The sequence below is a fragment of the Hibiscus syriacus genome, unplaced genomic scaffold, assembly GCF_006381635.1.
Source record: "Hibiscus syriacus cultivar Baekdansim isolate YM2019G1 unplaced genomic scaffold, ASM638163v2 tig00111427_pilon, whole genome shotgun sequence".
Taxonomy (NCBI): domain Eukaryota; kingdom Viridiplantae; phylum Streptophyta; class Magnoliopsida; order Malvales; family Malvaceae; genus Hibiscus; species Hibiscus syriacus.
Window position 1 is genome coordinate 2987584 of NW_024063088.1, and position 72089 is coordinate 3059672.

Genomic DNA, 72089 nt, shown 5'->3' on the forward strand with positions numbered 1-72089 from the left:
CTTTTAATAGTTGAGGGACTCAATAAAACAATACCCTGTAGTTGGGAGACCATTTTTGTAAAATTTTTAATAGTCGATGACTCAACAAAATAGTATCTTATAGTCAGGGAATCATTTGTGTTCTTTATAAAAAAAAATAATGATATTGGCAATTGATCACTTGTTAGTCAAGTAAGCACAGAAGATAGTATGTGGTCAAACTCAAACATGTTACTGGTTTGTTTAATATTAAAAAAAGTCCAGATTTAATAAAATATTAAGAAAAACAAGAAAAAAAACCATTTAAAGCTCCATGAGCAAAACTTTAATAATTTAAATTCGTTTTGTTCATGAGATAACTACAATAAAAATATTTATTTGGGTAAAATATACTTTTAGTACCTAAGCTATAACTTTTGTTCCATTTTGGTATAAACTTTATTTTTTTCAAAATCATACCTAAAGTTTAGTTTAAGTTTTATTTTGGTACCCGTCCTTAAAAATTTAATGGTGATGTTGACGTGTTATCATAAGATAATGTCACGTCATCATTGAAAAAAATAAAAAAAAATATCACGTCAATAGTTTTATTATTTTTAAATAATCAGGTATCAAATTGAATCTTAAACTAAATGTTGATATTATTTAAAAAAATAAAGTTTAGGTATCAAAACGAAACAAAAATAAACATTTAGGTACTAAACGTGTAAGGTATGACTCATAAATATACCGGTAAAGAGGACAGGGGATGGAGCGGAGTGAGCGAAGATCAACTGTCCTTACAAAGAAAGTCTTGTAGAGGGGGTTACGATTATGTGGGTTGGGGGTGCGGGGGCTGTAGCCCTTGGTACGGTACAGGGTTAATTTTGGAATTATGTACCAGGGTTTTCTATTATAAATAGAGATGTAACCTAAACCTATTATCATTGAATAAAAATTTTCTAGCGCCGCCTAGGCACCGAGGATGTAAGCACATTGCCGAACCTCGTTAAAATTCTTGTGTTCTTTCGTTTACTTTGCCCGATTTATCAACAAAACGTATAGTTTACCCTTTTTTATTTTTTATTTTTACAAAAGCAAAGATTTGATTAATCATAACAATTTAATAAGTAAAAGATAAACTGCACCTGTAAGTCACTAACTGTTAATAAGTTTATATTTTGGTTATCAAATTATTAAAAGCTGCATTTTCACCACTAAATTCATTGATTTCTTAAATTGATTATTTTATCATTAATATAATAAAAAATTAACAATTGATTTTTATATTTTTTTTATCAATTTAATGTCAATTTTAAAAATTTATCGATAGAATCAAATGGGTTATAATGGTTATATATGTGATTCACCTCTGCTAATTTAGTCGGAGAGACATAAATGGTAGATCCACTGTGTTAAAGTGTTTTATCTTGATAAGGAGATAGAATAAAATGGAGTGAAGGCGAGGTGGTTCCATCCTTTCTCTCACTTTTGGTCGAGAGGTCTAATAGTGATCCTTAGAGATGGTGCAGAGATGTTATGGTTATCAATAGATTAAATGGATATAATCAAGTGATGATAAATTTGATTTTGATATATCACATGGATGTAAAGTAAAAATTTGCAACAATTGCTGATGCCAAGGAGAGTCTCTTCGAGTCAACAACAAATTGACAATACATTGGCAACATCCCGAAGGAGATGAGTAAAGGGCAAATGCGAATGGGGAGGTGTGCAATGTTGATGGAAATATCATATATTTATATTTTTTTATCTTTAAGTTTATAGTGAATTATTGTTCTTCTTATTTGTTGAAGTAGACAAGGTTGAACCATATTAAATCTTATTTCTTGTGTGTCTTATTCTACACTTGTCTCATTTTAATTACTATTTCTGGCAATCATATAAGTTGAGTACTGTTTTATCAAATTATTTTGATTTTCATGGAATTATGTTGTGTGTTGCATTAGCTCTTTCCAACTTTGTAAGCTCTTCATTTCATTAACGACAGTCCTCTACTTAGAAAAAAAATTACACTTCATCAACTTCTCTTTGATCACTCTGGCATTGCTTGGTCACAGATCGAAATGCACACTGAAAAAAACATAGAAACAAACAAGATAATAAATTTGCAGCCTTATTCTTTCTAGCTTGTACCACTTTTGCATAACAATCATGCCCTAATCTGCATATCTGCATATGAAGAGATGCTATCTCATTACGAGCAAGATTGAAGAATGAAAAAAGGCAAAGCAGAGGACTTACCATCAGTTACCACAAGTAAGAGGTGGCAAATTGCATTGAGAAGGGAGCCGAGAGGCAATACTGAGAGTGCTGCAGAAGCAGTCATGTTGCACAGATTGGAGTGCAGCACAGCAGTCGGGACTAGGGTTGGTTTGGGTGGCACCAGGGACCACAAACGGTGCGCACACGTTCAAGTTAGTCAGCTGAGTGGTGCAGCTTTGTGCCTTAGCCGTCTGGGTGCGCACTGCTGCTACGGTCAGCAACACAAGTAATGCTGCTGCTGCTGCTTGGGACCTGAGAGATGACACTGAATTGACAACTTCCATGGCTGATTTTAGCTTTCTGAATCTTGTGTTGATTCTGTTTCTCAGTTTTGTAATCTGTTCGTTGGGATTTTAAGAGTATTTATAGTCGGAGTTTGGAAGCTGAGAGACTTGATTGAGAGTACCACTGCATGAGTTACCTGTCTTTATTTTTTTAACACATCCAAGTTTTGTTGTGCCCAAAAAAGTTGAATGATTACATTTCTCGTGGGAGAATAGTTTCAAGAGAAAGTTTCGATCGATTTGTCATCGACGTATACTTTTTTAAATAAAGTTTGAGTTATAAAATATAACTTAAATAACTCAATTTTTTAGTAATTAGTGAATTGATTTTAAGTTCAATTCTACATGATATATGCATATCATATATGAAAAATATGAAGAAATATATATGTATATTGTATACGATTAAAAAGTCATTTAAATTATAATCAATTAGTACCATAACATTATAAATATTTACAATTAAATTCAGACATAAACTCGAATAACTCGACTCAACTTGAAATTTTTTAAAATAAAATTTTTGTTATAAAATATGCCTTGTTAACTCAATTACCTTTATTTTTTTATTTAACTCAACTCGATCAAATATTAACTTTTAATTTAAGAAGTTATATAACAACTCGGATTGCCAGTAATTTGAGACTTGCATCGATGGTTGAGCGTAAGGGTTTGTATTGTCTAACAAATGTGTTAAATTTGACTTCGTTGACAAACAAGTTGGTTCAACTGGTAAGTAGCTTGATATCGCTTAAGCAAATTTTGAGTTCGAAGTCTTGAGTATGAAGAAAATTCCTGTTGAGAGACTCACCCACCAAAATTAGTTGTTCGATGCGGATTGTTCTAGATTAATCAGAACAGGAGTAAGGTGAACTTTGTTGTGCCACAAGCTCCATATCAATAATTTATAGTGGTATATTATTAGAATATCGATTGTTATATAATAATAGTAGTGTCTTCTGAAATCATTATTGTATGATCGTGATATTTATAATTATCATAATAAATATGTTATATCTGTAATCAATATAAACACAATGTAACAAAAAACGCACCTACACACACTCGCAATTTAAATCTTTGCTCTGAATATTTGGAAATGAAGTAAAAGCTAAAGGACACATAAGTGGTGTTGAAGCAATATACAATTGTAATGAGGACGAACCAAATGTTAGAGGGCACAATTGAAAGTCATTTTCTAAATATTATTTTATAAAAAAATATATTTAAATTAATTAAATTTGATGGTTAAGTCTTAAATACTTTAATAAGGATCACAGGCTCAAATGAAATTTATTTAGTAAGAAAATGGTATATAATCATGTTGATTCAACTTTCGTTGACATGCGAGCATACCACGTCAGTTGCTATTAATGATTTAACAGTATAGTAATCGAAATAAAAATTTTCTTTAGAGATAGTGATTTTAATGAAAATATTTTTGTCGTAACCGGTTTTTGTCCGGGCACGAATTTTCTTCTTGGTGGAAAAAGTAATTGAATAAATAAATGGTTTTTATTAAAATTTTTAGGAGTCGCCATCGACATTTTGGGTTAGATAGGTCGAATATCTAAAAATCATCTTTTAAAAGAGTTTTTAAGAAAACATCAGTTAAAAGATAAATCAGTCCGCCTATAACCAAAAATTCATTCTTTTTAGTAATAAAAAGGGATTTGTGGCCGGTTACGTTTGAGGAAGGATTAACACCCCTACAACGCCTAAAATTGGTATCTGTCGATTATAAATTCTCTATTAGCGGAAATATAAGAATTCGAATATAAATTCAATTTACTATCCTATTATTTCAAATTCAATCGGATAATTATAAGGAAAAATATATTAAAATTATTTTTATAAAACTAATATATATATATATATATATATATATATATATATATATTTAGGGTTTTATAAATAGGGTATTTATTTATTTAAAAATATCAGAAAATGACATCTAGTTACTTTAAGACAACCCTTTCTTAATATTAAAAAATAAATAAATATTAATAAAAATATGATAATTTTTCTTAAGAAAATCATATTAAAATGATTTAAATAAAACTAAATTAAATATATATATTTTTTATAAGTAGGTTATTTATTTATTTAAAAAATATCAGAAAATGACATCTAGTTACTTTAAGACAACCTCTTTCCTAATATTAAAAAATAAATAAATATCATCCTTAAATATATCAAAATATACTTAAAATATAAAATTATAGGATTAAATTAAAAAGTAATAAAATTTATGGTTGGAAATACAATTTATTTAAATTACCATGGATTAAAACGTAAAATATCAAAATTGAAGATACTAATTTGAAATATCATAAAATATAGGTGTTAATAATGTAATTTAGCCTTAATCAATTATTCAGGATTAAAATAAAAATTATGAAAATTTTAGGGACTAAAAATGATGTTTACCCTAAATACATATAAATATTGATAAGGACTAAAATATAAATTAAATTAAATTAAAAGACCGAATCGAAACACATAAATTGTTTTAGTGACTAAAATAGAAGGTTTACAAAGTCAGGAGGACTACGCACGGGATTTTCCCTGAGGGAAATTACACACACACCCCTCCCCAAAACGACGTCGTTCGGGAAGGGGTTTAAATACCCTAAAACCTACCCTCAAAGACCATTTTTTCATTTTTTATTTTTCTCTCTCTCTAAAAGAGAGAGATAAAAATGCTCTCTGTCCTCTCTTTAGTTTTCCCTCGCCGGAGGGAAACCGGTCACCGGCCAACCGCCTTGCTACAACACCGGCCACCACCGCCGGCCACTGTGAGCGGTGGCCGAAATTTACAAACTTACCCCAAAATGGCCATCTTTTCCACCTGAACCCAGATCTAACCTTTTTTAGTCCTAAAATCCCTCAAAATTAGTAGATCTAAGCGATAATTGAAGGTTTTACCTCAGTTTACATAGAGGTTTCCGGTGGCGTTTGGTCTCTCTGAGGGTAAGCTGCTCCATTTTCCTCTCCTTTGTCGTTATTTGCTGTCTGTGGGTTATCTTTTGCTCGTGTGTTTCGTATTCAGTTTTGATGTTCGTTGGTGGTGCTTGTTGTTGGTCGTTGCTTGCTGTGTTTCTTCTTTTTTCCTCGAAGGTTTGGTGGTTTTATAGTCACCAAGGTGTTCGCTTCAGACCGGATAATAGGGCTCCTTTAAGTGAGTCATCGAACTATGGTGGTGACTCACCCTAAAGCTGCGACGTGTGCGGCTGGTGTAGACCTTCTGGAGGCTTCGACGGAGGCATGGCAGCATTTGGGCGTCGGTAGTGTCTGGTTGGAATACCTGGCAGTGGAGCGGCGACGAGCTTTGTTCGATCCAAGACGGTGACGCTGGTTGAGATAGGGTGATGAAACCCTAGATTCATTAGGGTTTTGGGCTTCTCGGGTTTGGGCTTGGATCGGGTCTGCTATTAAACTGGGTTTGGACCGGGTTGGGCTTTTGGATCTGGGCCTCCGAGTTTATTATAAAATGGGCCTGTAATAATAATTATTTTAATAATAATAATAATATTAATATTAATATTAATAATAAATAATAATAATAATAATAATAATATAAACATAATAAATAAAAAGGGACAAAAACCTACCCCTCTTTGCTCATTCTTGTGTTAACAAGAATAGGGAAAAGACGAAAAGACAATACATTTTTGTCCAGTTGACTTCTCTTTATTAAGACGAAAATGTTGATAATGCTCTATCTTTTTCTGTAATAGAATTGAGCAAAAGGTTTAATAAGTTCTTCAGATTATGAACTTATCCTTCATCTTCAGATGAGTTCTTCTTATTACGAACTCTTTCTGGAAATGTTGATGCTGCTCTATCTCCTTCTGGGATAGGGTCGAGCAAAAACTTGAATAAGTTCTTCAGATTATGAAGTTCTTCTTCCTCTTCAGATGAGTTCTTCTTATTACGAACTTCTTCTGGAAATGTTGATGCTGCTCTATCTCCTTCTACGATATAGCCGAGCAAAAGCTTGAATAAGTTCTTCAGATTATGAACTTCTTCTTCCTCTTCAGATGAGTTCTTCTTATTATGAACTTCTTCTGGAAATGTTGATGTTGCTCTATCTTTTTCTGCGATAGAGTCGAGCAAAAGGTTGAATAAGTTCTTTAGATTATGAACTTCTTTTTCCTCTTTAGATGAGTTCTTCTTATTAAGAACTCCTTCTGGAAATGTTGATGTTGCTCTATCTCCTTCTGCGATAGAGTCGAGTAAAAAGTTGAATAAGTTTTTCAGATTATGAACTTCTTATTCCTCTTCAGATGAGTTTCTCTTATGACGAACTCCTTATGGAAATGTTGATCCCTCAAGTGAGGTTTCGAATATTTTCTGAAATCTTTTCTAACTTTTGGAATTACTGTAAAATATTTAACATTGATAAAATGAATGAAAATGCCCCTATTTTTGTAAATGCCTAAATATGATGCATGAATGTTAAGTCCATATTTATTTGACTTTAAAGTGACAAACTCGATATTCCTTCACTTAGTTAAAATATCATTTCAAGCTGACATTCTCTTTTTTTTGGAAGAGCAATCTTTGTGTCTTCATTGCTTCATTTGCATTAAAGTTTCAGAAGAAAATATTTCATTTATGGAACTCTTGCTGCAGTCAGAATTATGACCTTGTTGCCCCATTTTATCTTTAATAACACCGGCTTTATTCGTATGGACTTGTGTAGAAATCCAATAAAGCTTTCACCTTTGAAAGGAGAATCTATCATCTTTGAAGAACGTAGATGTAGATATGCTAAACTCAGCAGAGATTAATTAGGAGAGCATCGACTGTTCTGATTTGACTTTTGAAACACATCACAAGGATGATTTATCCTAATTCCTTTCATGTCTCCACATCTAATTGGACCACGAACAAAGCCATTCAGACCACATCATGTCGAGATGTTTAACAACAATCTATCGTTCAACCTTAGTTGGCTCCACTAGTTTCTTGTTGTTAAAATTTTAGCTCCCCTTCTGTGGAAAGAAATCTTCATCATTTCTTACTTCTAACCTTTGGGTTGAAGAAGACAAACAACTTCATTTGTATAGTCAGCTCGACTGTCCTTGCTTCACCATTTTCATTCTTCATACATTTCTATCTCATTGGAAATCTTTGCTCAAATCAATGATATTTTCATAAGATGATATAGGCCTTCAGCATGCCCCAACATTTGTTGATATGAACGTTCAAAATTACTTCTTGCTGATGCAAGCCTTCAACATATGCTTTCAAAATGCTCCACATGAATCATTTCTAGTTGAAATGGGCTTTCAGCCTGTCCCTTTAGAACAAGGTAATCATTCTTGATGAGTTGCTGATAATGTCACAAGAGAGTGTTACAAGTTCAATTCTCCAGACTTTCTGGCTTTTTAGACCACTTGCTTTCAAGAATGTGAAATGCTTCATCATTCTGATCTCCTTTATTATTTTTCTACAATAAAGGTAGAATGGGCAAAAACTTGCTTCAAGGACCTTCCTCATTTGAGACTGTCCTATTTGAAAATGTTTTTCCTCATTTCTTTATTAAAGAATGAAAGAATTTTGTAAAGTATTGCTTAATGTAGGTTCACAATAGAATCAGATCATAAGCATGAGTTCAAAGAATATAAAAAGAATTAACATTTTAATGTTTGAGAAGTATAGTTCTTCGACAAGTATCAAAATTTTGGGTTGGTTTCAGGATGGCTTTCCTATTTTCTATGGTTACATCTGTTTAAGATGCCACTCTTCTCTCACTCTTTGTGAAATTTGTCACATTTCTCACTTTAAGGACTTAGAATTTTAACCGGATGTAGACAAAATGGCGCAACTAGCATAGCCAATTACTTAGACTTTATACAATACTTCTATTTTAGTTCTCTGGAATCTTTCATTTATACTCATCTAACCAAAGCAGTCCGAAAATATCGGTCTAAAAATGAAATTTTTGAGTGCTTGTTTGAAGTTGACTATAACAGGTGTTTCGTAACTCCCTTAGTCCATTTTTATGTAGTAACTTTTTTTTTCTTTTTTCCTTTTTCCTTTTTTCTTTCTCTTTTTTTTCTTTTCTTTTTTGCTATTTGAAACTTATCCATAAAGCCAGGGTGATTAACCAATTGCTCTAGGGGGACAGCTCAAGCTTTATTGTATATAATATTATAATAGGCTAGCTGAATATTATCCATAAAGCCGGGATGATTAACCAATTACTTTAAGGGCATAACAGGCTAGTTGAATATTATTCATAAAGCCAGAGCTATTAACCAGTTGCTTTAGGGGGACAACTCAAGCTTTATTGTATATATAATAATATGAGTATACGACTCAAACTTCTTAAGCTTGTTAAGAAGAACCTTTTATAATCTAGGTGTTTTGGTGGAAATCAGAAAATCTCTTCGTTAGAGTTCAATTTCCAAGCAACTACTTAAACTAGATTTACCTATTTGTGAAAATTATGTTCGTCATCAAAAGTCATCAATAGAAAAGTAGTCTAATCGGTTTTGCAATGTAATACACAAATTATACCCCATGTTGTACGCTCCTATATATAAATACCAAGCCTTTTTTGTAATCCCTTTCAATAGGATAAGATTATCTCATATTTGTAAGAGGATGGTGTTTGAGTGTATTTCTTCTGAGGTAAGATCAAGGGTCTTTGTTTTAGCAGTTTTCAATCTTGATATTTTATCAAAGATTATAACTCTTGTCATAAAAAGTTTTTTAATCTTGTTGATATTCAAGGAACTGTAAGATTGCAAAATTGATTCAATGCTCATAACCTTAAAAGTAACACAAATTTATTTATTGCAAACAAGAGGAAGAAATGAACAAGAACAAGTTCAAACAAGATACTGAAAATAAAAAGTACTACAGTGGTAGATAACAACTTCCACTTGTTTATTTAGCTTGCCCCATCATTCTTCTAGAATGTTCATGCCCCTGATTCCATTAAATTATGAACCTTTCACTTCAATGCCCCACAATTCTCGGTAGTATGCCTCGAGCTTCCTATTTAGTAGCTACATATGACATTAATATCATACCCTTCAGTAAATGGGGGTTCTTTTGGTTTAGACTAAACTGGAGTTACGAGATTATGTTGAACTAGTAATGGGAGCAATTCTTCATATGTCATTGGAATTTCACTGATAGGAGCCTTCTCTCGGGTCATTTTATAAAGTTTGGTCCCATGATTAGCTGAATAAGACCTCACTGTATTGATCTCGGCTTCTTTGTCGACGTCAGTACTATCAGAGTCTCTTATCATGTCATTCTTGATAGTTATTTTGATCATTTCTCCAAACATGACGATGTCAGAGAAACTTTTAGTGGCAACCTCTATCATGTAATTAATATAGGGAAATTTTAATGTACTGGTGAACAAAGTAGTGATATCCCTTTCAATCACTGTTGGATGCACTTGAGAAGCTATGTCCCTCCATCATTGTGAATATTGTCAAAAACTCTCATTGCACTGCATATTCATGTTTTGGAACATTATTCAATTAGGGGCTATATCAACCATGTGTTTGTATTGACCCAAAAAGGCTTGAGCTAAGTCTTTCCAACAACGGATTTGAGTACGTTTTAGCTGATTATACCATTTGGACGCAGATCTAGATAAACTGTCTTGAAAACAGTGGATCAATAACTTTTCATTCTCCACATAACCAGCCATTCGACGACAATACATGGTGATATGAGATGAAGGGCATGCGGTCACATTATACTTCTCAAAATCTGGAACCTTGAACTTTGGTGGGAGAACCAGATCGGGAACCAAAATTAATGCTTCGACATCAAACTGATAAAATGATTCAACCATCTCTCTAGATTTTATCACCTCTTCTATATTTTTCAGTCGTTGGGTGAATTTTTTCTTCTCAACTAATTCATTTGGGTCAAAGACCTGATTATCAGTACAAAATTCATCTGGATTCAACCCAGAAGCAGTAGGACAGTCAGTGGGGAACAAAGCTCCAGCCTGATATTGTGGGTTCTTAACAGTGAAGTGGACTACTGGTTGGATTTCCTGATGCGCAAAGGCGTGCCCATGAATGTGAACAGGTATAATACCAAGAGGATATGTGGGGTTTTCAACAAGACTCTTTCCAGCGGTCAAATGCTTCCCAAACATTTCTTCCATATTGTTCAGTAGATCGATATGAGAGTTTGCGATATTAGCTTCAATTTGTGCCAACTTGCTCCTCAATTCTTCTTGCATATCTTTATACTCTATCTTAATTTCGGCTAGCCTATCCTCAATTTCTTCAGGCATTTTTCTTGTGTTGTGCAGATGCTAATCGTTCTTGCTACAAGTAAGAACCAAGATCACTTCGATCAAAAATCCTTATTTTAATGAATGAATGTTTTAATGCATGATTTAGAAATGTATTGAGCAATACAAATGTAATGAAAACAAAATAAATTAATATAAACAAGTTAGAGAAAAATAAAATGTATCTACAAAATAGATAAAAATAAGAAAACAATAAAGATAAAATGGTTAGTACCAATTAATGGAAAGAAAAGAGCATATCTACTGGAAAGAAAAGAGCATATCTACCATGATATCTATATATAAATCCTAACCTCGTGCTTTCTAGTTCCATGCTTTGTTGGGAAAAATTAACCTAACCGCATGATTACTAGTTCGCATGCATTTATTCAGAAAAACAAATAAATTAACAGACGGAAGTTAGAGATTATTTCTCCTTTGTGTACACCTACGAATAGAATTTCAGTAATGTCTTAGATTGGGTGAATTTCTACGGTTTATTATATGCAGGGTTTCGATTCTAGTAGTAAAGGTACTCAAATTGTCCTTGTCGGTGCCCCCTCGAGAGTGCCAGACCCTCAATCCTCACCCATTATAGGCTTAAAATGATTGAGTTCAATTCGTGAGAGCACATTTCTCTATGCCTAACACGGAAAATAAATCCTCACGAAGACATAGGGTATATAAAACCCCGAAAGCTACTTGCTAGGTATGACACGAAGAATAAATTCTCACGAAGACGTCACTTTCACTCCCACTTAAAAGGGAAAAGAGCTCAAGTATAGAGCTTATGTTTATGCAATGCACGCGTTGTGTGTGAGGAGAAATTCTCAAACCTTTGACAAAGCATCACAAAAATTGAATCCTAATATCTAAAATTAAAAATATAAACATTAATATATAAGGATATAAAAATAATAAAGAATAAAAAATTGAAAGAAATCAAAAGAATTACAAATTAAATAAATCAGAATTCTCAATTTCTAATTATAGAGACAATATATAATCAACTTAGGCTTGACCAACTCCCCAATGGAGTCGCCAAGCTGTTGTAATCGGTTTTCGCCCGGGCACAAATTTTCTTCTTGGCATAAAAAGAAAGTGAATAAATAAATGGTTTTTATTGAAATGTTTTGGAGTCGCCATCTACCTTTTGGGTTAGGTAGGTCGAATACCTAAAAATCATCTTTTAAAAGAGTTTTTAAGAAAACATCATTTAAAAGATAAATCAGTCTGCCTATAACCAAAAATTCATTCTTTTTAATAGTAAAAAGATATTCGTGGTCGGTTACGTTTGGGGAAGGATTAGCACCCTCACAACGCCCAAAATTGGTGCCCGTCGATTATAAATTGTCTCTATTAGCGAAAATATAAGAATTCGAATATAAATTCAATTACGATCCTATTATTTCAGATTCAATCGGATAATTCTAAGAAAAAATATATTAAAATGATTTTTATAAAACTAATATATATATATAGGGTTTTATAAATAGGGTATTTATTTATTTAAAAATATCAGAAAAAAAAACATTTAGTTACTTTAAGACAAACCCTTTCTTAATATAAATAAATAAATAAATAATAATAAAAATATGATAATTTTTCTTAAGAAAATCATATTAAAATGATTTAAATAAAACTAAAGTAAACATATATATTTTTTATAAGTAGGGTATTTATTTAAAAATATTAGAAAAGTACATCTAGTTACTTTAAGACATCCTCTTTCTTAATATTAAAAAATAAATAAATATCATCCTTAAATATATCAAATTATACTTAAAAATATAAAATTATAGGATTAAATTAAAAAGTAATAAAATTTATGGTTGGAAATACAATTTATTTAAATTATCATGGATTAAAACATAAAATATCAAAATTGAAGATACTAATTCGAAATATCATAAAATCTAGGTGTTAATAGTGTAAGCCTTAATCAATTATTCGGGATTAAAATAAAAATTATAAAAATTTTAGGGACTAAATATGATATTTACCCTAAATACATATAAATACTGATAAGGACTAAAATATAAATAAAAAAAAATTAAAAGACCGAATCGAAATACACATAAATTGATTTTAGTGACTAAAATGGAAGGTTTACAAAGTCACGAGGACTGTGCACGTGATTTTCCCCTAAGGGAAATTACACATACACCCCTCCCCAAAACGATACCGTTCAGGGAGGGATATAAATACCCTAAAATCAGCCCTCAAAGGCCATTTTTTTCATTTTTCAATTTTTTTTTCTCTCTAAAAGAGAGAGATAAAACTGCTCTCTGCCCCCTCTCTAGGTTTCCTTCGCTGGAGGGAAACCGGTCACTAGCCTACCGCCTTGCTACGATACCGACCAACATCGCTCACGGTGGTCAAAAATTTACAAACTTACCCAAAATTACCCTCTTTTCCACCTAAACCCAAATCTAACCTTTTTTTAGTCCTAAAAACCCCTCAAAATTAATAGATCTAAGCAATAACCGAAGGTTTTACCTCGGTTTACATAGAGGTTTCCAGCGGCGTTTGGTCTCTCCGAGGGTAAGCTGCTTCATTTTCCTCTTATTTCTCGTTGTTTGCTGTCTGTGGGTTATCTTTTGCTCGTGTGTTTCGTATTCAGTTTTGATGTTTGTTGGTGGTGCTTGCTGTTTGTTGTTGCTTGTTGTGTTTCTTCTTTCTTCCTCACAGGTTTGGTGGTTGTATAGCCACCACGGTGTTCGTTTCGGACTGGATAATAGGGCTCCTTTCGGTGAGTCACGGAACTATGGTGGTGACTCACCCTAGAGCTGCAACGTGTGCGGCTGGTGTAGACCTTCTGAAGGCTTCGACGGAGGCATGGCAGCAACTGGGCGTCGGTAGTGTCTGGTTGGAACACCTGGCAGTGGAGCGGCGGCGGGATTGTCTTCGATTTAAGGCGACAGAGCTGGTTGAGATAGGGTGATGAAACCCTAGATGCATTAGGGTTTTGGGCTTCTCGAGTTTGGGCTTGGATCGGGTCTGGATCCGATCTGCTGTTGAACCAGGTCTGAATCGGGTCTGGATCAGGTTTGCTGTTGAACCGAGTCTAGACTGGGTTGGGCTTCTGGATCTGGGCCTTCGGGTTTGTTGTAGAACTTGCATGTAATAATTATTTGTAATTATTATTTTAATAATAATAAATAATAATAATAATAATAATAATAATAAAAAATAATAACTAAAAAAGGGACAAAAATTTAGTGTCTACAATTTTGATTTTGATAACTCGAATGAAAGTATGCTAAAAGTTCAATAATCATGACTGTAGTTTACCCAAATATTAATGACCTTTTAATTTTAAAAACAAACTAAAAAAGCTCTTGCTCAAATTAGTTTCATTTCCCTAAAGCAAAAAAGAAAAGCAAGACTATGATATTACCAACGACGAAAACTTTGCTTATAAATCCGTTAATTCAGTTGAAAACCCCTCTCCCTCTTAAATTTCGCCCCAAATTCGCATCAATCTCTGCTCGTCTGGACAATTCCGAGCAGCAACTGAATCTCTCTGTTCTTAGATTCACTTTGGGTATTCCTGGATTGGACGAATCCTATTTACCTAGATGGTTAGGGTACGGGTTCGGTTCCCTTCTCATATTGAACCACTTGCTCGGATCCGACTCCGTCACCGCCGCGCAGCTGGTAATTTGCCTTATCCATTCTTCATTTCAGTTTAAGCTTTTCTCGGGCATCAATTTTTTTTCATTGATGTTTTTGGTGTAGAGAACGGAGGCTTTAGGTATATCGTTGGCTGCATTTTCCGTTACACTTCCTTACCTTGGTAAATTTCTCAAGGTAATGATTTGTTTTTTCAAATTTGTTGTTCAATTTGAAATCAAGTTTAGATCTAATGTTTGTTGTTCATGATGCAGGGTGCAACTCCAATGGATCAAACGACTCTGCCTGAAGGTGCTGAGCAAATATTTGTTATGTCACAAAATGTGTCAGGTGCTCAGAAGGAGGGTTTGGCTTGGGCGACATATGTTTTATTGCGAAATACCAGCTCCACCTCCGTGGTAAAAATCCCCATTACAAAAAAGGAAAAAGAAGAGAGAATTTAATTTTGGAATTTATAGCTGCTTTTCTTTTGAGTAACTGACAATTTTGTATGTTGTGTTTTATCATTTCAAATTTTGTAGTTAATATTAGCGCAAGGTGCATTATGTATACGTGGATATTGGAATTTGCCTGATGGTGTATCCAAAGATAATGTACTTGATTGGGTTAAAAGTAATATAGAAGAAACTGGTCTCTCTGAGTTGACAGATACCCTTTACTTCCCTCAAAGTTCAGGTAAATATTTTTTGTTAGCTTGTGCGTGAAAGGGTTATAATCTTATTCAATGTGTGATATTTCAAGTGATGAATAATTTAGCTTCTAAGAACATCGTAAGACTAGGAACAAGATTGCTGATATCTGTGGCTATGCCTGGTTTCTTGTTTCATTGGACCATCATGACTAGAAGCATCTTAATGACAGTGATCCTTGCTGATAAATTCTTTATGGTGATGCTATATAATTGTGCAACATCCATGGACTAACCTTGATTCTGTAACTCTCATGCATGTTTTGGCTCTTTCTCCTAAATAATCTGTGGGTGCTTGCCTAATAAAATGAAAACGGTAACTTACAGTGATCCTGGTAACTATAACCTTTTTTTACAGCGAACATATGTTTGGTGAAGTAGGAAATAATCTAAGAGCTTTTAACTATAAATAGTCTGTTTGGGTTTTAAAATTTGAATTAGTGAGCACATGAGTGCAATCTTTTCCTTTTCAGCTATGTTCTTTAAATTCGCTCACTCTGTGTCTAATGCCTATATTTAATCATTATTTCAGATGCTGAATTCCAGAATATACTTCCTCAGGGGACCCGTTCTGTCTTGGTACAACCAATATTGGATCCAAATCCAAGCACCAATGACATGGGGAACATTGAAGGTTTTGTCCTGTTGGCTTCAAGCATGAGATATGCATATAGCGAGAAGGATAGAGCCTGGATAAGAGCAGTTTCAAACAAACTTAGAAGTAAGAACTGAAAATGTGGGTATATCTTGCCTTCATTCTGTTAATTTGCTTTATACCGTCTTTCTGAAGTCTGTTTTATTCTTCTCTCTGCTTTCTTTGCCATTTTCTGTTCTTGGGGGCCATTGTTTTTCATTTTGAAAACAGTGTCGGTATTTCTGTTTCACTTTTGACTTCATGATAAGTTTGTTTCCTTCTAAAGAGTGCCAACCTTTTCTTTAATCTCTATCTGCATGTCCTTCATGAGACAACAATTACCGTTGCTTCTGGTCACCAATAGATTGCTGGCTCCTAAATGTAATAGAAGTCTATTCTCTGATGAGTAGTTGCAGGGTCAAAATTTTTCATAATACAAAGACTTTGTGTTTGACTGTTTGTGCATTTTGATTGAATGGATCCTAATTCCATACCAAATGCCAGATGGATGAAGAATACACGTCTATGACATTCTTTAAGCTGTATTCTTAAATTATGGAAGCCCTTGCATATTGAATCCAGATGCTACAGAAATTTGAATGTAGCTTGCCAAATTGTTTGAACATGTAGTGGTACCTGTTTTTGATCTTTTGCATGTATTTAGAAGATATGCCATCTATTCCTAACGATCTCTCTTAGATTAATAATCTAAGCTTCATTTGTGAGAAACTGAAATGTCAGTTCTATCATTTTTCTTTAAGGAGCAATTTGTATTAACATTGTAGTCCAACAAAAAATCTAGACTGTAAATAAATATTATCTTTTTCATTTGAAGCCTAAAATACTTCTTTTTACTCGCACAATTAATTACTTTATATCCTTTTCTTCTCCATAATTGATGGTTCCATTGATTGAAGTTCATTACTTTCTATATGCAATCTCAAATGTAGCAATGAGATAAGGTTTATGATGGTTAAATACTCGTCTATTCATGAGCAGATAGAGACAGACTATTCATGAACTTAAGACGTTTGGAGAAAAAAGTAAAAATTAATAGAAAATCAGCTCTATATCTCTTGGTGTCATATTTCATTATGAGTCATGTCCCAGTAAATGTGGCTGGAGAACAGACGATGCAAGACTGATTACGAAACAAATATGTTGAAGTACTTTACAGCGTTCTATTCTAGAACATTCCTTTCTCCAAATTTTGTTTTTTTCAGATGAAGCAAAAGTATGGTATTAAATTAGGTGTTCAATTACTAAAATGACCCTGTACAACACAAGTTGAGCTGTTATTCTTTTCCTTAATTTTCAAGTCAGTATATGAGAAAATTGGTGTCATCTATGTATGGTACTTTGCTTAAACTGCTTTTATGCCTCAATTTTGAAGTGGACATTCCAAAATTTTGAAGTTTTGGTCCAATTACAATAATTTTGTCTTAAAGAAATGTAAATGCATGGCATTTTCTCCCTCCTTTTTTACATATTTTAGATGTAACTTTCGGAAGAAGGAAATCCATTCCTTTCATAAATTATTTGCCGGATGAAAATGATTCTCTCTGGTTTGCCAAAAATCTAGCTCATACAAGAAGGAACTTGAAAAAAAATGGAATTCTACATAACTTTCTCCCGGCCATACACCATTCCTTTTGTAAAATGTTTGTTTGCAGGATGGAAATGATTCTTCACTGGATTTGCCATGGGTCTTGTTATACACCAAGGAACTTGAAGAGTAATGGGGTTCTACAGAAATTTCTCCAGGCCATACACTAGATGCTGCCACAATGATAAAGACCATAAGTTTACTTTCGTGATGTACTGAGCAGAATGCTTGAAGGAATATATAATATGCATTCTGCAACGCACTCCGTTACCTTTAGTCGGACAACCTTTCTAATAGCCAAGAGTAGGCCTGGCATGAGGCACTGCACATCTGTGATATCATGTTTGATGGTGTAGACCTGTGTCCAGCAGAGAAGCGCTTTTGGATTGGAGAGGTAACAAATAAATTATCATAGCTGTTGCTTTTTAATAAAATCAACTGGGGGGGGGGGTTCAATTCTAGAAAGCATACCTCCCCTGGTCCAGAGAAGTAAACTGTTGTGCTAGATGGAAGCCCAGGAAGGACCATGCTATGAACACGCACCCCGTCTTCACCTAGGACTTGACCCCTTGCCTTACAAAAGGGAAAAAGCAAAAAGTGAGCTACCTTGTCATGAATTAGAACCAGAGTGAACGCTGTAGATTATATGTGCTTCTGTTGATTCTTTTGTTAACCAGAATTCTCTTAAATTAAAATCTATATCTCTAGTTCTTTCTTGTATGGAACCAATCAGTGCAACCCAGATGATCAATGTGATTAAATTTCATATGCTTTTTTAGTAACTCTATATGGCAGTTACTGCAATATTGTATCTGACAAGATAGGTACCAAAAACTTGTGTAAGGTTTCTTTTGCTTCATTTATTTAAATTTCACTCCATTTTAGGTCTTTCCTTACTCTCTACTTGCCATCAGCTAGATAGAAGAAAGATGATAATAGAAGTCCAATTCAATTTTTTACATTCTGGCTCTACCATCTTTTTCTGTATCTATGCTTTACCAAAACATCGGTTGAAAGGTCTTCTCTGTTGTAGATCTGACCAAGATTTGAGAGGTTGTTGGCGATCTGGACAGCATCTGGTGAAGGAAGATCCTGTGATCAATGACAAGTTTAGCATCTTATGAGATCATCTACAAGGTACATGTATCTTGGGATTATGTAGACTTAGTTGTCAAAGCATACATGCAAATTCTATTCACTGCATTCACATACTTACATTGTACCACACATTCACATACATCCATGGGAACTGCATCTCAAACATTTTATAATATAAAAACCCTAATATAACTTGTAGCTTACTGTTGCATGAGCTCTTGATTCAACAATTTCTACATTATTGTAGTGGAAGGAAGCTTGAATGGCGGCTTGCTGGAGGAGAATGGATCCTATGGATAGAGTTGGTGCAACTAGGCAACCCTAAAATATTTCAATGGAATTTAGTAAGTTATTTGGTGGAGATACAACTATCATACAATAATAGGTGTAACTGTGCAAATTAAAGCAGTATAAAGGCATTTTGGAATTAAGTCGACACTGAAATATATCTCACCCTGCCCTCACCATGCTGGCTTTCTCGCAAAATGCAGATAATGCTGATATTGTGTCAGCCTTTATTCGAGGCACATAAACCACACTTTTCAGACCAAATGCTGTTGCCTATGGGAAGTGGAAAAGATAAATTTTTATCAGTTATTTAACATTTAGAATGGCTAATTTTCAGTTATTCACGTATGATTTTCAGTGTAGATACTAAACCTGTTTTACATTGTCGTAAACTGCTGAAGGTTGAGTAAAATCGATGACGACTCCTGTTTCTTTTGACTGAGAGAATTCATTGAGATCAAAATGGTATGGTATCAAAGGTGAATGTTCTGTTAATGTCAACTTAGAAAGATATTGGAATCGAAATGTTACCTGAGATATCGAACCTAAAACCATAGTGAGATCATTCATGATTGGAATCTCTAAAGGCTCTTTCATATCACACACCTAGTGTAGAAAACGAAACCATTTCAAGTCGAATTTTATAGGCAAGCGATCATTGAGGGGGTTAAAAGTGCATGGAGAACAGGAATGAATGAACTTTAAACCTTTCCTATATCTTCTCCCACACAATAGGAATCCACTGCACCAGCCACCTCCATTCCTCTAGCTTTAGTCACTGCAATTACTGCAGCCCTTCCTATTTCCTTTGCTGCTCCATTTATAACAACCTGTTTCCCGGAAATCGGGAATAAACTGCTTTTTAATTACTTTGAATAGTTATCCAGGGAATTTTTTGAACAGGTAATAAACCATTACCTTAATATTGCTTTGAGAGGGTTGCACTGAGCAGGAGAAGGATGGCCTCACTCTGCTGGCATTGCCAGGAAGTCGACGGATAGCAAGATGTAAGTGGCAGCTCAACGTCGCCATGGATGTTCTTTGTTATCTTTAGCTGCTGACCCTTTTTAGCTGATAAGTGATAACGGTGAAACCTTGTTTTGGTTCCACGGATAAGGTTTTTATGGACGGTATTGCATAATAGCGACATGGTTGTCTCAGCAATATGCTAAGTAGTGTTTTTCTTTACTCTTTTAAGAATCATATGATCTGGTGGCATAAAACTTCACTGCTTATTTGTAATTTTATCACGAGATCAATATTTGATTAATCCAACCTCCAAACCCAAGTTGTAAATAATAATGACCGAGAGAGTCATCCCTTTAATTTTATAGAAGCTCACTAATTTTATTTAAAAATAGAAAATATCCAAATTATAATGAAGGTTTACAGTCACAATCGTAAACTAAACCTATAATAAAGATATTTTCCTAAACACAAGGAAAATGTTAAAAAAGATAACCAAATAAACTCGAACAAAAGTAGATACGAACAGATCTGATTGTATCAGCAAACAAACCACAAAAAGGGATGTAATTATTAAAAGATCATCGACACACCGTAAATCAAATTTGAGCAACATGAAAATACTATCTACGAACGCAAATCGCATATCCAAATTCAATCCGAAGGTCCAAAGCAAGGAAGATCATAATGATAATAAAGAAGAGACATCTTGATCAATCATGACAATGTCAACTTCAATCCTGAAAAAAAAAATAAACGAAAACAACTGTCAAACGATTGAAAATGTGTCATAAAGATAGAAGAAGACGTGCCATAAAACCAGAGAAAAACGTGTTACAAAGGAAGATTCATTAAAAATAAAAAACAAGAAAAAAAATAAAGATTAAATATAGGCGAATCCATGGAAGGTCATCATTGACTAGTTTTTTGTTTTTGAAATAGTATAACTTTTTTTTAACTTAGTCCAATGCAATGTATGTGCAACTTAAGATAATCCACTTACTTAGGGACCATAAATATACAAATACGACGATCTAGAGTAATAACAAAAAATATTACGATATTAGAGAATTTTAATAAAAAAAAGAGATCTAATCTAAAAGATCTTTTTCCTAAAACAAAGAATATCGACAATCGACGAACAACATTAAGACAAAATTTTGAAATTACTTTTAACTCTCAATGTTATATTTTTTTTGTTAAAATAACTTTTTTATTTATGAAAATCGTTATTTTTTACATGTATGTTTGATTGATGATGCAGTATAATGTCATGTAAATAAAAAAAATATATTTTTATTTGAAGTGAAGAAATTATAACTTACAAGTGGGAGACTCAAGGAGGACGCAAACTAGTAATCACTTGACCACTAGATCATATTAGAACACTGTTATACTATTGATAAAGACCATACGTAGATTAAATCGTGACAAAAATTAATTATATATATATAGATTATAATACAGGTTATAAAATAGGTTAAAGTACACAAATGGTCTCTTGACTATAATATATTATTTTGTTAAGTCCCTTAACTATTAAAAGTTACAAAATGGTCATCTGACTATACATTATGTTTCAAACTCATCCTTTTTGTTAAAAAATTAACAATTGTCTGAGTTGGACGTTAACATGCTAACTGAGATATGATACTCGTTTGAGATTATGAGATCAAATTTTCTCATATCTCAATTAGCAGGTTACTGACCAGCTTAGATTGTCGTTAATTTTTTAAGAGAAATTGACGAGTTTGAAACATAATGAATAGTCAGGTGACCATTTTATAATTTTTAAGAGTCGGGGACTCAACAAAGCAATATCCTATTGTCAGGGACCATTTATGTACTTTACCCTATAAAATAATATATATATTTATATAAATTAACATAAATTAAAAAACATTATAAGAATAACAAAGTAAATAATATTATAAAAAATCTAAATTAATTATTTTATCAAACTATGAGAGCCTATAATTAGGGATAGATGCATAATTTTATACTATGAGGCAAATTTATAATATTTTAAGAGACAAACTCATAAAATTTCGAAGGAACGTAAACAAATTATAAAGAAAAAATATACAGAAAATATCTATAATATACAAAAATTTGAAACTTTCAGGGAGACAAATATCCACCAATCCCCTCGGTCCATCACTACTTATAATCAACAATGATTCATAAAGAATGTGAAATTAGATAATTGTTCAGGTTTCAGGTCAGATCATGTCAGGTCAAATTATATATGGGTTATGTCATGTCAATTCAATGGTTGGACTTGAATTAGGTTGGGCCCGAGTGGACTCGAGTTCGAGTCACTTTCATGTTGATTTGAAATCAGATTCAGTTGGAGTTCGAATCGATTTAATTTCAACAGGTTAATATCAGTTTAGGTCTCGGGTATGAATCAATTAAATATCATGTTAATTCAGGTTTAGATGAACTTTAGGTAGTGTTTCGTTCAGATCGGGTCACGTTATTGATGAATAAAATTTAGGTCGGATCTTACAGGGTATAGATAGACTTTAGGTTATGTCATTTTTGGGTGAATTATTTTTCGTCTTTCATGAATGTTGAATTGTATAGGGTTCAATTTCATATAAAAATATAATTTTAAAGACTAAAGTAAACAAACATAAAATTACAAACTGAAATTTAAATAAATTAAACAAACATATGGATCAAATTAAAATAATTATAAAATGTGAAGATGAAACTAATATAAAAATAAGCTAAATTACATCCATTTAAAATGTTTTTGAACAAAAGGTTATAGGATTTGGAGATTATAATATAATTTATAAGGTTTGAAATAAAATTTATAATGTGATTTATAAGATTTGATGTAAATTATAAAAAGCAAAAATAATTATTAATTTAATAAAACTTTTGAATTTATTTATATATTACAATTTGTAAATATAAAAAATAAACATATTAATTTAGTGATCAAAATTAATCATATACCTTAAATAGTGAAGAATTCTTTTCTTCACACTATAATAGAATATTTATAATCTCACAACTTCATCAATTGCAACTTAGAAGTTAGGTAAATATCAAGTTGGATCAGTGTCAGATCGATTCAATAACAAGTTTGATCATTTATAAGCTTAGTCAATTACATGCCAGATTCATAACATGTTAGGTAGATACTATGTCAAATAATATCAGTTATTTACCATGTTAATCTCGAGTTCGAGTTCATATTAGGTCGGATGTAGGTCTGGTTCGATTATCATATTATTCAGCTTAGGTCATTCTCAGGTGGAGTGCAAGTCAGGTTCAGATCCAAAATAACCAGGTCCAACTTGAGTTCAATTTAACACTAATTCAAAGTTCAGACTCGAATCGATTTCGGGTCATCACCATCTCGAATAACAAACAATTCTAACTCAAAAACGGTTTTAATTAATTTTTTACATCCATAACGATTCACGATCAATGGTGTCTCTTAGTTGGGCAGTAGAGGCCAAATGAGGATGTGGGTTTAATCGTAGAAGACAGGTAGCTAACAAAGCAAGAACAAAGATTAACGAAGAAGACAAAAGTCAAAAAAGGAAATCAATCGATCATTCTCTTAATCCCTTTGTCACAAAAACAAAATTAAACAACAGCCAAGTGTTGAAACCTTGTTTCTTCAGTTTAATTAATCACTCTGAAAATCTATCTTCAAAGTTATAATTCTAGAAAACATCCCAATTGAATCCTCATTGCAACAAAGACTTGTCATAGAATTTGGATCCATAAAATATATGTATTTTGTTTTGCTTTTTTTTTTTGTCCTCCTTCCAGTTCTAAAGTTCTATATTGACTAATTTGGACAGACATGCATCGTACACTTAATTTTGGTGAATGAGTTTCTCGATAGAGATTTTCTACATATACAATGACTCAAACTCAAAACCTTACATAAACGATATCAAGATGTTTATCACTTAAACCAACAATGAATATAGTATTTAGATAGGGACAAATAAAGGATAAGACTGTGAGATCAGGTAATTTTGTTAATTGAGCGGTTGAAACAAGACCTTTTACTTTGCTTTAGCTGTGAATTTACAAAGACTTCTATTTCAACAAAGTTGAATCCATAATTCTTGAGAATCTTAAATTTTATCGGTGAGAATTATTATTATTATTATTTGTTTCTAGTTATGAGTAAGTAAATTTATAAATATTAATTAATTCTTAATATTTTTATTTTATTTAGGGTAAACTACATAAATGGTCACTGATGTTTGAGTAAGTTTCTTTTTTTTCTCACTGATGTTTTAAAAGTAACAATTTGGTCATTGACGTTATCAATTTATAACAAATTGGTCTTTGGATGTTAATAGTTATTACTGGAGGTAACGAAATGTTGATGTTGCGTCGTTTGGCCACGCGGGACAACCACGTAGACCAACTATTTAACTCCAGTCCTCTCTGGTATGATTGATAACTCTCCAAAAGAGTATCATAGCATTTTTACTTAGGATAAACTTGTACTTTTAGCATGTTTAGGATCACATTTAGAGTAATTTTAGCATATTTTATATCATTTGCATATTGGGAGTGAGATGATATTTCTTGGGTTAATTTGCTGTGAATTTGTTACTTTGATGCTGTGACTTTGTCTGATGCTATAGGCGTTGCTGTGAGTCGATACGAGATAGAATTGCTGATTCGTTGTTGTAGCAATTTACACGTCACTTGGCAGTTAGAGAAATTTTAAGAATTAATTGTGTAATACCCTAATTTTGTTTGGACATTTTGAATCAGATTGAAGGAAATCGAGAATCAATTTGAAGATGTTGTATTGATGTCAAATTAATTCAAGGGGCACTGGTGGTGAAATTGGAAATTAGCTCATGGAATTCTCGCATTTGATTAGCGGGAGGATTGAAAAATGTTGGACATGTGATGGGTTTCAATCCTTAAGTATATTCATTTTGGGAGTTTAAAGCCCAAAATTTTAACCTTTAAATAAAGCCCAAATGTCTATTTACACACCCATATTATCACAAACTTTACCAATTACCCAAAAATAAATAAAACAAACCCAAAAGTCCAAGTCCATTTATATCCATTTGCTTAAACAAACAATCTACATAACCCACAACCAATGGCAAACCCAATTACATTCAAGCCCTAAGCCCGTTTAGCCCAAAGCATTAACCAAAAAAATTGAACCCTAGTTCATGCACACCTCCCAACTCATCAGCTCCACGTGAGCAGCAGTGGTCCCAACCGAACCTCCATCAGCTGCTAAAAAACACATCAACCCCAAACCTGGTAGTCCCGGCGTCCATGGCCCAGCCTCTCTTCACCACGAATGCAGCAGTGATCTCCAATTCAGCCCCATTGATTACTCCAAGACTCATCAGCATCCAAATGCACAAAGAGACAAGAAATGAGTTGTAAACAAGGATGGTTTTTATTCATTTTGTTTCGTTCTTTGAATGGCAACGGGGGATATAAAAACAGAAAAGAAATGTAAATCGGGTTTTTTTCTTCATTCGATTCGCTCGTAAAGGCAGTGTAGAGTCCTCCCATTACTTCTAAAAAAAGAGTGTAACATGGGGCTTTTCTTCCCCATTTTGAAGCAACAAAGCAATACAATACAATATTTCCCAAAAGGTTTTCTTCTTTCTTTTTTCCCAGCTGCGTTTTTGGGTGTTAGTTTCCAAAAAAAAACAGTCAAATATAGAGGAAGAGGTGGTTGGTTTTACCTGGCCTTGCTCGTCGAGGTCCCTTCTTCGTCGTCCTCGGGGCTGTCGGAGAAGGGGTTGAGTCGTCGGGGTTTGCTTGTTTGTTTTGGGACCCCTTTTTTTTTAGTTAGAATAAAAAAAGGAGATGCATTTAAGCATCATTTAGCTCGACCAGGGGTGGTCGGAAAGGCGAAGAGGGAGCCGTTTATGGCGTTTGGGTTGTTTTTTTTAGTATCGAAAGGAAGAGGGAGAGGTTTTCGGTCAGGTAGACCCCTGATTCGTTCGTTCGGGCGGCGAATCGGGGGGAAATGACCACCGTTTCACGGTGGCCGGACTGTCGTCCAGCCTTGGGTCTTTGGGATCCTCGGCGGCCGCATAGAGATGATGAGAGGGAGCGTGTTTTGAAAAAAAAGAGGCTAAAGGTTTTTTTAGGGTTTTGCTTCTTTATACCCAAAATAGAAGACATTTAGGATATCTTTATGTTCTGATTTCTTTCATTTTAGTCCTTTATTTAATGTTTTAATCTTAGTTTTGCACTTTTAAATTATTCTAATTTACTCCTTTTATGTGTTATAATTGCCTTTAATTATGCTTGTTAATTTTAATTCCTTTCAATTTAGTCCTTGATAGACTACCCGATTTTTAGATTTCATCCTTAAAGCTAAATTCTTTTAGTTTAATCCCTAATTTCATAATTATTCGATTCATAATCTGTCTTTAATTAGGAAATTTTAAATTTGGTCATCACTTTTGCCCAAGGTTCCATTTTAATTATTAGAATCACATAATTAATTAAATTGACTAGGTTAATAATTAGAGCCTTCATCTTAGGCTTAATTTCAAACTTAGTCCTTAAATTTAGAGGAATTTTTAATTTGGTCCTCGCTTTTGCTCGAGTTGTTATTTTAATTATTCGAATCAAATAATTGGTTAAAATTGACTAGGTTAACAAATAGAGCATCAATTTTAGGCTTAATTTCACACTTAGTCCTTAAATTTAGTGGAATTTTTAATTTGGTCCTCGTTTTTGCTCGAGATTCTATTTTAATTATTTGAATCAATTAAATAGTTAAAATTAATTAGGATAATTTTTAGAGCCTACATTTTTATGTTTAATTTCATAGCTAGTGCTTTAATCTAGGAGACTTTTCGATTTTGTCCTCGCTTGTGCTCGAGGTTCTCTTTTGACTATTCGATTCAATAATTTACTAAAAATTGATCAGAGTTAATATTAGAGACTATATTTTTAGGTTTAATCCCCTAGGTTCTTTAAATTTCATAATTTGACACACTAAGTTAAAGAGAAGTTTAATTAATTCATTTAGTATAATTAGCTGCAATAACCAATTGTTTGATTGCATTTCACTTTAAAAAATAAGGCAATGTTCATTTATTAGGGGGTTAGTAGTGTATTTCAGGCTTTTGCTCGGGAGTGACCTTTATTAATTCCTAAAAAAGTCAACATCCTTTTTAAAACCCTACATCATGATTTATAAATTATTAAGGCAATGCTCATTTATTGTGATTGATAACGAAGCTTCCACTTTCGCTTGGGGGTGGTTGTTATTAGTCTTGGTAAATCGACATCCTTTTTAAAATATGCATACATAGTTATTTAAAATAAATTAAATTAAATTCGAAACTCAAAATTTTCGATTTTAAAATACAAGGTAATCGAATAGGTACTAGTTTTGGGCGCTGTGGGGATGTTGATCATTCTCCATGCGTAACTGACTCTCGAACCAGATTTATGATTTAGCAGAGCAAAATATGGTATTTTTGATAAAATAAATTATTTTATTAAAATTACCTGATTTTATGTGTTCCAATCTCAACTTAAAAATGATTGGTGGTGCAACACCCCCGACTCGTACCCGACCCAGATACGAATCTGAGATGTCACATTGACTTTTTAACGCTTGAAAACTTTGAAAATCTAACTAAAATTATATTTTTTTACTTTTACTTGACAAAGAAAAACGAGAGCTTAATAACATATCAGAGTATCTACAATTTAAAACATTATTAGTACATGCCAACAACATTTCAAATAAAAAAACATATACAATTCAAATTTCATTGATCTGATAATCTTCATAGGTGTGTTGTTCTGCCCTTGCTTATTCGACTTACTCAACGAATCTCTTTGAACCTACATGTGAAAACAATCACACGCTAAGTTTATGACTTAGTGAGGCATAATGAGTATAATAAAACCATAAAACATTTATGTAATTATTTCAAGAGAATCATTAAATACTAAAACACCATACTCTTCATAACTTATAACATATACTATTAATCATTGATTAATTTATATTCATTTGATACTTGCTTATACAATTCCTTGAAACATTTCATATAGAAAACAATAAGCACTTCATGCAAACATTGTATACAGTTATACATTGTTCAAATTATATTAATTTGTTTTATTAGCCCAACGTATATCACTGAGAACTCAAGGTATGTGAGGACATTGAGGTTGTGCACTATAATGCAGTCACCACTGCTCATATAATTTGCACCGAAGTGCCACGTAGAATATGCATCGAAGGGCCACGTAGATTTGTCCCGAAGGACCACGTAGAATTTGTCCCGAAGGACCACATAAAAATTTATCCCGAAGGACCACGTAGAAATTTATCCCGAAGGACCGCGTAGAACCCTCAACTCTTGGCATGCTAACTATACCCCTAATTCTAATAAAATATACTTTGAGCTTATTCCATATAATTATTTCACATTTATTATTCAGGTATCATTCATTCACATAGACTACGGTCACTTAGCACATATTCATATAGACAAAATTCACGTAGCATTATCCAAGTTTATCATTCATTCACATAGAACTTATTCTCATAGTATTTCATTTCACATAGTATTTATTCAACATTTTCATTTAATCACTTATATCATATACTCATAGTTCATAAATACGAATTATTAAAATATTTGAAAAAAATATCATCACATAAATCACTACATTTTCATTTCCAAGCTTTCAAGATTAGCTCCTTACAAGCAAAATATTCCAAATTTATTCACAAAAGCATGATGAAAGTATTTTATAATAAAATTCAAAACCTTTTATTTCAAAACATTCGAGGTTGACTCATCGCTAGTCTTCCTCCTATTTTATATATAAGTATAAAAAAGTGCACTCACCTTTGCCCAACTTAAGCCCTAAGCAACTATTTTTCACTTTAACTTCCCAACTTTATACACCACTTCGTTCATTATTTGCTTTCGATTGAACCTACACATTAACATGACCAATATGAATATCAAAGCTCAATTAACATATAACCAAATAAACTTACTTAAACAAAATGAAACACCTAATTTAACATTTTCGACTGAATAGTATGGTACTCTTCCTATAGTACCAATACTTCTCTTTTATGGTACCGATATCCCCTTAAGTATCAATACCATTTTAGCATTCTGGAATTTCATTTCAATTACAATATCGATACCTTCCTCTTGATATCGATACCTTCACATCAGTATCGATACTGCTTCAATCAGTATCGATATTGTTCATCAGATTCATACGTTTTCCTTCAATTTACCCTTATAGTATCGGTACTATTCTTCCAGTACCGATACCCTAGCCCATAATTAACCCATTTCACTTCGATCTTTACCCAAATTTCACTTAAATCTCTTACCCTTAACTCTATTCATGCCTTTATACTCATTTACACTTATTCTCACTAACTTATATCCATTAAAACCCCTTTTATATCTAAAATCTTCCATAGAACTCTTGAAACTAAAAACCATATCAATTCTTTAAACATGTTCTTAATCCTTTCTAACACTTCTAACATCTTACTCAAACCCTTAACAAGTCAAATATTCCTTTAGAATCCAAATATTAATCATTTTTCAACAATTCCCTTAAAAATTTATTTTACTAAATCATCATCAAATCTTTAATATCTTGGTTTCAACTCATCTTTAAACTTTATTAAACTTCTATATCACCCAAAGAACCAAAAATCAAATAAAAATAAAAGAAATAACCAACTTTAATAACTTACCTTAGCAAAAGGGGAATGTCACGGTAGAAGAAAGAAGAAGAGAAGATGACCAAAGTGCTTCTAGATTTTTCTTTTCTTACTCTCTATTCCCCATATGTTAAATACCTTTAAAATGAATTTTAAATTCATTTCCTGCTAAAAGACCATTATGTTCTTCCATTCTTCACTCTTTGATAATAAGTCCTAAACAATAATTCCCAGATTAATCTTTGAACTTTTCAATTTATCAAAATTAAACCACTAACTTTTAAATCCTTACACTTTAGTCACTCACATGATGTTTGGGGTATTACAATTCTCCTCCTTAAGAAAATTCTTCCTCGAATTTTCACTACACGAAGAGATTAGGAACTTATTTCCAAATATCCCATTCGACTCGTAAGTCACCTATTCTATTTCGTGATTTCTCCAAAGAACTTTAACTAATAGAATCGTCTTGTTCCTTATCTTTGTTTGACTTCATATGCTAAAATCTGTACTTAGTTTTCCTTATCGATCAAGTTGGATTGAACTTTTATCTTTTCCGGTACTATGATGAGAGAAGGACCTTATCTATAATTTCTGAGTATCGAATCATGAAAACATTAAGGTTCTGAAATAATCCTCACTTTCTCTTCTATTTTTTGATTAGATCTGACCCATTATAACTCGATCTTTTAATTTAAACCAATTTAACGGTGTCCGCCACTTTCTTCTATGAAGAACTTCATATGAAGCTATCTTGATACCTTTCTTAAACTTGCTGACATGTCACTCATTACAAAAAAACTCAATGATAACTCTTTTTCATGTCATCTAAACAATCATCAAACTTTAAGTTTTTAATTTCTCATTTTTCCTACTTATTCTATATTTGACAAGTACTAAAATTTCATCTTTCTTTTAAATACAATCACGTATTCATCACTTCTTAAAGTAGAAATTATCTTTTGTTTTTGTCGTATCAGCTACAGCATTAACCTTTCATGTTTATATTGATAAACACGTCCTTGTTTTTCAAAGAATTTAATCAATTTCCTTTCTTTTCACTCCTTTGATTCAACACATATTCTTGACTTTTGAGATCCGTATAGATATAATGTCATTCATCACGTAGATAGGGGTATTATCCCAACAAAATATCTACAAGTATTACCAACTCGAGATCAAGATTCAGATGATTTCTTACTTAATTCTCTAATTACTTTGCAACAAAACTAAAACTTTTTCTCTTGTATAAACACATATCCTAAACCATTATAAGACACATTATAATAATTCACATATTCTTTTTCAGATTCTAATTATAATGACCTTGAAGCTTATGTCAATATTCATTAGAAACCTTTAATAACCAACGAATCCCAAGAACTTTGAAATTCAAAAACATTAATTGAAATCTATCATTCAATTATATCTTGTGTTTCCTTGATATAAATATTTATCCCCTTAGATGAATCTATATGGCCAAGTAGCACAACTTTAGACAATCCACAATCATACTTGGTCAACTTAACATGAAACTTTTCTTCTGATTCTTTAACTCAAACACACACCCTAAGCATATATTCTAAAACCTTGAAGTAAACCTCAGATGTCTATCAGATACAATTAAGACATATACTGCATGCAGTAAGCCAATCTCTAATATATATATTGCTTAGCGGACTTATACATAGAATAGTTACCTTAAATTGGAATAAAGTGTGCTGACTTAGTAAATCTATCCAATATCACCCAAATTGAGTTCTTTTTACTGAGTCTCAAAAGCAAACTTGATACAAAGTTCATAGTAACACTTTCCAATTCCACAAAAAACTGAAAGCTATTTACTCTCATTCCATATATTTTTATTACCTTATTTTCAATATACCAACATGCCAAACTTATAGGCTATACCGCTTTATAACCCTTGTCATACTTAATCCTCTAAACCATTCACTTTAATTCCTTATGCCTTGATTTCCTTCAAGAGTGAAAATAATTTCTTATTTCTTTACTACCTTAATATATCCTATAATCCTCCATTTTCCTTGATTTCTTGTTCTCTTCTTAACATGTACTCACATATATATATTCATCCTTTATTCTAACAAAATAAACTTGAACTTTACCTTTGTATTCCTGGTTCTATCTTCTTCTTTCAACAACCAATCGACGTAACATATTAATTTCTATAACTCTCTTAAAATCCTTATAAAGTCCTATCCCTTTTCTTTGTTTAACTTTCGACTTTATAATTTGACCAACACTTCTACTTTCTCTTCTTTATCGCCAATCAATTGATCCAATGCTTTACCATCGTCTTTAAGCAAGCACAATATTTTTTTAACTTTTACTCACAACTCAGAGAATTTTTCTTCTTAATTCAAAAACTTCCTTGTAACATAAATCATCTCTTTTTCTTTGTACTCCAATATCCTTTCCATAACGATATGAAAAGCATCACCATACAACTTATAATCAGTAATTGCAAAGTTTATTGCACCTTCTTAACTTTGGTAATCTACACTACTTGTAAAGGACAATATTCTGTATTATTCTTTATACTTAAATTTCTCCGCGTAATCCATCAAAGACTAGATTCAATTACGTATCTAACCATAAATTATTTTTTTCTTATTCAACTTGTACAATTTCTGGCGGATCTTTCAATTCCGGTTACCAAATTTTCTTTGAACATAACTTGCTATTCTAATTCTTGATCTACTATCAATTAAAAATTTCCTATCTATATACAAACTTCAAATTAATTTTTCTCTTATTTCCAGCAAAACCCGCTTAATTCATATTCTTTACCACAATAGAATCATTTTCAAATATCCTCTATAACATTACAATTACTTCTCCGACTTACTTTCAACTGATTTTATTATTACTTTCCTTGCATTTCCTTGTTTCTTACTAATCCAAATAACTCTCTTTTTCAATCATCATAATCTTATAATCCTTTCAAGCCTCTCTAAATTGTTACTTCGAACAATCATCTATTAGGGCTTAACAACAAAAATATCTAATTTGCAACCAAAATTATTATAAATCTTTGATAGCGACTTATATGCTATTTATCCTTGTTTTTCTAATTTATTGAACTGTAGTATCGTTTCAATTTACTCTTTACCCAATGGCAGAACATTCATTTGCCCACCTAAATAAAATTTCGTACAACAATAATCCATTTTTAACTGATCAAAAGATTGTCAATCCCCGGAACTGGATACTTGTTCTTTTTTGCTACTTTACTTAATGAACGATAATATATCTATAATTTCATAATTCATCTTTATTTCTACATCTCATTCTAGAGATAATTCAGGTAACCTTTACATATACAAAATTAGATACTCACAAACAGTGAAAATATCTTTTAATTTAACTATGAAAGTTTGAGTATCCTCCCCATTCATTAAGAAGGCTTAACAACCCTATAACAACATCTTTATAATAGTTACTTCCAAAAATCCAGTAGGGAATATTTTTACTCTCTTTATCACATTTAATCCATCGTACATGTGCTTGACCTCTTATCAGTAATACTATTCAATCCAACTTCTCTATTTCAGAACAGTGGAGACCATCCAACTAAAATTTTTCATTATTTAACTAAAGATCCGCATAAACATGACCTTACTCAGCTCATTCCCTAATCTCGGGTGCTCTTAAACTTTTTATCTATTTTAACAACATTTATCCTAGGAATTAGGGAAGTAGATGGTTGAAAACGCTTCAAAATCACGTCCAATGTCGGGAAAATACTCTTTGAGGCGCTTGTTTTTCACCTTGTCTAGTTGGGTAGATGAATTGTTACTATTTCAATAATTATATATCTTACTTCATTTTGGGAGCTCTCGTAGTCTGACATCTTATTAATATATAATCACTTAACTATACTAGCAAGGCCATCATACTTATTACACTATCAGATCAGAGATCATTGTTATTTTGTTGGCATGTACAAACCAGACATTTTTTACAGTTGACCATCTGATCTATTTCGAAAACTTGACTCAACCTAGGCTTTGATGCCAATAAATGTAAAACCCCTGACCTATACCCGACCAGTTATGAATCTGAGATGTCACATTGAGTTTTTAACGCTTGAAAACTTTGAAAATATGACTAAAATTTGACCTTTTACTTTTACTTGACAAAGAAAATTGAAAACTTAATAACATATCAGGGCATTTACAATTTAAAACATTATTAGTACATGTCAACAATATTTCAAATAACAAAAACATATACAATTCAAATTTCACTGTGAAAACAATCACACACTAAGTCTCTGACTTAGTAAGGCATAATAAGTATAATAAAACCATAAAACATTTATGTATTTATTTCAAATTATCATTAAATACTAAAACACCATACTCTTCATAACTTATAACATATATTATTAATCATTGATTAATTTATATTCATTTGAACTTGCTTAAAATTTTCTTTGAGACATTTCATATAGAAACCAATAAGCGCTTCATGCAAACATCATATACAGTTATACATTGTTCAAATTATATTAATTTGTTTTATTAGCTTTACGTATATCACTAAGAACTTAAGGTAAGTAAGTACATTGAGGTTGTACACTATAATGCAATCACCATTGCTCATATAATTTGCACCGAAGTACCACGTAGAATATGCATCGAAGTGCCACATAGATTTGTCCCGAAGGACTGCGTAGAATTTTTCCCGAAGGACCACGTAGAAATTTGTCCCGAAGGACCGCGTAGAACCTTAACTCTTGGCATGCCAACTATACCCCTAATTCTCATAAAATATACTTTGGGCTTATTCCATATAATTATTTCACATTTATTATTCAAGTATCATTTATTCACATTGACTATGATCACTTAACACATATTCACATAGGCAAACTTCACGTAGCATTATCCAAGTTTATCATTCATTCACATAAGACTTATTCTCATAGTATTTCATTTCACATAGCATTTATTCAACATTTTCATTTAATCACTTATATCATATACTCATAGTTTATAAATACGAATTATTAAAATATTTGAAAAAATATCATCACATAAATTAAATCATTTTCATTACCAAGCTCTCAAAATTGGCTTTTCACAAGCCAAAATATTCCAAATTTATTTACAAAAGCATAATAAAAGTATTTTATAATAAAATTCAAAACATTTTATTTCAAAGTATTCGAGGTTAACTCATCGCGAGTCTTCCTCCTATTTTATATATAAGTATAAAAAAATGCACTCACATTTGTCTCACTTAAGCCCTAAGCAACTCTTTTTCACTTTAACTCCCCAACTTTATACATCACTCCGTTCATCATTTGCTTTCGATTGAATCTACACATTAACATGACCAATATGAATATCGGAGCTCAATTAACATCTAACCAAATAACCTTTACTTAAACAAAATGAAACACCTAATTTAACATTTCTGATTGAATAATATCGATACTCTTCCTACAGTACCGATACTTCTCTTCTATGGTACTGATACTCCCTTAAGTTTCGATACCATTTTAGCATTCTAGAATTTCATTTCAATTACAGTATCGATACATTCCTCTTGGTATCGATACCTCCACATCAATATCGATGCTGTTTCAATTAGTATCGATATTGTTCATCAGATTCATATGTTTTCCTTCAATTTACCCTTATAGTATCGGTAATGTTCTTCCAGTATCGATACCCTTGCCCGTAATTCACCCATTTCACTTTAATCTTTACCCAAATTTTACTTAAATCTCTTACCCTTAACTCTATTCATGCCTTCAAACTCATTTACACTTATTCTCACTAACTTATATACATTAAAACCCCTTTTACATCTAAAATCTTCCATAGAACTCTTAAAACTAAAAACCATATCAATTCTTCAAACATGTTCTTAATCCTTTCTAACACTTCTAACATCTTACTCAAACCCTTAACAAGTCAAATATTCCTTTAGAATTCAAATATTAATAATTTTTTCAACAATTCCCTTAAAAACACATTTTAATAAATCATCATCAAATCTTTAATCTCTTGGTTTCAACTCATCTTTAAACCTTATTAAACTTCTATATCACCCAAAGAACCAAAATCAAATCAAAAATAAAAGAAATAACCAACTTCAATAACTTACCTTAGCAAAAGGGAAATGTCACGGTAGAAGAAAGAAGAAGAGAAGATGACGAAAGTGCTTCTAGATTTTTCTTTCCTTACTCTCTATTCCCCACATGTTAAATACCTTTAAAATAAATTTTAAATTCTTTTCCTGCTAAAAGATCATTATGCTATTCCATTCTTCAATATTTGATAATAAGTCTTAAAAAATAATTCCCAAATTAATCTTTGAACTTTTCAATTTTTCAAAATTAAACCACTAACTTTTAAATCCTTACATTTTAGTCACTGACTTGATTTTTAGGGTATTACAATTGGCGACTCCCATCTTTTCATAATTTTCCCCAAATACATCGGATCGGTCTTCCCATCGAAAATCGATTACGACAAATAGCTATTGCAGGAAAAGGGATAGAATTTAAATTTAAAGAAGGAATTTTCAGAATTTGGGAACTTTCTTATTGGTGCAAAGTTTGACCTTATTGGACTATAAATATATTATTTTCTACACACTTTATTCATCATTGGAAAACCCTAATTTTTATAGCTACCTTTTATTTTTCTCTTCTACCTCATCCATGGAAGCCTAATAACCTTTCGGAAAACAACACTTGGACGTGAAACATGTTGCAGCTGTGAGAATAGTGACCGACGATCGATTGGGCATCATCTTAGTGATTTAGATCGAACTTGTGAAAAAGATTTTATTCTGTTTAAGATGATTTATTTTTATTTTATGTTGAGATGTTAAACTCGGATCTTTTATTTTAAATATATGCTTATGTTTATTCGTTTTGCCTCAATAACTTTGATTGGTGTTGCTTGAGATTTATTTTCGGCTTGTTTGTAAAGATAAAAGCTGCTCAGGAATGCTGCGAGAGTGGGTTACAACATGAGTAACATCAGTGTCTGCGAAAGAAGCATTTAGCATAAAATAGATTTTTGCTGACTGTTTTGTCGTAACATTCTTAGTATGCTTATTTGGATTGTTATAGAGATATAGTCTTTCATTGTGAGTTGTTGGTGAATATTTTTGAGAAAAGAATAACCTACTAGGTTAATGCTAGACACATCAATCTTGTTGCTACAACATTATTAATTGCATATTGTTGTTTGACATTTCACAATCTTTTTCCAGAATAGATCTTTGCTTCATTTCCTTGTGTTGTAATCCCTTTTTATTCTGTTATGTTTTCAATTACATTGTTACAACATTGCTCCCTACATCAACATGAATAATTTTATTATTGCTATATGACAATTCTGTGAAGTAATACTAATCCTTGTGGATACGATACTCGATGCACTAGTTGTGTTCACTTTTACTACTTCATAAACAACAGTGTATGCCTGCATTGATTGTTGTTACATTATTTGAAGCATCAAGTTTTTGGTATGATCTGACCATCTCTTCTTTCATTTCCTTTTCTTACCTCTTTACTTTATTTCCTGCAGTCTGTCCTTAAAACCCACACAACTCACTCTTAATACTGTTCATGTTCGATCAAGCAAAAATTCCAAGCAAAATTAAGTCGTAGGAGCTCAAATCCCCTTCCTTTTGCCCTTACATCTCATTGTTGATCGACACCCCTTATTTCTTTTCCTTCACCAACAACCATTCCTCTGATGATCTCGACCCAAACCCTAACTTTAACCCTAAATCTAAATCCAGTTTCATTTTTATTCCCACATCTTCCTCCTCTCGATCCCTCAAGCACTCTTGATTTCTCCCTTCTTCCTTCGCCCATAATACCTACCTAGCCATTGCCCTCGTCCCATGTGTCATTTTCCCGCTTGACCTCGGAGACACCCACGTCGTTATGACACTAACACTGAGACTCATGATCTCTTACAGGGGCGGACCTATGTGGCCCACGAGGTAGCACTTGTATACCCATTTTTCTTACACTTAATATACTATATTAAAACTTAAAAACACACCCTTTTTTATTTTTTATTTTTACTTTTCTACACATTTGTAGTTGAAATTTGTGCTCTTTTCTGCATGTTTTGTAATTGAAATTTATGCTTGGAAGCTGTCAATCTATTCCATATTTTCAATTAAAATACTAATTAAAATAATATATATCATTTAAAAACCTTTCATTTCAGCTATTACTAATACTAAAGCTTCTGTTTTGCGTTCAAACCCACAGACTCCAACCCCACTGCTACTCAATTCTCACTTCTCAGTCTTTTGTTTGTGCCTAAACCACCCGCCACGACGCTGTTCACCGGCGATTTATTTTGGATATATTATAATGAATATTATAATATTTATTTTGAACCCTTATTTTTAAATTCCTAGATCCGCCACTTATCTCTTACATCTTTGATTCACTCAATTTCTAATCCGACATTTTCTTTGATGTTTAGTTCTCTCTCATCACTGCTTAGACTGCTTTTTTCTTCAGTGCTTCGCTTTACCATACATTGAACTTGGTTCCTCTCTTTATTCTCGCAACGTTTCTTTGTGTCGCGACAAATTTTCTCATCGGAATCTGGGCTTGGCTTCAGTTCAAGTGGATTCAAATTGAAAACCCTTCGATTATTTTTACTTCGAAGCAGCTTCTCTTTGCTTGCATTCCTTTTCTCGCTTATACGATCTTTACCAAGGCTACCGTCTCTGATGTTGGTATGAATAATGCTTTATACTATCTGATGGCTTTCAATTGTGTTTTCTTTTAGGTTTTCACAATTCCCATATCCTCTTATTTTAAAACCAAACAAGAAGTGAAGTTTAACACGGTGGAGAAGTTCTTGATAATAATTTGATTCTTGAACCACTCGAGTACTTCCTCCATAGAATTTATTGTTTTTTCCTCTACTTTTCCATATTGCTTCACATTACTATGCGATGTTCTCGTCTACTTCTTCCATTAGTGATTTGCTACTTCAAAGACGAGATATAGGGGTAGAAAGGAGTGAGATGGGAGTCAAATAGTCAGTCAACGTGCCACATCAACATTCTATTACCACCCAAATAAAGGAAGACTTACTTTGAAACATTAATAGAAAAAAGAGAAATTTATTCAAACATCAATTACCATTTACATAGTTTACCCTTTTATTTATTGATATATAATATTCCATGATTCATTGAAATTCATTAAGCAACCGTGCATTAAATAATTTTTTTCTAATAAAAAATTATCCTCTTTTTTTAAAAAGATAAAAATACTGGAAACTTTCCATCTGTAGAGATTCTCACACGTTTTTTTTTATAGACGGGGAGTTTTCTTTACATAGATTTGGATAAAAATGGGAGGCGTTCCCTTTGTCATAAGGGTAAATTACAAATTTCATCGTTGAATTTAATTTTCTCTTCTATTTTATTCACTGAACTTTAAAAGTTTTTAATTTTTTCACTAAACTTTAAAAGTTTTTTATTTTTCCACTGAACTTAATACATTAAGTTTTTATGGTCACTCTGTCGTTAAATAGTTAATGATATTAAAACAACGCCGTTTGAAAAAAATCACCAAAATAAAGTCGTTTTGCATCTATACAACTGACCATTTATAGCGTCGTTAGTGAGAAAATAGTTGAATGACTAAAAAAATTTAATGTATTAAATTAATAAGAAAATTAAAAAAATTTAGTATAGTGAGTGAAATAAGGAAAAAAATAAAGTTTAGTTATGAAATTTGTAATTTACCCTTGTGATAAAGGGCTCGGGAAATGTATCACTTCCAATTACTTTGGTTTAATCCATTGTTTCGTAGTGTAAAAAAAAGTACTTGAAACAAAACTCCCCCGACAAAAGCTGACAAACAAGGTATTGTACCTATACATTGAAATTCAAGAAGAACACTTTCTTTAAATATTTGGTAATTGGAGCAGAAGATACGAGGCTAATCGAGACAGATGAAGAAAATGTTGTTTTAAAGTGACACAATACATACTAACAACCCCTTATCTAAAATGACGAGATATTAAATTTTTTAAGATCAGAGATTTTAATTCTAACGTTCATAAATAGGAGAAATTAAATTGGAAGGGTCGTCTTTGTCTCTATATGATCTGATCTAAATTAATCGATTAATGAATCAAATACCGATAATTATAATAAAAAAAAAAGAAAGAAAAAAACAAAGTAACGCAGTCGCGGACAATTTAAGGGACACAGACAGCAAAACCTTTAGATTCCTGTCCCAGATAATATTGATTGTTGTACATTGCAAACAGCGTCCTCTATGAAACTCTTTTGTCTTGTAATTATGTGTGTTTTAATCCTTTACAGTTTTATGCATATTCCCTAACTAGAACATCATTAAAATAACAAAGTCATTAGTCTCTTCACACACTAATCCTTTTCTCTCTGGCTGCTGCATCAGTGTGCACCTATAGGCCGGTCGAATTTATAACCTTAAAATAGTCCCAAAACCCACTATAAAACCCCCCTCTACTCCCCATTCTAAAACTCCCCCTCCAAAAAATCATCTCTCTTTGTATTTCAGTAATACAAACAAGATGTGTCAACTTACATCCTCTCGTTGTCATAACTCCTGCAAGTGTAATTCAAATGTTGTCTACCTTTGGGAAGGGTCGGGAATTTACGAACCGTTGGTTCGTAAAGGCCCAACACTAGAACCGGTAGAAAGATGCAGCTTTACGATCCCTCTCGTTGTGAAGGAAGCCATTTCCATTGGGAAGATAGCTCTTCCCATGATACTAACAGGGCTCATGTTATATTCCCGCTCAGTGATTTCCATGATCTTTCTCGGTCGTCTCGGCGAGCTTGCCCTGGCAGGTGGTTCACTTGCAATCGGCTTCGCTAATATCACCGGTTACTCTGTTCTTTCCGGCCTTGCCATGGGAATGGAATCCATTTGTGGACAAGCCTTTGGCGCGAGGAAGTTCACCTTCTCGGAACCACGTTGCAGAGAACGGTGCTTCTGCTACTAGTTTCTTCGTTGCCCATTTCCCTTCTGTGGATAAACATGAGGAGAATACTCATACTTTGTGGCCAGGACGAAAGCATAGCCAAAGAAGCACAATTGTTTCTCATTCACTCCCTTCCCGATCTCTTCGCTCAGTCTCTTTTGCATCCTTTAAGAATTTATCTTAGAACACAATCCATAACTTTGCCTTTGACATGTTGCGCCATTTTATCCATTCTTCTTCACGTACCGATCAATTACCTGCTTGTATCACACCTTAGATTAGGGATCAAGGGTGTTGCTCTCAGTGGGGTATGGACCAACTTCAACCTCGTAGGCTCATTGATAATCTATATTCTCTACTTTGGTGTTCATAAAAAGACATGGGGAGGGTTTTCAATGGAGTGTTTTAAGGAATGGAAATCTCTGTTGGATTTGGCCATTCCAAGCTGCATTTCAGTCTGCCTTGAATGGTGGTGGTACGAGATCATGATTCTTCTATGCGGGTTGCTGTTGAATCCCAGAGCTACGGTGGCTTCAATGGGTATTTTGATTCAAACAACAGCGTTGATCTACATATTCCCATCTTCTTTAAGCTTCAGTGTATCGACCAGAGTCGGGAACGAACTGGGTGCAAACCAGCCGAAGAAGGCAAAACTGGCGGCCTTTGTAGGCCTTTATTGCGGCATCATGCTGGGGTTTGCAGCACTTTTTTCGCTGTAATGGTTGGGAACGTATGGGCTACCATGTTTACGGATGATAAAGATATCATAGCGTTAACATCTGCTGTTTTGCCTATAATCGGATTATGTGAGCTTGGGAACTGTCCACAAACTACAGGGTGCGGAGTGCTGAGGGGCACGGCCAGGCCGAAGCAGGGGGCAAACATCAACCTGTGTTGCTTTTACCTGGTTGGTATGCCGGTGGCTGTATGGTTAGGTTTTTTCGCAGGATTTGATTTCAAGGGGTTGTGGCTGGGAATGCTGGCGGCCCAAGGGTCGTGTATGGTGACCATGATGGTGGTTTTGATTAGAACAGATTGGGATTTTGAGGCTGAAAGAGCCAAGGAGTTGACCGGAGCTGTTGTTGATGGCAGCAAACAAGCTGAGAATGAGAAGCCACGCAACGCACAAAACAAGGAGGATTCCTTTTCTTTATTAGGCGATTTAGATCATTATTGCCTCGTTTAATTGATCTTTATTTTTGGATAGTTTTGTCTAACCAGTTTCTTTATTAGGCGATTTAGATCAATTTTTTTCTTTCTTAAAAAGGGTTTAGACTTGCATTGAAATTCAAAATCTCAGTAAAATATGAAATGATTATAAGATAATACATGTCCAAAGTTTTTTTAATCTTTTAATAATGTATATACATTATACGTAATTACTTGAACTCAAAAACCTCTCAATAAAATAACAATCATTCTTACTAATTGAATTGTTCAACGGATTCAACACCAAAAAGTTGAATGTGGGGGAAGTAGCAAAAATGTCACTAAAAATCTACAGGCTCGTTTTACTCTGCACACAAAACTACTAGTACCCAATCTAAATCAAAGTGTAATTTAGTTTTATTTGATTCTATGATTATGGACCCATTCTATGTTTTACAATATTTCAGTAATTTTATACAAAGTATAGATATTATATAAATCAATGGTATAAAAAATCCCTTTCTTTTTCAGTTTTGGTTGGTAGGTGACAACATTAGTTTAGTGGAGATTACAGTTGTCGATATTTCTTTATTTTCTTATCTTTCAGTTTTTACTTTTTTTTTTTGTTCTCGGTCTTTATGACACAATTTTTTTTTATATTCATGGCTTGTTTATCTATGTCTTTTGGCATGTTTTTTTAATTTATTTTTCAATCTTTTGGCTGTTCTTATCGTTTATTTTTCTTAAGGTTAAATCTGACATCGTCGCGACTGATCAAAGCGGCACTAATTTATTATCACGTTAATCTTTCATGTTATTGGTTAAATTCGATATATTTGTTATGGATTTAATTTGTTGTAGTTAAATTCTTGTTATGGTTCGTTTATCGAAACAGTAAGATTTGCTCTTATTTATATTTGTTTGAGTTTTTTTTGATGATTTTTTCACATTTTCTTTATATGATTCTTATATAATCTTAAATGACTAGTTTTTTTATCTTAATAGTTATAAAAAATTATCATAATTATGTGTTTAGTTTATAATTCTAGTTATAAATTCCTAATGTAATTTTTGATATTTTTTAAATAAAATTAATTGTTTCTATTTTTTAAAAAAAATATAGATTTAAAATTGCCTAACATAGGAAGAGGAAACAACAAAACATAAATCAGATTTGTTGTTACGCAGATATAATAAATGTCATTGTATCAGTTGAAAGTTACGCAGATATAATAAATGTCATTGTATCAGTTGAAAGTCAAAGAAGTGCGCCATGGACGGCTGACATGCATGAATCATGGGAAAAGGAGGTGATATCAGGTAATTAAATTATGGATTTACTGCCTCAATCATGTTCATTGTTCAATTTGAAGTTTAGTCTTTTATTTTTATATTTCTAATTTCGAATAAATATATAGAATCAAATTGTAGTCACTCATTTTCGTCCGATGCTTATTTAATATATATATAATAATATAGTATAGTTTTTGAAAACATATAATATATAGTTTTTAGAAAACAGTTTTTGAAAGCATATAATATATAGTTTTTTAAAAATCGGTTTTTGAAAATATATATAACATGGTTTTGAAAACACGTTTTTGAAAACGTATAATATAAATTTTGAAAATACATTTTTGAAAATATAATATATAATGTTTTAAAAACGGATTTTGAAAACGTATATAATATAATTTTGAAAACATATTTTAAAAACATATATAGATATAGTTATTTAAAACAATTTTTAAAAACATATATAATATATATAATTTTTGAAAACATATTTTAAAAAAATAATATATGTTATATAATTTTTTTATTATATATTATTTATATTATTATATATTATTTTATATTTATTTATTTATTTAATTTTATTTTTCAGGTCCAATTCGGGTTCAGAAGGAGTCCAATAGTCCAAATCCAGAGCCCAATCGAGTAGCCTGACCCAACAAACCCTGTGGGAATCCAGCAAAGGAAGAAAGGGTCTGACCCAACCCAAAGCATTAGGGTTTTATAAACCCTAAAATAACATAGGCACCACACGAGGGAGACCAAGCGGCCGGCAGTGGCGCGCGTGGAGGCCACACACCAACAAGGTTACCCAGACCAAAAATCAGGGAGCAAATCGGAGCAAATCTCCCCCATTTGTCAGCAACCAACACCGAAAAATCGACCATAACCAAACGTGCAACAACGAACCAAAAATCCCATAAAAATCGGGGCTGAACCATCACTGATTTAGAGGGAAAACAACCTTGACGAGGGGCTATATATACCTGCAAGCTCATCGAAGAAAGACAAGAGAAATCATAGCAACCACACAGAAAAACAAATCGAAGAGCACACTCAAAAACAACAACCAATAAACGAAAACCCAAGCCAAAGCAAAGAGAAAAAACATTCGAAATCAAAAACAAAAATCAAAGCTTAAAGCTTTCTTTCATCGAAGGTCATCGGGAATGCGTAGAATCGTCGGAGGAGGAACAGTCGCCGAGAAAATGAAGGGACTTCATTAGAAAAAAGTAAAAAACAAAAACTTCGCGTTTAGATCTACATCAGAGGGGTGTTTCTAGAGTGTTTGGGCTTCGGTTTTATGTTCATGGGGTTGAGGGGGAAATTTTGGCTTCGCCGGAGTGATGGACGACCATAGGCCAGTTGAGATAGTTTAGAGAAAGGGAGAGGGTTTGATTTTGGGAGAAATGAGTGAAATGATATTTTTTTGTGATTTGTGGGCTATTTATAGGGAGGGCTTTTGTGTAAATATAAAATTCTTAAATTATTTTTGCAGTCCCTATAGTTTTAATGCGTAATTCATTTTGGCCACATGTTGTAAATTTTCCCTTGGATTTCAAATTTATTCAATTTAATCCCTATTTTTATATTTTTTATATTTATGCAATTTGACCCCCTAACTTCTTATTTTCTTATTGCAGTCTTTAATTAATTCCGATTTGATCATTGATTTTTAATTCTTTTTAATTTGGTCCTTTTAATTCAATTTTTCTTTTAATTATTTATTTATTTTTTTATATTTAACATTAATTTGATTTATATTTTTTAGGTAAATTTTAAATCCTTCAATGGTAAGTAATTCAAATTGAACTTTTAAATTTCGCCGTTAAGACAATCGAGAAATTAAATTAGTACCTAAAGGGCAGTACATGGGTGCTAATCCTTCCCTGACTGTAATCGACTCCCGAATCTGATTCAATTCTGGTAAAAGTGCATATCAGGTAAAAATGCTAAATTAAGGTATCCGATCAACCTAATTTTAAATGATCGATGGTGGCTCCATCACATCGAAATTAAGTTAGAACCCGATTTCAGGCCCACCCGAAGGACGGTTGCAACATAAATCATAATTTAATTATCGATATCCAATGATAGATTCATCTCATGTTTGGGTGAGCACTGAATTTTTTTCGATTAATTATGTATTAGATAGAGTATATAAATGATCCCCCAACTATAGGATATTGATTTGTTGAGTCTCCCGACTATTAAAAGTTACAAAATGGTCCTTCGACTATAGGGAGTTGCTTTGTTGAGTCCCTTGACTATTAAAAGTTACAAAATGGTCACCTGACTATTTATTATGTTCCAAGCTCATCATTTTCCGTTAAAAAATTAACTATTGTTTGAGCTGGACGTTAACATGCTAAATGAGATCATATTTTATCATATCTTAGTCAGTAGGTTAACATCCGGCTCAAACTGCTATTAATTTTTAACAGAAAAGGAAGAGTTTGGAACATAATGAATTGTCGAGTGACCATTTTATAACTTTTAGTAGTCGATGGACTCAATAAAGAAACTCCCTATAGTCAGTAGACTATTTTGTAACTTTTAATAGTCGAGAGACTCAACAAATAGTGTCCTATAGTCAAGAGACCATTTGTATACATTACCCTAATTTATTTGATTAATTGTGTTTATCCTAAAATTTTATTTATTATATATATATATATATTCACTTTCAAAAATATTTCTTGGATATGTTACTACTATATTCAAAGGAAGAAATGCAGATGTAGAGGGCTCAACTTGCAGAATCCCTTGAAAATGGAATTGAGAGCGATGGTGAAGACTCAAAAAGATGAAAAAAAGAGTAACATCCCCATTTATCTTAAAGAATTTGAAAGTTTCTATGCCATTAGTCCTTATGTCACGACCAATATTTATGAAGGGTTGACTACCGTTGATTTATTTTTTTCCCCTCAGAAAAATAGAAGTCAACCACAAGGAGAACAAAACAATGTTTGGATTCCATTTTCATCCATTTTGAGAATCGATTCTACTTTTGATTTTTCTACCAACTTCCATCACGAAAACCACTACCGCTTTACCATCAATCTCAATAAATACAAAGCTTATGACGTCATAAATATTCAGATTCGATTTCGAAGATAAGTGTGTTCTTTGCAGTGTGGGTGTTGAGTTCAGATGCCATTTCTTCTTCGAATGCTGATTTTCTGCTGGTATTTAGAGAAAAAAAAATTCTTAATCTGTGTAATTACAGAAAGCATGTTTTCTTGTGGGAACTTGAGTTTTTTTTAGACGGTGGCCACTCTCAAAGGTTGGTCATCTCTGGCTCTTATTCTTAAATTGGTGTATTTTATATGCGAGGAGCAAAATTGGCGGACTTTTAGCTGCTTGGCAAGGAGCGAGGAGGACATTGTTAACTTGGTGAAGGTTACTGTCCAGTTTAAACTTTTCGTCAAAAAGTTGAATAAAGTAATATATCTTAATACTAATCTTTTTATAGTTTATGGTCTCGTTCGTGCTGTTTTCTTTATCTATAAAATTCGATTTATCAAAAAAAAAAAAAAAATCAGATTAAGACTATTCAACTAATTTTTTTTTTTACTTTTTATTCGAACATCTTTATCTATTATAACTTAAAGAACATTAACTTATTTTTTTGGGACAGAAATAGAATCATCTAATTTTATTAAAAAATATATTTGAAATTACACTAATGATTTACAATAGAATCGTAAACTAAACATATAATTAAGATATTCTCCCATCAACATTAACACAAAAAACTAGTCACTTAAGATCATATAAGGATCATACAAGGAAAATGTAAAAACTCACCTGAAAAACTAGAACAATAGGCAGATACAAACGTAGTTGATTGTTAAAGAAAATGAATCACAACAAGAGATTTAACTACTGAAAGACAATCGACAAACGCAAATCAGAGTCGAGCATCATGAGAAAACTGTCCACGAACGCATGTTGCGTATCCAAATCAAATTCGATGGTCCAAAATAGATAAGATTAGTGGGATACCAAATGAACACCATCTTGATCAGTCGCAACGACGTTGAATTTAACCTCTGAGAAAAATAAACGACAAGAACAACTAAACAATCGAAAAACATGCTAAAAGACATAGATAAACGTGTCAAAAGACAAAGAAAATCATGTCCATAAAGCTCGAGAAAATCGTGTCATAAAGTTATAATTATTATAAACAAAAAAAAAAAAAAGAAAGATACGAGACAAGAAAATAAAGAAATATCGACGACAATAATCATTACTAAGATTGATGTTGTCACCTACTAACCAAAGATGAAAAAGAAAGTAACAAATAAAAATTTAGAAAAAATAAGGAGCTAACATTAATTTAGTAGTTAAATTATATTATCTTTTAAAATTTAAAATCATTTAGAGCTACTGGACTAGAAATAACCTCACCACCAAGACATATTCCGTTGACCAGATGGATACAAATATAAAAGAAATTATAGCATGTTTTAGTCAATGCTCTATCTTATGATGTAGATAAAAAACGCCAAATCTAATTTTGAATTAAACATGTTATTAATTATATAACCCCATGAAATATAGTCGGCATTGTGGTAAGTAAACCTCTATTCTTACTTAAGAGATCTAGTACCTCATCCCACTAGACGAACTGATTATTGGTTAATATCCGTCATTATTAACACTAACTGCTTCACTTGTCATCAAAAGTTAAATAATTACTTTTCTTAACACAATAACTTAAATAATGAGGAAACAAATATGACTTTTTTATTTGTTAATAACTCTCAAACTAATTTACTAAATTGCAAATATAGTTATGTGATTGACTTTGTCCTTCCAAAATTACAATAATAATATATGATTCACGGGTGATCCATATCTCAAGAAAATTATTATTTTTCTTCTGAGATGGTGATTATTATTTAATTTTAAAACGAATCAATCTTAAAAAAATATTATAATTATCAGCACCAACGACAAGGAGTACAAATTTAGAATGTATACATGCATAATTTCATACCCATATATTTATTATTGTATATGATTTGTATCATATCTGTTACAATAGAGAGAAGTGAATGATAGAATAGAGAGGAGTAATATTGAGTTGTATTGCCGTATTACTAAATCAATGTAGACGATGATGCCTATACACAAAGAATCCTTCACCTAGTATATTAAGTAATATATCTACACTAAAAATGGACACGAGATCTGAATTCGATGAATTTTAATATGATCTTATTGGATTGCATTTTTTTATAAAAAAAAGTTTGAATCAAGTCAGATTCAAGGAAGAGATTTTTATAGTATAAGTTTGAGTCGGATCAAGTTTGGGGCACATATGTAATGTGATGTAAGGCTCTTCTGATGCCTTAACAATTGATTGTGGATCTAGGAAGGAAGCAAACAACCTGCACAAGTGAATGGCTCAAAAGAGAGGGTTAAGGGTGGTAAACGTATGGGTGAATAGGAGGGTTGTTTGAAATGAGTGATGGAAGCGGAAGATGATTGAAATGGCTATGGTTATGGCGATGAAACAAAAGGGGTGGTAGTGAGGATAGTATCTTGAAGAAGTCTCAAAGAAGAACCAATGCTATAGAGAGCAAAGACCCAGACTTTATATTGCTTCTTCAAGGGGTGGTGTTAAGGACTTTGACCCACTAGTTATAAGAACTAGGAACCAGAAGTATCAAGGTTAAAAGAAAGGGGTTGACGCCACAAGTATAAAATACTTGATAAGTCGATAAAAGTCACAAGGACTTAAGGAAGAGAATAATCTCACTTATATTAATTAAAAAGGCATGCTTACAAATGAAATAGGAAAGCCTATTTATAGTTTTTGAAGGGACTTGGCCGAATAGGTACATGTTGGTTCGACCAGCCCTTGTACCTTCCTAAAATGACATGATTTAAATGCTAAAAGAGATGATGGTTCGACCCTTGATGGAGGGAAATGATCCTTGGCCGAATAACACTTGTATCCCTTCACTTTGGCGCCAAATGGGAGAGAAGATGATGCTTGGCTGAATGGTTAAATGGCTCTTCATCTTGGTGCCTAAATGAACCACATGCAAGGCACATGGGGGCTGATCATATGCAAAGCACATGGGTGTTCTAGGGAGCCTTGTGGTGCAGCCCTTTGCATGGATGATGGCTGGTCATGTGTTCCCTTCTTAGGAGTGCATGTGTCTCCTCCAAGCTAGCTTGAGTGTGGAGCTAGCTTGCAAGCATGGGTTGTTTTGTGAACAAGCTTCCTAGCCGAATCCTTATGATCTTCATAACAGCACGTTCTATTCAGCTACCATTGACATCATTTTTGACAACTCAGCTCCAAATAGTTCAACTAGCTGAGTTTAGCTAGCCTTGAGCTCCTCCAGTTGAATTGAGCTTTCCTTAATATTCCATGAGCTGCCTTGTCCTTTGTGAGCTATTTTTGAGTTGCATAGGACATCCAAATCATCAACCAAGCTACCTCAACGTTCATTACACTCCATTGTACCTATATGTGCAAGGAAATAAGGTAAGTCCATGATATTGAGCTAAGACGAGCTAAATACCTTGCTGCCATGTAAGAATATGGTAATGTGAGCTATGATTGAAGGTCATGAGCTAAATATATCATCTCATAATATGTGTAAGATAATGCATGAAGCTTAAGAGCTAATATGAATGCATATGATCTAGTAAAACGAATTATAATGATGCTGCCTTGATGTATATAATGTAATCATGCTTAATATGATTATAAAACTATCCTAATATGCTTAAATATCAATGGGTATGTTGTGTTCATACTAAGTTATTCTTTAACTATTAAAACATTATATAACATAACATAGGAGGGTGTTAAGTTATTAAATGAATCAAAAGCCTCAAGACACTTAGTTAGGAAAACTTCCCTGAATTGTTTGGCCCTTGACCTAGTAATGAGACCTTGTGGCATGACTTCCGGATATGGGGTAGGTGCGACCATATCATCCCCCCTTCTTTTAAGGGATTTGTCCCCAAATCGTGTCAATCCTCAAAGGGTGATAAGTCAGCGATGTTGAATAAGGCACTGACGCCACCAAACTCACTGGGTAATTCGAGTTTATAGGCATTGTCGTTGACCTTTTCTACAATCTGGAATGGGCCATCTCCTCGGTGTAGTAGTTTAGACTTTCTTTGGTTTGGGAATCTTTCATTCCTAAAGTATACCCAAACCCAATCTCCCACGTCAAAAGTTACCTTCTTCCTTCCTTTGTTTGCTTGCTGTTCATATTGTCTCGTTCTCCTTTCAATGTTGTCCTTGACTTGTTGATGGAGTCTTTTAACAAATTCTGCCTTGTTCTTTCCATCTTTGTTTACTATTTGATCACAAGGTAAAGGAAGTAAGTCCAAAGGAGTTAAAGGATTGAAACCATACACTACCTCAAATGGAGAATATTTGGTTGCCGAGTGAATGGTTCGGTTGTATGCAAACTCCACGTGTGGTAGGCATTCTTCCCATGTCTTGATGTTTTTCTTGATAATGGATCGTAGTAACGTTGATAAAACTCTATTAACTACTACAGTTTGACCATCCGTTTGAGGATGACATGTAGTAGATAATAGTAGTTTTGTGCCGATTTTACTCCACAAAGTCCTCCAAAAGTGACTTAAGAACTTAACGTCTCTATCTGACACAATGGTTCGAGGAAGTCCATGTAACCTTACCACTTCTCGGAAGAATAAGTTAGCAACATGAATAGCATCATCGGTCTTGTGACATGGTATAAAGTGAGCCATCTTGGAGAATTGATCAACCACCACAAATATTGAATCCTTTCCACTCTTTGTTTTTGGTAAGCCCAAAACAAAGTCCATTGAGATATCTATCCATGGCATGGTTGGTATTGGCAAGGGCATGTATAATCCATGAAGCATGACTCTTGATTTTGCCCTTTTACATACTAAAAACCTTTCACATACCTTTTCATATTTAGCCAAAAGAGGTGTTCCTTGAAAATGCTAAGAGTCTTTTCAACTCCAAAGTGTCCCATGAGTCCTCCTTCATGTTCTTCTTTGGTTAACACTTCTCGTATGGAACCTTGTGGAATACATAATCGTCCTTCTTTGAAAAGATATCCATTATGCTGATAATATTGTCATGAGCACCTGTTTCACATAACTTATACCTTTCTCCAAAGTCCAAATCAGTAGCATAATGTTCCTTAATGAATGAAAAACCAAGAAGTTTGGAATCCAAAGTGTTAAGTAAGACATACCTGCGTGAAAGAGCATCTGCCACGACATTATCCTTTCTTCTCTTATAGTGGATGACATAGGGGAAAGACTCAAGAAATTCAACCCATTTGGCATGTCTCTTGTTGAGTTTGTGTTGTCCTTTGATATGTTTTAATGCTTCATGGTCAGTGTGTATCACGAATTCTTTTGGCAATAAGTAGTGCTGCCAAGTCTCCAAGGTTCGAATGAGTGCGTACATTTCTTTGTCATATGTTGGATAGTTCAAAGTTGCACCATTTAGTTTTTCACTAAAGTAGGCGATGGGCTTTCTTTCTTGACTTAAAACAGCACCAATCCCAATTCCAGAGGCATCACATTCAACTTCAAATGTTTTCTCAAAGTTCGACAATGCTAATAGTGGAGCCTTTGTTAAACAACCCTTGAGTTTGTTGAATGCTTCATCTTGTTCTTTGCCCCAAGAGATGTTCAAATTCTTCTTAATAATCCCTGTTAAGAGGGCGCCAATAGAACTGAAATTTGGTACAAACCTTCTATAAAAACTGGCTAATCCATGGAAACTCCGGACTTGGCTGACCGGCTTTGGCCATTCTTGTATTGCCTTAATCTTTTCTGGATCCACTGACAATCCCTGTGAACTTACAATGAAGCCTAAGAAAGTAACTTGATTAGTACAAAAAGCACACTTCTTGAGATTAGCATATAGGTGCTATTCTCTCAAAGTGCTAAGAATGGAACGTAAATGTTCAATATGATCTTTTAGTGACTTACTGTATATCAAGATATCATCAAAGTAAACAACACAAAACTTACCAATGTAAGGCCGAAAGACATGATTCATTAGACGCATAAAGGTACTAGGGGCATTAGTCAAGCTAAAAGGCATGACTAACCATTCATACAAACCTTCTTTGGTCTTGAATACAGTTTCCACTCGTCACCTTCCTTCATTCTTATTTGATGGTAACCACTTTTCAAATCAATTTTAGAGAAGATGATGGCTCCTCTAAGTTCATTAAGCATATCATCCAGCCGAGGTATAGGGTGCCTATATTTGATAGTGATTTGATTCACTGCCCTACAATCCACACATTCTCCAAGTTCCATCTTTCTTTGGTACCAACAAAACGGGTACAACACAAGGACTTAAACTTTCCCGAATATAACCTTTGTCTAGGAGTTCTTTGACTTGTCTTTGTAATTCCTTTGTTTCCTCAGGATTGCTCCTATATGCTGGTCTATTAGGAATGGTGACTCCAGGAATAAAATCAATTTGATGTTCAATTCCTCTAATTGGTGGCAATCCATCGAGAATTGCTTCAGGAAACATATCTTCAAATTCTGCAAAAGATTAGAAATAAAGTTGGCAAGTCTTGAGGAGGGTTAGTAATTAGAAAACTTTCCTTATACATAATATAGTAGAGCCTTCTTAGTTGATAAATGTTTCCTGATATCTCCTCTGCTGGCATAGATATTCATCTTCGGAGTATGAATTTCTTTGGCCTTCTTTTCTTTCTCCCATTCTTCTATGCGTCACTTGAGGGTCACTTGACATTCATGAACTTGGCTTGTAAGCATTGGTGCTAATATGATTTTTCTCCCTTGATGCTGGAAAGAGTACTTGTTAGAGAATCCGTCATGGGTAGCCTTCTTATCATATTGCCAAGGACGCCCAAGTATAAGGTGGCTTGCACTCATGGGCACCACGTCACAAAGGACTTCATCTTGGTATATTCCAATTGAAAAATGTACAACAACTTGTTTGGTTACCTTGGCTTCACCCACATTGTTGAGCCACTGAAGTTTGTAAGGATGAGGATGCTTGGAAGTCTTGAGACCCAACTTTTCCACCATGTGAGTACTTGCTACATTTGTACAACTTCCTCCATCAATGATCACCACGCAAATTTTATCTCCCACATGACATTTGTATGGAAGATGTTCTCCCTCTGTTCCTCTTCTTGACTTTAAATGTTCAAAGTCCTTTTGACTACAAGGATGTTGGATGGAAGAGACATGTTAGCAAATAAGGAAAAAATTGAAATGTGTGTAGGACCTTACCAGAATGTACTCTCACAAAGCCTCACGAGTCACTCTAAGGAAAACTTTGAATGTCACTCAATCCGCTCGTATTTGTAACTCTAGGACTTAATGGCTTTTACTTGTCCTCTTCTGATCTCACACACTCTCTAGCCTTTTTCCTCTCGATTCTCTTGTCTCAAGTTCTATATAACTTTACTCAAGACTGTATCAAGTAAATTTACTTGTTTGGCGTCGGCTGCAAATGGGTTAGTAGGAATGGAAAAACAAAATATAATGAAAGGGTGGCTTAGAAATAGAAAGAAAAGAACAAAAGGGGTTAATTACATAAGTCACTTTACAACCTTCTATCACCACAATCAATTTAAAATGGCTTACTTGAATTGCTTGGTGTTGGTTGATGAGTGCTTCAATTTCTTTCTTTTCTTTTCTTTGTTTTTCTTCTTTTTGAGTGCTGGATTTCTTTCTTCCTTTTGGAGTGCTTCAATTTCTTTTCTGATTTTTCTTTTTCTTTGACTTTGTACTTCACTTGCACTTCTTTTTGTATTTTTCTTTTTGTCGTTGTTGCATGTTTCTTTCTTCCACCAAAGCTCTGATTACCTCTTGATGTAAGGCTCTTCTGATGCCTTAACAATTGATTGTGGATATAGGAAGGAAGCAAACAACCTGTACAAGTGAATGGCTCAAAAGAGAGGGTTAAGGGTGGTAAACGTATGGGTGAATAGGAGGGCTATTTGAAATGAGTGATGAAAGCGGAAGATGATTGAAATGGCTATGGTTATGGCGATCAAACAAAAGGGGTGGTAGTGAGGATAGTATCTTGAAGAAGTCTCAAAGAAGAACTAATGCTATAGAGAGCAAAGACCCAGACTTTATATTGTTTCTTCAAGGGGTGGTGTTAAGGACTTTGACCAACTAGTTATAAGAACTAGGAACCAGAAGTATCAAGGTGAAAAGAAAGGGGTTGACACCATAAGTATAAAATACTTGATAATTCGATAAAAGTCACTAGGACTTAAGGAAGAGAATATTCTCACTTATATTAATTAAAAAGGTCTGCTTACAAATGAAATAGGAAAGCCTATTTATAGTTTTTGAAGGGACTTGGCCAAATAGGTACATGTTGGTTCGACAAGCCCTTGTACCTTCCTAAAATGACATGATTTAAATGCTAAAAGAGATGATGGTTCGACCCTTGATGGAGGGAAATGATCCTTGGCCGAATAACACTTGTATCCCTTCACTTTGGTGCCAAATGGGAGAGAAGATGATGCTTGGCCGAATGGTTAAATGACTCTTCATCTTGGCGCCTAAATGAACCACATGCAAGGCACATGGGGGCTAATTATATGCAAAGCACATGGGTGTTCTAGGGAGCCTTGTGGTGCAGCCCTTTGCATGGGATGATGGCTGGTCATGTGTTCCCTTTTTTAGGCGTGCATGTGTCTTCTCCAAGCTAGCTTGAGCGTGGAGCTAGCTAGAAAGCATGGGCTATTTTGTGAACAAGCTTCCTAGCCAAATCCTTATGAGCTTCATAACAGCACGTTCAGCTATATTCAGCTACCATTGACATCATTTTTGACAACTCAGCTCCAAATAGTTCAACTAGTTGAGTTTAGCTAGCCTTGAGCTCCTCCAGCTGAATTGAGCTTTCCTTAATGTTCCATGAGCTGCCTTGTCCTTTGTGAGCTGTTTGTGAGCTGCATAGGACGTCCAAATCATCCACCAAGCTACCTCAACGTTCATCACACTCCATTGTACCTATATATGCAAGGAAATAAGGTAAGTCCATGATATTGAGCTAAGACGAGCTAAATACCTTGCTGGCATGTAAGAATATGGTAATGTGAGCTATGATTGAAGGTCATGAGCTAAATATATCATCTCATAATATGTGTAAGATAATGCATGAAGCTTAAGAGCTAATATGAATGCATATGATCTAGTAAAATGAATTATAATGATACTGCCTTGATGTATATAATGTAATCATGCTTAATATGATTATAAAACTATTTCTAATATGCTTAAATATCAATGGGTATGTTGTGTTCATACTAAGTTATTCTTTAACTATTAAAACATTATATAACATAACATAGGAGGGTGTTAAGTTATTAAATGAATCAAAAGCCTCAAGACACTTAGTTAGGAGAACTTCCCTGAATTGTTTGGCCCTTGACCTAGTAATGGGACCTTGTGGCATGACTTCCGGATCTGGGGTAGGTGCGACCATATCATAATGTATAATGGTAAATCGAGACATATTTGTCACCGATACAATATCGTTAGATAATTGACCATCTCTATTGATTTTATAAAACCAAAAGGTAACATTACATATATGCTTACTAAAGGTTTAAATCAAAATCAGGTTAATACAACATAAAAATGAATAATATTGGAGCGCATATAAATTTAAGGCGCAATGTGAAGAAATATCTTATCTGGTTTACTAGAGATCTCAAAATCTATGTTCAAAGGGACAATCTACTTACATCGACATGTGAGGTCACTATAGGGATTTCTATCCCTAATCCATTTTTATAATGTAAACAATGATAAAAATAATGATATGTTAAGCATTTTAATGATCATTATATATTCCGTGAACTGAACAACATAAGTAATCTATATGAGAGTGAAATGGAGTCACTTCAAGGAGACAACCAGTGCATAGTTCTTTCAAAATCTTACAAAACCAGGAGATATTCAGTTATTTATAGTCATATGAACATACTCATGAGAGCTAAAAATCTTGTTAGGGAGGTAGTTGTGTGAAGCATATTGTCGATTACGAAAACGACAAAATAGTTCAAAGACATCATGTCTATTGGTAAGCTAGTAAAGTAAATATACTTTCATAAGGGAAGATTCAATGGTTGATGCTTACCTATCATATGCAACTATAAATCATAGATTTTATCATCATATTGAGTCAATGTTTGGGTTAAATCATCAATTTTATTCATGTGGGGATTGTTAAATTTTTGTGTGTGGAAATTTTGAAACATATTTTTGATGGGTAAAGGTGGATATTCGAATCATAAATTTATGGTTTTATATTTTACTCAATGAAATCATTACAATGGTATATCATATGCTCAAAATGGTTGAATGATTATTAATGAGAAATTGAAGCTCAAAATATGGTACTTACGAATTATTTTGAGGAACATAGAAAGATTATATCCCACGTTGATGGGATATCAATTGTGGGATATGTTTATATACACAAACCAACTTGAGTGTCAAGGAATATGTAAGATAATACTCTATCTCATGCACAAGCGTCGAAAGTTGAAAATCAATATGAAACCACCCCAACTAAATTTGGGGACGCACCCATATCATTTGGATGACATAAATATTCATATCGATCGAGTGTTCTAGAGGCTTATAGATAACTTAGCCAAATACTATTATAAGATTGTTAGAAAAAATGGTCAATCCGAGATAATGTTGAAAACATTTTGATGTTTCGATATAACAAATTAAGTTTTATTGAATTTTAAGATTTTATAATCATTTTTAAAGTATATTCGATTAAATTATTCTAATATAAAAAATATTACTCCAAGTTTTTCAAAGATCAATTTCAATCATTACTTAAGTGTAACATTATGTTTTAATCTTAAAATATTTTTGAAACAATTTGTACAAAGTATTTCGAACCATAATCGGGCCAAAAATTATTTTTGCAAAGGGATATACCGATACACTCTTGAGTGCATCGATACACACCCTACATCGAATGTATTTTGTGTACCGATGCACAACCATTGCATCGATGCACTCCTAGCTCTATTGAAACATCGAATGTAATTAGTGTATCGATACACATGGTGTGTACCGATACACTCCATCTTATAATGGTCGAAATATTTTAAATTTTACACGTAGTGTACCGATGCACCCTTGAGAGTGTACCGATACACCTACGCTCCCAACATATTTTTAAATGATAATTACTCCATAACGGCTCTATTGACTTCACCAATGATCCTCAACGTTCAGAATCAATTAAAGGTGTATTTAAACAAGCTGAGGAGCCATTGATCAATAACAATTGTGAGTGAAACAAAGAGAAAGCCTTAAACATCAAGTTTGAGCAATTCAAGCCAATTTTTGCTTTCAAGAACACTACTTGCACTCAATTATATTCATTCTTGAGTGTTCTTTCTTTTTTCTAGAATTGTGAAAACATCTTACCTTGTGAGGTTTTTCTGTAAGTTTGCGAAATTTGTATTCTTCTCTTTGGGAGAGAGTGTTCTAAAAAATTTGGGGTATAATTCTTGAGGGAGTTGTAAGGTTACTCTTTGTCCTTAAAAGAAAGAACAAATTAGTGATTTTTTTGGAAAATCCTTAGTGTGGATAGCTAAGGGAGTGGACGTAGATTTTGGTTGAGAAAGTCAAACCACACTAAATCGCTGTGCAAATATTTTCTATTTTCTGCAAAAAGCTGCCACCAAAATTTTAATTGCCAATTCACCCCCTCTTGGCTATTTAGTCGATCGATTAACTCAATAATTTGTATTAAAGATACACTTATTTGAAGGTTTAACCACCTCTTGAGTTGATTCAGGAAGAGTTATATCGATATTGTCATCAATGGCCTCCACTTCAAACTTCAAACTTCAAACTTTGAATTCGTTCTTGATTCAATGCCCATCAACAAGCCTCATTTCTTCAATGGAGCTAATTATGCTTATTGGAAGAATAAAATGAGGTATTTCATTCAAGTAAGTGACATGGGAGCATGGAATATCGTGGAAGACGGATATACCACACCATCCACTCATTCAACATTGTGGAGTGAAGAGGAGACAAGAATGTTCCAGCTCAACTCAAAGGCTATCCATATTATATTTTGTGCTCTTGGAACAGATGAATACGGAAGAGTTTCATCTTGTACAACCGCCAATGAAATATGGGATAAACTACAAGTCACTAATGAAGGCACAGACGAGGTAAAAGAATCTAAAATTAGACTTCTAACTCATAGCTATGAAAATTTCAGGTTGAAACCGGATGAAGACATCAAAGCTATGACAGATAGATTTTTCGTGATTGTCAATGGTCTCAAATCATATGGAGAGATCATTCCAAACGAGAAGCTCGTGAGGAAGTTAATTTATTCTCTTCCTAAAGCTTGGCAATCTAAGAAGATAGTGATCATCGAAGCTAAAAACCTAAAGTCTTTAACTCTTGATGAACTCATAGATTCTCTCCTCACGCACGAAATGATGATTCAAGATGAGGCAGACCTCAAAAAGAAGGATGAGACAAAGAAAGAAACGGAGAAGAGAAAAAAATATTAGAGTTGCTTTCAAATCCACAAAAAGATGAGAGTGATTCGGATAAAGATGACAATGACGAAGAAATGACATTATTTGCCAAATGATTCAGAAAACTAATGAAGCCCAACAGAGGAAGAAAATTCAAAAGAAATGAAGGCTTCAAAACTGAATCAAAAGAGAAGGACCTTATTATTTGCTATGAATGGAAAAAGCAAGGGCATGTCAAATACGATTGCCCATAATTAAAGAAGAATAGTCAAACCAAGAAGAAGCACAAGGCACTCGTGTCTACATGGAGTGATGATGGACAATCCGATGAAGAGGAAAAAGAAGTAGCAAACTTGTGCTTAAGGACCATCAGGGAAAATTCTCAGGTAACCCCTAACTCATCTGATTTTGATGATTATTCTCTTGATGAGTTAGTAGAGGAATATACTGGGTTGGCTTCAGATTATGAGAAATTATTTTCAAAGTATAAGAAGGATATTTCAAAATTGAAAAACAAAAATAATCTCTTATCCAAGACCAACAATAATCTTGAAAGTAAAATTAAAGAATTACAAATCAAAATTGAAGATTTTGAAAAGAAAAATTCTAATTTGCATAATTTACTTTCAAGAGTTCATGACGATCATCAAAAAGAAATTAATGATCTTAAAGCTTCTTTCAATAGAGTTAGAACAAAACGTTTTGAAAATGGAGAAAGTTCAAAAAACCAATTTTGTTAAAAAGAGTTTTAAAAACTACAATCATAGAGGTCCCTAAAGAACCTCAAATAGAAAAACTGTTAGAAGTATATGGGTTCCTAAAGAACTCATTACTACTAAAGATAAGGATATACCACACAAGTGGATACCCAAGGGGACTAAGATTTTAGAAACTAATGAATATGGACCCAAAAGAAATTGGGTACCAAAAATCAAAAATTAATCTATGTTTGTAGGAAAAGAAGCATTGCTACAAGGCGTAAAATACAAGTTCAAACTCATGGTACCTTGATAGTGGATGCTCAAGACATATGACCGGAGACAAGAGCCGATTCTTAGAACTAAACGACAAAAATGGAGGAGAGGTGACTTTTGGTGATAATTCAAAAGGTCACATTGAAGGTATAGGTATTATAGGTAACACCTCTTCCATACAAATTAAAAATGTGTTATAGGTGAATGGGTTTAAGCATAATCTTCTAAGTATTAGTCAATTATGTGATAAGGGATAAAATGGCTTGTTTGAATATAACGGTTGTAAAGTTATTGACATTGCATCTTACAAGATTATGCTAATTGGTCATAGAATAGGAAGCATTTACATGGTGCATTTACATTCTATTAAAATGACTAACATGTGTCTAGTTGCTAAGGATGAACATGATAGTTGGTTATGGAATAGGAGACTAGGACATACTAGCATGAGTGTTTTACAAAGACTAATTCAAGGAGATTTAGTAAGAGGATTGTCAAAGCTAAAATTTGATAATGATAAAATCTATGATGCATGTGCTAAAGGAAAACATAAAAGAGCTTCCTTTAAATCAATTAATGATGTATAAACTAGTAGAGTATTACAATTGATCCATATAGATCTTTTTGGGCCAATTAGGACTACTAGCTTGGGTGGAAAACAATATTGTTTTGTATTGGTAGATGACTATTCTAGATATACTTGGGGTTCTATTTTTAACTACTAAAGATGAAACATTAGAAAAATTCATCACGTTTTCAAAAGTAATCCAAAACGAAAAAGGTTACTCCATAACTAGTGTTAGAAGTGATCACGGTACTAAATTTGAAAAATCTTCGATTTAATGATTTTTGTAATTCTAATGGTATTAGCCATAATATTTTAGCACCTAGAACCCCTCAACAAAATGGAATTGTTGAGAGGAAAAATCAAACTTTAGAAGAAATAGGTAGAACCATGCTTTGTGAAAACAATTTGCGAAAATATTTTAGGGCGGAAGCCACAAATACCGCTTGTTATGTTATAAATCGAGTAATGATTAGGCCAATTTTAAAGAAAACTCCATACGAACTTTTCAAAAATAAAAAGCCTAACATTAGTTATTTTCATCCCTTTGGATGTAAATGTTTTGTTTTAAACAACAGTAAAGAAAATCTTGGCAAATTTGATGCTAAAAGTGATGAAGGAATTTTTCTAGGTTATTCCTTAAATTCTAAAGCTTATCAAGTATTTAATAAAAGAACTTTAGTGGTAGAAGAGTCTATACATATTGTTTTCGATGATAATCCCCTTCCGAGGAAGGATTATTGTGTTGACGATGACGTAGGTATTGTAAATACAAATGCCGTTAGACATGACGTTGGATAACCATCATCATCAAAAGAAGATTTAAAAGATGAGGAAACTCAAGATGTTCTCGAGAATCCAACCATTGAAGAAAGGGAAATCTCTTACCCAAGAGAATACAACTATGTCAAGGATAGTGAGATAATAGGTGATCCATCCAAAGGGGTAACAACTCGATCTTCACTTAGAAATATATGTAATTATGTTGAATTTATTTCATGCATAGAGCCTAAGAATATCAAAGAAGCATTAGATGATGAAAATTGGATTATGGCTATGCAAGAAGAATTAAATCAATTTGAGAGAAGTAAAGTATGTACATTAGTTGAAAGGCCTGGTAATAAATCTATTGTAGGTACTAGATGGGTATTTAGGAATAAGCTTGATGAAAGTGGTAATATAGTGAGGAACAAGGCTAGACTTGTTGCTCAAGGATATACTCAAGAAGAGGGCATAGACTATGATGAAACGTACGCTCCCGTAGCTAGGATGGAATCAATAAGAATGCTATTAGCATTTGCATGTTTCAATTAATTTAAATTATATCAAATGGATTCTAAAAGTGCATTTTTAAATGGTTTTATAAAAGAAGAAGTGTATGTGGAACAACCTGCTGATTTTGAAGATTCAAAATTTCCAGATCATGTTTTTAAATTAACAAAAGTGCTTTATGGTTTAAAACAAGCTCCTAGAGCTTAGTATGAAAGATTGTCATACTTTTTAATAGAAAAAGGTTTTTTCAAAAGGGAAGGTTAACACTACATTGTTTTTAAAGGGAAAAGGTAAAGATATATTAGTAGTTCAAATTTATGTTGATGATATAATATTTGATTCTACTGATAATTTTCTTTGCCAATATTTTTCTAAGCTAATGCAGAGTGAATTCGAGATGAGCGTGATGGGGGAGCTCTCATTTTTCTTGGGACTCCAAATCAAGCAAAGAAAAGATGGCATCTTCATCAATTAAGCAAAATACGTCAAGGATATGCTAAAAAAGTTTGGATTGGAAAACGGAAAACCACAAGCCACTTCAATGAGCTCATCTACAAAGCTTGACAAAGATGAAGGAGGTAAATATGTGGATGTTAAATTATAAAGGTCAAAGATTGGTTCTTTGCTTTATCTAACCGCAAATAGACTGGACATTATGTGTAGTGTTTGCTTATGTTCTAGATTTCAATCATGTCCTAAGGAATCACATCTAAAAGCCATTAAGAGAATCTTTAGATACCTTAAGGACACTCATAATTTAGGACTTTGGTATCATAAAGACTCTAGCTTTAGCTTGCATGCCTTTTCTGATGGGATGATGCAAAATAGATAGGAAAAACACCTCCAATACTTGTCAATTCCTAGGAAATATGCTGATTTCATGGTTTTCAAAGAAACAAAATTGTGTTGCATTATATAGCACTGAAGTGGAATACATTTCAGCCGGTAGTTGTTGTGCACAAGTTCTATGGATGAAACAACAAATTTTAGATTATGGAATTAAAGTTGGTACCATTCCTATCAAGTGTGACAATACTAGTGCTATTTGTCTCACTAAAAATCCCATCCAACACTCTAGAACTAAGCACTTTGAAATTAGACATCATTTCATTAGAGATCATGTCACTAAAGGAGATGTAGTTCTAGAATATGTTGATACTTTGCATCAATTAGCGGATATTTTTACAAAACCTTTAGATAAAGAGAGATTTTGGACACTTAGGAGAGAATTAGGTTTAACTAACCTACCTTGACTTAGTGTTTAAAATAATTTTAGCACTTTTAATTAGTTTTGAAAAATGCTTATAAAAATAACAATTTTTTAATTGCATTCTTTGCTAATAGTTAGGGGGAGTTTATGATCTTTGATGAAAATTAATAATATGTTCAAATAAAATTTAAGGATAGATTTGATTGATTGAACATTGTTAATTTTCAATATATGAGTTTCCAATACCCTAGAGCTAATTAATTTAGCATTTTGAGTGTTTAAATATATATTTTAATATTTTTGTGCACAGTGCATCGATACCTATATATCAATGCATCCTCTCTATGTATCGATACACTATGATAGTGTACCGATACACTCGTCAGGTTTTAGGCTTAAAATCCCTAAAATTCATTCATTTTGTCAAAAACCCCAAAACATACTCATTGCCACCGTTCCTCTCCAAATCACCCCTACTCTATATTTTGCTTAAAATCAACAAAATCTAGTCAGAATCCAACTGTTCTTCAACTCCTAATCCTGCTTGCATCAACAAATCCGTGCAAACAACATCACATTCCTCCCAAATCCGAATTTTCAAGGTATTTGTTTTCTAAAAATCATTATTTTATTAATTTTTGAACTTAGAACTAGTTTTATTTAGTTCTAGGATGAAATATATGTCGGGCATTACTTACATTATGTTTCTAAACTAGATTCTACAACTAATTTCATCAAAAACACAATTTTGTCAAAATCTTTTTAAATTTTGAAATTAAAAAAATGTTTTGATTTAATTATGTTGTCTTCATAAAAACTATATGTATCATAATTTTTCAAACATTATTTTCAAAATTATTTTCAAAAATTGCCCATTAGGATTTGGTTTAGAGAACCTTGAATATTGCAAACTCTTAATGAGTTTTGGGATTGATTATATTGCATACATGTGTCGTCAAACCAACCTCAAAACCGACCGCCTATTCCTCTTCCCAATCCAAATCCAAACCTGAACGAACCGAAAATGACCATTCTAAACTCCTGTTTTAATGAGCCTGGTCGTAGACAAGATCTCTACCATAGGTTCCATAATCTGTTTGAGTTATATAAAATTTGGGAAGAGCGTATTCCCTCTATCCAAGCAATGGTTGATATGAAATTTGAATATCTTCCTACTCTCCGTTCTTGGAAATTTGATAAACTCTTTCAACTCAAACCTATCGTTCATCACCAACTAGTCTGCATTTTCTATTCCAATGCGGTTTGTGTCTAAAATGAGTCTCGTACCGAAACCATAGGAATTTGATCCTATCTTCTAGGTCAATTCGTTTATATTGACTCTGACTCTATCGCTAACACCTTTGGACTAGATAACATAAGTTTAGATAACGAAAAAGAGATTGTGACAACACCTTATAAAGCTAAGGCTAGTGCAAGTACCTTACGGACCTTTCACGAGTATTTTCTTCACTTGATCATATCTTGGTGGTTTAGACCATCCGGAGGTAGATTTTCTACGCTTAGAGTACTAGACCTTTGGTGGATACATTGTATCCAAAATAAAAAGAAAATAAATTTGCCACAAATCATTTTTGGTGAACTAGTAGAAACCGTGAACAATGTACCGTCTAAATATGTCGAAACTTTAGTTTACGGTTGTCTCCTTAGTAATTTGTTTATCAAAATCGGTCTTAGGGTAACACTTGATGTTCCCATCCCTCTCAAGAACACAATAAATTTCACATCCTTGAAGAAATCAGGATGGTCCGGGGACAAGGATCTTTGGGTTCGATCCTCCGAGAAAACACCGGGAGCTAGCTCTTCACAAGCTCCACCGGCACCGACATTAATGATGAACAGAGTTTGAACAAATAATGCATGATATTGATGATCACGTTCCCGGTGAGAAGTCGACACAGCAAGAGAGTCAGATGCCTCCATACTTTCGGTCGTTTATGGAGAATCTTGACATGAGGTTTGCATCCATCGAGTCTCATTTAACTGCTAACAACAAAGCGATGAATCATCGATTCGATACCATAGACGAAAAGGTCAACGCGCTTACACGTGATGTGGCCAATATATGGGCACATTTATCACCTCCTGCTCCACCGATGGACTATTAAACCTTCTTTCTTGCTTTATTTTCTTAGGTCGAGTTGAACTTAATTGTTAAAACATTTTGGATGTTTTTGGATTGATTTGTTTTGGATATTATGGATGTTTGAACTTGATTTTTTATTTATATATATTTGGTTTTGATTGTTTGAATTTGGTTTCATCAATTTATATTGTTTTTATTAATTTTTGCATCATTAGTTAAATTTGACCAATTTACCATTTCACATTGATTATGAATATTGTTTATGAACTAATGGCTAATCTTTCTCTTGACTGTGGTCTTAGCAGCTTAAGCTTTATCTAAATATCAATTGGCTAATTTTCTTATAAACTTGTTTAAAAACATTTTATAGAGTCCTTTTGATTTAACAAAAAGGGGGAGAATAAAGTAAGGGGGAGTAATTTTCATTTTCAAAATTGATTTCAAAAATGATTTTCAAAGAAAATCTTAAATGTTTTGTTATATCAAAAAGAGGGAGATTGTTGAAAACATTTTGATGTTTCTATATAACAAATTAAGTGTTATTGAATTATAAGATTTTATAATCATTTTTAAAGTATATTCGATTAAATTATTCGAATATAAAAAATATTACTCCAAGTTTTTAAATGATCAATTTCAATCCTTACTTAAGTGTAAAATTATGTTTTAATCTTAAAATATTTTTAAAGTATTTCGAACCATAATCGGACCAAAAATTATTTTTGCAAAGGGATGTACCGATACACACTCTACATCAAATGTATTTTGTGTACCGATGCATAGTCAATGCATCGATGCACTCCTGGCTCTATTGAAACATCGAATGTAATTAGTGTACCGATACACATGGTGTGTACCGATACACTCAATAATTTTTCCAACAATCCCTTACATGAATGAACTTGATGGTTCAAACACTGATTCGATATGGTGATAGATTCTACGTTCAATATTTCCATAGGATAGGTAGGCGTCCCCCTTTGAACATTCCCTTGTGAAAATAAGTTTACCTTATTGGTTGTCCAGTAGACATGATGTCCTTGAATTGTCTTGCTGTTGGTGTAAGCGATGACATACCTCACACAAATATCTCACTGAAAAGAATTTGGTTCTCATGGTTATGTCCATATAGCCATGGACATCTCCTGGTTCAATAGGAGTTTAGAGAACTATGCCCTAATAGTCTCTTTGAAGCTACTCCACTTCACTCTCACATAGGTGACTTATGTTTTTCGGCTCACCGAAACACATAGTAGCCATTAAAAAAATTGTTTAACCTTTTCCACATTTTAGTCACTGTTTTCATCATAGGAATGGACTTGGGGATAAGAACCCCCACAGTGACCTCACAAGGTCTATGCAAGTAGATTGTCCCATTGAACTTATATTTTGGGATCTCCAGTTAACTAAGTTGGGTTTTCCTTCACATAGCGCCTTAAATATTAATGGGATTTAGTCACATTCCTTTCGATGTTTATCAACTTGATTTCGATTCAACTCATTGTTTAGCGGATCCACAATGTTATCCTTTGATCTTTCAAAATCAATATAGATAACTCTAGTTGAGATCAATTTTTAATGATATTATGTCGACGACGTATGTGTCTCGACTTACCATTATACTTATACAAGGCACCCCCACCCTTTGATGTATTTGTAAGAAAATTTTATACATTTCCATAACTCATATGGTGTATCACCTATTTTCTTGTAAGTTACCTTATTTAAAGGTAATTTGCTAATAAAATAGCTTCCTCCATATGTTATGTGACAAATCAGAACATGGCCAAATGTCACTCATAATTCTTTAGCAATCTTATGTACGCTATACACTTCATATAATGTATCTGACAATCCATTCAAGATGTAATTCTGACATAGAAACTTAGAATGCTTTCAAGCTTTAATGACACCGATGTCTATCTCATCCTCTCTGTGAATAGGAGGAGCATCATATATTTGGCCATATTCAGCATGATTAAATATAACATCTTATGTCATTATGTCTTGAAATTCTATCCATGAATTTCACATGCTTCTCGTTGTGGCTCATGACCACTGACATCGTTGAATTTTATGCAAAGTCTAAATAGGAATCAACATTTCAAATCATGAGTTAGGTGAATTAGCGGGGTTACCATTGTTTCGTTTAAAACACGTAACCAAAATTTGTAAATATTCCAACAATAAATTGAAAGTTAATTCAATTTATTTTACCATTTGTTTTTGTTAAACAACAAAATTTAATTAGAAATTAAAATTCTAAAACAAAATTTGTAACAATGTTGTTACCTCCACACGATTTCTGTTATCAATAGTAAATCAAATAAATTTTGTTGAACAACAAGATTAAAATCCTGAAACATAATTATAGACCGGATTTTTGTTCACAAACATATCATAATTATGTTCGGTACCTTATTTATCGCAACGAATTTTAGTCAAAACTAAAATCCAACAATTAAGTAGTTTCTGTTAAACGACGGGAATTTAGTAAAACTAAAACCTGAAACAGAAATGTACAATCAACACTATTTTGTTGAATCCGTTAAATGTCAGGATTTAAATCTAAAATCCGAAACAAAACCAACTTCTTTTGGACAACAGGAATAAAACCCAAAATAGAACCAATTTCTATTAAACGACGAGAATTTAATAAATTAATTCTCGAAACATAACCGATGAACCAAGTTCAAATATGTGAAGGTGAGCAAAGTTTAGTAACAATAATCGAATCTCACTTCAATTTCTGGCACAATTAGTAAACCCATAAAAAATACATATTTTTCAAACTTGCACATTTAACTCACCGTTTGGGAATATTTGAATTTACCAACGTATGGTTGCTTCCCATACGCAAATTTTATTGACCAAATTACCTTGTTACAAGGAATGATCTTTCATTTCCTTTTGTAATGGCACGTGACGCTTCAAAAGGTTACTGCCATCACTTTGTATTGTACATGACGTACACAAGTGCTACATGGACCGTGCAGTTTTGAGGGAGGGAAAACATTTCAGGAGTCGTACTTCCCTTAGTTCTCCAAAATTGGTTCCATTTATAAAGCTTGTATACAACAATTTAGAATGAATTGTAAAATTCACCCTCCATTGTTCGTATGATACCTCGGATTAAATATATATATAATATGTCTTAAGATTGTTAGAAAAAAATGGTTAATCCGAGATAATAATAATAATAATAATAATAATAATAATAATAATAATAATAATAATAAATATTATTATATAATCGAATGAAGCAAAGTCAATAAAACTTAAAGTAGAGGCAAGAAATCAGAAGAATTTTGTTGAGGCTTGTATGAATAGTTTGCTTAAGACAAATTCGTCCTCTCCTCGGTGCTTTGAGTAACGTTGGACGTCGGTCTCCCAGGATACAACAACAAACGATCACAACAGTAAGCACAACCGTAGTGATCAGTCGAACACAATCTTGCTTTTCTCTATCACCCGAAAGAACGAATTTGGAAGGAACTTTCTAAGTGTTATCATAATTCAACTTTGTAAATTGTGTCTCAAAGTTGTCTTTGTAACTTGTGTTGTTCTATCTCTTAGAATTGTGCCTTAAGTAGGCTATATAGAGAGGAGGAGATGGATTGAAAGGTTAAGACCTTTCGATGAAAGGACTTAATCTTTCAATTAAAGGACTTATCCTTTTCATGAAAAATGCTTAACCTTTTCATGAAAGGATTTAATCTTTTCATGAAGAGAATTGTTGAATAGGTATGATTGAATGGATGCAACTTTAAACCAAAAATTAAGTTCATTCATCAAGTGACATGACTTATTATTAATTAGCTATAAATAGGATCAATTCATTCAATAATTTTTCCAACAATACATATTTTTTGTTATCTGAAAATTATGTTGGAAAAATGATAAAAATAAATTGAATTTAACGGCTCCTTAATTAAAAATAATATTTTAGGTAACTGATACCTTGATTCACAATTATATGAATATCAGGCATTATTGTTCCTTGATTCTCAAATATTAACTACTCTATTATTCAAACTTTCCAACAATTCTTCCTGTGTGAATCTCCTATTTAAAGTGTGTAAACCTAGAGGAAAAAACACACAAATTAGTTTTCTATTTTCAAACCAGTTTTGGTGACAAAAGAAGGTTAGGTTGCATTTCGTTAATCACTACACCACTGTTACTATTGTGTTCATCCCATTGTAAGGTACTTTACTATTGTGTTCATCCCATTGCTGTACTTTACGAGATAGTCGATCAACGATCTTAAACACTATAAGAGAGGATAAATCTATCTTAAGGTAACTGAATAAACAAGCTTCAATAACTCTACCAATCTAATTTTATATTTACGTACGAGTAAACAATTTTGTTCTTTATTTTGAATTATTGGAAAACAAGATTCAGTCATCATTCATCAGCGAACATGCTTTGATTCGAGCCTGTCGTCGGATCATCTCCTACTAGACTAATAAAAACTTATTAGCACAGCTACCGTAGGCATGGATTACCGTAAGATTCGCCGGGTTATAAGGTAATAGATGAGTTATGATATTAGAGAATAAAAAATAAGATACATATTGAAAATTATATTTAACGTTATTTGGTTTTATTATTTTTATAAATAAGATAACACAACGATCTATTACAAATATTAAGATCATTAAAAATATAAAATTCTAAAAGGTAAGATATACTCTATATTTATAGAGAATAAAATTGATCAATTAAAATAATTATTTTATAAAAAGTTTTGTTTAAAAATATTTAATAATCAAATAATCTTCTACTACTGTGATTATAACAAATATAACAACAACCTAACTCAATTATGGATTAAAGTTTAAATAAATATGTAACTATTTTAATTGTCAGCTTTACTCTAGCACGAAAACAATTCAACTGGATTACTTTAAGTGTATATGTGTACAAACGAATGCAAAATTTTATGTTGAGGGCGAACATATAAAATTTTAGAGACACAAAAATATATTATCAATAAAAGATACATAAAAAATAAAAAATATAAGAGAATTTAAAATTTTTAAGAAAGACAATTATCTCATTCTACCCGTCGATCTATCTTGTCAGTGTGGGATGATCATGGTGAAGGAGGTGACTAGACCACGTGCAAAATCTAAACTCATATTCTATAACAAATATATATATTAACAATTACAATTTGTGCCGCAATTAATTAATTGAAGGATAAAAAAGTATTTTAGATTCCACGTAAATATGAAATGAAACGTATAGCTAGCAAGTATATTAATCAACGATAAACGTAAGATCTATGTTAAATTTAAATTTATAAAATTATAGAGAAAAGAAACAAATTATTAATAAAAAATTATAAAAAAAATATCTAAATTATATAAATTTTTTAACAAATTTAGGTTTAGGGGGTTCAATCAGCAAAAATAAGCTGTATTCACATGTGGAAGGTGCCAATTTTATATGATCACTTGTGACTTAAATCAGTAGTTTGAGAGAATCACACTTGATTTGCTGTACAACAAAATCTTTAATTTATGACAGTCCACCGTATGTTTAATTTATTTCATTAACATCCACAAATACTCCTAGGAATCTATGTAACAATACAATACAATGCAATGATTTGCAAGAGAGAAGCAGCCTTTAAATATTATACTATATATTAAACCTATACAACACGTAAACCTAAGACTCACATGTGACAACTGAGACAAAAGAAAACTTTATTAGGGTAAATTATGTGTTTAATACCTAAATTAATAATTTTGGTCTGTTTTAGTACATAAACTTTTAATTTTTTTAAAACCATACCTAACGTTTAGTTTTTTTTTTCATTTTAGTACACCGTCTTTAAAAACTTAATGCATTTTGTACCTAAACTAACAATTTCGGTTCGTTTCAATACCTAAACTTTTATTTTTCTTTCAAAACTTAAGTATGGTTTAGGTACTAAACGTGTTTTTGTATCTAAACTTTCAATTTTTTCAACACTTAAGTTTTGGAACTAAAAATAAACAAAAGCTAAATTTAGGTATGATTTTTAAGAAAAATGAAAGTTAAGGTACTAAAACGGATCAAAACTGATAGTTTATGTACTAAATGTATTATTTACCCAATGCTTTATGAAATAAATAAAAAATTAAAGTATAATAAAAAAATTAATTATTAATGTTTATAATTTATTATAAAATAATATAAAATATACATAAACTACCATACATGCTCTCATATTAGGAACGTAATTGTTTTTTTTTATAAAAAAATGATTCAAATAATTTTAAAAGATTGAGAGTGAGATTTGACTTTCTTTAAAAAGGTTGAATGTCAATTTATTTAAAAACTAGAAGAATTAAAAAAATTATAATTTTATTAGAATAAGCATTGCCCGTACAAATTCCTATGTCATAACTGACGTAAATAATCACATGCCCTTAAGTAAGCCAGATATTTATTTGCAAAAGTCTTCCCTTCGAACAGATTTTGTTATTTAACAAATTAAATATATTAACATGTTCTTTTCTTTCCAAAAGTAAATATAATATTTGTACATCAAATCATCAACATGCTTTATGCAATAATTATTATTAAATATTTAAGTTAAAATTTAAATAGTTAGAAAATTTAAAATTATTGTAAGATTTATATTGGCAGTATACTGTTCATAATTTTAATACTTAATATAAAAATAAATGTTTAAATTATACCATTTTTTAAGTGGTGTCTAAACTGTTTTTCGGTTAATCTAGGTGTCTAATGTTACAAACATCACTTTAGGTGTCTTGACCATAACGACCGTTAAATAATCCCGTTAAGAGACAAGAATCACATTTATATAATTTTGAATTTTTTAAAATAAACTTCAAAATATTATTATATTTAGAAAAACCTAATTTTTTTAAAAATAAAAAAAACCTAAATCCTTAAAAATTTCTAAAGTCAAACCCAAATCCCTAACCTTAACCCTAGTTTCTACCTTGCCAGCCACGACCATTGTCACTTATGTCACCTTCCTTTTCGGCTGACATCACCCTTGCCATCGCTCGCGTCATCGGGTCTCGTGGAGTCTCACAATTATCACGATTTTTCCATTTCGTTCGTTGGATTTAAATCGCAATTGTAATCGTCGAGTGGAGGTGCAGTTGAGGTAGGTTCAGTCAACGGTAACAATGATGGTAAAGGGGGTGACTCGTGAGGGTATATGGATTAGATTTAGGGTTTTTAATGTTTGAGGTTTTTTAAAGATTTTTGAAAATTTTGGTGTTTTAAAAAAATATAATTTTAAGTTTTTATTTTAAATAGAATTTTCAAAATTATATGAATGCAACACGTGTCACTTAATGGTGAAATTCAACATCCGTTACGAATTATACACATAAACCGGTAAGTTTATAACGTTAGGCACATGGATTGATCGAAAAAAAATTTGGGCGTCACTTTGAAAAAAATTGGACACTTATTTTTATATTAAGCCTAATTTCAACTATCGAAATTCAGTATTTAATAATATAAATAAATAAATAAACATACA

At 32.7% G+C, this 72089-nt stretch overlaps 4 protein-coding genes across 9 annotated transcripts; 2 read left to right on the forward strand and 2 right to left on the reverse strand.

Moving 5' to 3' along the window:
• Positions 1-2014: 2014 nt before the first annotated feature.
• LOC120163140 (stamen-specific protein FIL1-like) lies at positions 2015-2528 on the reverse strand. Its single transcript, XM_039173137.1, has 2 exons — positions 2234-2528; positions 2015-2052 (listed from the first exon to the last, which is right to left on the reverse strand). The coding sequence occupies exons 1-2, from the start codon at positions 2526-2528 to the stop codon at positions 2015-2017; spliced, it is 333 nt and encodes a 110-aa protein (XP_039029068.1).
• An 11612-nt stretch (positions 2529-14140) lies between these two features.
• LOC120163159 (protein COFACTOR ASSEMBLY OF COMPLEX C SUBUNIT B CCB2, chloroplastic) lies at positions 14141-18487 on the forward strand. Of its 4 annotated transcripts, none has more exons than XM_039173157.1 (6): positions 14141-14472; positions 14554-14625; positions 14703-14846; positions 14970-15123; positions 15669-15857; positions 18410-18487. In XM_039173157.1, the coding sequence occupies exons 1-6, from the start codon at positions 14203-14205 to the stop codon at positions 18424-18426; spliced, it is 846 nt and encodes a 281-aa protein (XP_039029088.1). In that variant the 5' UTR covers positions 14141-14202; the 3' UTR covers positions 18427-18487. The 4 variants fall into 4 exon arrangements, with proteins under 4 accessions (XP_039029088.1, XP_039029090.1, XP_039029089.1 ...); XM_039173159.1 differs by having other exon boundaries at positions 15669-15872; positions 18410-18473; XM_039173158.1 differs by lacking the exon at positions 18410-18487 and adding an exon at positions 17444-17568 and having other exon boundaries at positions 15669-15872.
• On the reverse strand, positions 17278-19857 carry LOC120163158 (dihydrodipicolinate reductase-like protein CRR1, chloroplastic). Of its 3 annotated transcripts, none has more exons than XM_039173155.1 (10): positions 19681-19855; positions 19470-19592; positions 19294-19368; positions 19135-19200; positions 18940-19035; positions 18679-18795; positions 18376-18468; positions 17848-17949; positions 17648-17734; positions 17278-17567 (listed from the first exon to the last, which is right to left on the reverse strand). In XM_039173155.1, the coding sequence occupies exons 1-10, from the start codon at positions 19792-19794 to the stop codon at positions 17517-17519; spliced, it is 924 nt and encodes a 307-aa protein (XP_039029086.1). In that variant the 5' UTR covers positions 19795-19855; the 3' UTR covers positions 17278-17516. The 3 variants fall into 3 exon arrangements, with proteins under 3 accessions (XP_039029086.1, XP_039029087.1, XP_039029085.1); XM_039173156.1 differs by having other exon boundaries at positions 17278-17549; positions 19681-19853; XM_039173154.1 differs by having other exon boundaries at positions 17278-17549; positions 19135-19368; positions 19681-19857.
• A 20181-nt stretch (positions 19858-40038) lies between these two features.
• On the forward strand, positions 40039-41638 carry LOC120162998 (protein DETOXIFICATION 49-like). The gene is given in 3 exon segments (XM_039173032.1): positions 40039-40429; positions 40432-41157; positions 41160-41638. Coding segments are annotated over 3 exon segments (1596 nt in total).
• The last annotated feature ends 30451 nt before the right edge of the window (positions 41639-72089 follow it).

Coding starts and splice junctions, on each gene's coding strand:
- LOC120163140 (XM_039173137.1), bottom strand. CDS start 2,528: ATGGAAGTTGTCAATTCAGTGTCATCTCTCAGGTCCCAAGCAGCAGCA. Junction 2,053..2,233: donor TTTGCCACCTCTTACTTGTG/GTAACTGATGGT, acceptor TGTTTTTTTCAG/TGTGCATTTCGATCTGTGAC.
- LOC120163159 (XM_039173157.1), top strand. CDS start 14,203: ATGATATTACCAACGACGAAAACTTTGCTTATAAATCCGTTAATTCAG. Junction 14,626..14,702: donor ACCTTGGTAAATTTCTCAAG/GTAATGATTTGT, acceptor TTCATGATGCAG/GGTGCAACTCCAATGGATCA. Junction 15,124..15,668: donor TTACTTCCCTCAAAGTTCAG/GTAAATATTTTT, acceptor TCATTATTTCAG/ATGCTGAATTCCAGAATATA.
- LOC120163158 (XM_039173154.1), bottom strand. CDS start 19,794: ATGGCGACGTTGAGCTGCCACTTACATCTTGCTATCCGTCGACTTCCT. Junction 17,735..17,847: donor ACTTCTCTGGACCAGGGGAG/GTATGCTTTCTA, acceptor TGCTGGACACAG/GTCTACACCATCAAACATGA. Junction 17,550..17,647: donor GAAAGGTTGTCCGACTAAAG/GTAACGGAGTGC, acceptor TCATTGTGGCAG/CATCTAGTGTATGGCCTGGA.